The sequence below is a fragment of the Phoenix dactylifera genome, chromosome 4, assembly GCF_051530095.1.
Source record: "Phoenix dactylifera cultivar Ajwa chromosome 4, Ajwa_hap1_PhDact_Kaust_v1.1, whole genome shotgun sequence".
Classification (NCBI taxonomy): Eukaryota; Viridiplantae; Streptophyta; class Magnoliopsida; order Arecales; family Arecaceae; genus Phoenix; species Phoenix dactylifera.
Window position 1 is genome coordinate 42632665 of NC_143193.1, and position 72089 is coordinate 42704753.

The following is a 72089-nucleotide window of genomic DNA, read 5'->3' on the forward strand; positions in this document are numbered from 1 at the left end:
GCTAAGAAACCTTTTCCTAAGAATGAAAGAACCACTAATATTCTGGAACTAATTCATTCTGATATTTGTGAATTGAATGGACTTATAACTAGAGGAGGGAATAGGTACTTTATCACATTCATAGATGATTATTCTAGGTATACTGTTGTATATTTAATGAAATCAAAAGATCAAGCTTTTGACATGTTTAAGAGTTATAAGGCTATGGTGGAAAATCAAAAAGAGAAGAAGATTAAAACTCTACGTAGTGATAGAGGTGGGGAATATTTCTCTAATGATTTTTCTGGTTTTTGTGAAGAACATGGTATAGTTCATCAAACTAGTGCACCATACACCCCACAACAAAATGGATTGGCTGAAAGAAAAAATCGAACACTTGTAGAAATGGTAAATACCATGCTCTTACATGCCAAGTTGCAAACTAACTTATGGGGAGAGGCTTTATTAACGGCTTGTCATGTACACAATCGCATTCCCTCAAGAAAAATGAAAGAGTCTCCGTATGAAAGATGGAGAGGAAGGAAGCCTAATTTAGGCTATTTGAGGGTATGGGGTTGCATAGCTTATTACAGAATTCCAGATCCTAAAAGGACAAAGTTAGGTCCTAGAGCTCTCAAAAGTATATTTGTGGGATATGCAGAAAACTCTAAGGCTTATAGGTTGTTAGATATTGATTCAAATGTAATTGTTGAGTCTAGAGATGTTGAATTTATTGAAACAAGTTATCTTAACGATTCAAATGTCAATCCAACACCCATGGTTATACAGAATAGTAATGAGCTTTCAGTACCACAAGATACAAGTTTAGACCCTAGCTCATCGGTTTACAATAAAAGGAAAGCACTTGACTCTCCTAGTGAACCTAGGAGAAGTCAAAGAGCTAGAAAGAATAAGAACTTAGGTGATGATTTTATATCTTCACAAGCTATAGTGTTTTTAGTTGAAGGGAATAGAGATATCGTGCTTAATAAAATACCAATAATCATGCAAGTTGAGGAAGATCCTAAAACGTATACAGAAGCTATGGTGTCTAGAGACTCTGCTTTCTGGAAAGAGGCAATCAATGATGAAATGGATTCTTTGTTATCCAACAATACATGGATGTTAGTGGATTTACCTCCTGGTTTTAAACCCATTGGTTGTAAATGGGTATTTAGACGAAAATACAATACCGATGGATCCTTGCAGACCTTTAAGGCAAGGTTAGTAGCCAAGGGCTTTAAGCAAAGGGAAGGTGTTGATTATTTCGACACATATGCTCCGGTGGCAAGAATAACTTCCATAAGAATATTATTTGCTTTAGCATCAATTTATAATTTATATATCCATCAAATGGATGTTAAAACAGCATTTTTAAATGGTAATTTAGATGAGGAGGTTTACATAGAGCAGCCTGAAGGTTTTGTGTTACCTGGAAATGAGAGAAAGGTTTGTAAATTGATTAAATCATTGTATGGTTTGAAACAAGCACCAAAACAGTGGCATGAAAAATTTGATTCAGTAATTCTGTCACATGGTTTTAATCACAATAGTGCAGATAAGTGTGTTTATTCAAAGTTTACTAAAGAATATAGTGTGATTATATGCCTTTATGTTGATGATATGCTAATCATTGGGACCAACATGAAAGGAGTAAATGAAACTAAGAAGTATTTAACTTCTCAATTCAAAATGAAGGAACTTGGAGAAGTTGATACTATCTTGGGAATCAAAGTTAAGAAACATAGTGGGGGTTATGCTTTATGTCAGTCTCATTACATTGAGAAGTTGCTAACTAAATTCAATCATTTAGGTATAAAAGAATTTAATACACCCCTAGATGTTTCAAACAAGTTGGTTGAGAATTCAGGTAGGTCTATTAGTCAAATTGACTATGCAAGTGCAATTGGCAGCTTAATGTATGCCATGCATTGCACTAGGCCGGATATTGCTTTTGCGGTTTGCAAACTCTCAAGGTTTACTCACAACCCTAGCACTGGACATTGGAAAGCTATAGGAAGAGTTCTTGGATATCTTAAAAGGACTAAATCCTATGGGCTGTTCTATAATCAGTTTCCAGGGGTGCTAGAGGGTTATACTGATGCTAGTTGGATTACTAGCATTAGTGATAACAAATCTACATCTGGTTGGATCTTCACTTTAGGTGGAGGAGCTGTCTCGTGGGCTTCGAAAAAACAAACTTGCATAACTCATTCCACTATGGAATCTGAGTTTATAGCTTTAGCGGCAGCAGGCAAAGAAGCGGAATGGCTAAGAAATTTGTTGTTAGATATAAAGTTGTGGCCACAACCGATGCCAGCGATTTCTTTGCATTGTGATAGTGAAGCAACGATGTCTAGAGCTTTTAACAAGATTTATAACGGCAAGTCTAGACACATTAGTTTAAGACACGAGTACATAAGGCAACTTATATCTGAGGGGATCATAACAGTTGTCTATATAAGATCCAGTAATAATTTGGCTGATCCATTAACCAAAGGACTCTCGAGAGATATGGTTAGGAACACTGCCATAGGTATGGGTCTAAAGTCATTTTAAACTTTTGTCACCAGTAATGGGAACCCAACCTTTTCTATTACTTGTTAATATTAAAGGTTTAAAGGGTAATAACAAATTTCTGATTAGTGACGGTATCAAGTATTAGAAGCTAATACTTATTATAGGAGGATAGGTATGGATATTGCCTTTAATGAAGTTTGTTTGTTCGGTTTGAACATGGGAGCCTTGTACTAAGGCTCAAAGAAACTTCACCTATATGAACATAGAAGTGGTGCCGCTTCTAACAATAAAAAAAATTGGATCTTAATTTTTTGTACATGTTCATGAATCCAGGATGTAGCACAAGGCCATATACGGTGCTAAATCTTACGGTATACTTCGGAATGAAAAGGGTAGAGTTTGTGTGTGTGGTACTTCCAGCTTTGATAATAAGGAATTATGGTTTAAAACTTAAGTTACTGTTGATTTCATCGAAGTTTTGAAGTACTTACACTAAGAGGAGGTTTAATTCGAAAGAAACTTTCTCGATGCATTCACTCAAATAATTAGCATTACAAACTAAGTGGGGGATTGTTGGAAGTCTCCTTCCTTTAATAGTTTGTAATGTTGAGAGGGGTTTTAGTCCCACATTGCTTGTGTAGAGTTTTTTAGATAGCTTAATAAGCATTCATATCCTACACATGCTAAAGTAACTTTTTGGTGGGAAGTTGTGAAGGAAAGCCAATATTATATTATCAAAGATTGGCACTTGGCACTTAGCACGTGCACGTGTAAAATGAAATTTATATTGGCAGTTTATATCCGTTTTTTGCACAAAATAACTGCACTAGCAGTTATGTTTTGAACAGGCACCATTCCAAAGGTTGTGTCACTTCAGAATTTATTTCAAAGTTATAAATTGCCAATATCCTTCACAGAAATATAACTTCTTCTACATAAACTTTTCATTTTCGTTGTTCTGGGGAATCCTAGTTTTGCTGGCTAGAATTCCATTTGGGTTTTGATGTATCCTGGAGCGAATTTGCTGGATCACCAACAGCAACATAGTGGGGCAAAATTCGCTTAAGGACAGTGTTAATTCACGCTTCAAGACCTGTTTCTTCTACTAGAGTTCCTTCTGTTTCAACAGAACTCGTAGACAAGGTAGTGGCAGTTTGGCCGTGACACATGAGCTAAGAGAGGCAGAATATTTGGGTGTCCCAGTTGACCAACTGTTTGGATTTCTGATCTGATTTGCTGCATCTGAAGGTTCAGGAATTTGGTTTCCCCTTCACAGAGCTCTCCTGCATCAATTGCTGGTTGCATTATCCTCTTGATTGCAATCTTCATTCTTCTCACTCCATTGCGTAACTCAGCTTTGTAGACCTCGCCGTACCCCCCACGACCAACGATCTCCAACTGGAGGCCACCTTGTTCCAGCTTTTCCAAGAAGGAGAGATCAATGGACCTGATCATTGGGGTGAATAATGTCGGCCGAGAGTCATCACCAACTTTGTTACAGCTTTTGTTCCTCCTCCAATATCTTACAGCCAACCAGCATAGAAACAAAAGGATAGGTGTTAGAAAACCAACTGCAACTCCTATAGGATTGATATGAAATTTCTGATCCGATGAAGGAACACTTGATTTCTCTGCAGGTGTGTAAAACATGGTGGTTTTGATGAAGCTTTTGTTTGGACTTCTAATGCTCCTGCTACCATTACAAGAGGTGATTAGAGAGAGGAAGATGACAGGCAGAGGAAGAAGGGTGGCCATGGCCAAGAAGGGAGGTGATGTACTAGGAATTTCTTAGAGGATGAAAATGGCGATAAGAAGACGATTTAACAACTTAGAAATCTAATTCAGAGAAGTCATTCAGACGTTACGCATCACAAAGACTTCCAGCCACATACTCCAAATATCACATGGGTGACGACTTGGTCTAAGCGAGATTTTTATGCCTTCCTACTGCTCTTGAAAGTCTATCTGCTTTTTTTTGAAACTTAGACTCTCAATTATAATTTTGCCCCAATCTACTTTGAAACATATCAAAAAAGTGGGAGAAAAATTTTGTCCCTACAACAAAATCTAAATAATAGATTTTATTCCTTTCAACTTATCTTCTTTTTTTTTTAATAAATTTTTACTTCATAGCCAAATCAAATGTTACCTAAAATAATAATACTGGAACCTATGACTTTCTTAGGTTCTCCCTCTAAGTTCTTGTATTGTATATCCTTTTTCAGGCCTGATACCTGGCCTTTTTCTTCTTATTTCAAAGAAGAGGCCAGTTGACTCCTGATTGTTGGAAAAAAACTCTAGTCTCCTTTGCTAAGTCTCACTTGTAGAAAATGTGTGATCTAAAAAAAATTTGCAAACCCCTTAGCCATATTGTCCCTGGTCAGCAGTCAAGGCGCGTGGGGAACTTTTCCTCCTCCTTCTTCACGTTCTGGACGGCAACATGCTACCTACAAAGACTCCAACACCACACACCAGCTTTGTCCAATAAAACACCACCAAGTAATGCAAACCAAATAATACGACACCCTGAAACATCCGGTCAACATCGAAGGGTCCCAAACGACACGCCCTCGTTGACCTCAAAGTCTTCCAACAAATGCTAGCCGCCCATTTCTTCCACGGCCGTTCCATCACCGTCCATTTCCCCCTCCCGGCGCTCGAACTTTTCCACAACCCATTCCCCTTTAATTGCACCGCCAAATTCACACCTCCATGCCAGTCGCAAATTAACCATGGCTATACGTCTCCTCCTCGTCCTCCTCCTCCTCTCGGCCGCCACCCTCGCCGTCGCCGACGCCGGCATCGACTCCGACTCCCTCCGCCGATTTCTTTCCGATCTCGGCCACACCGTATCCGAGGACCCCTGCCTCATCCGGGGCGTGACCTGCGACGCCGGCGGCGCCGCCACCCGCATCGCCCTCTCCGACGCCGGCCTCGCCGGTTTTCTCTCCCCCGCCGTCGGCCGCCTCCCCGCCCTTCGCGAGCTCTCACTCCCCGGCAACAGCCTCACCGGCGGCCTACCTCGCGAGCTCGCCCGCTGCCGCGCCCTCCGCGTGCTCGACCTCCGCGCCAACCGCCTCTCCGGCGAGGTGCCCCGCGAGCTCGCCTCCCTCTCCAACCTCCGCTTCCTCGACCTGTCCTCCAACCGCCTCTACGGCGACCTCTCCTTCCTCCGCCGCTTCCCCTACCTCGAGAACCTCTCCCTCGCCGGCAACCTCTTCTCCGGCCCCGTCCCCCGTTCTCTCAAATTCTTCCCCAAGCTCCGCCATCTCGACCTGTCCAACAACCCCAACCTCATCGCCCAACCAGCCTCTGACAACTCCCCCGGGCGCCGGAGCCTCCTCCCGAGCCACAATTCAACCAACAATTCTTCATCAACACACAGCAATTCTTCAAGAAACAGCAATTCCTCAGCCACCGCCACGGCGCCGGCGCCAGCGCCATCATCGTCGCATCGGCATCATCACAGGCACAAGCACCGTGTGCGTAACTGGATCATCGGCTTCCTTGTCGGCTCGGTGGCCGGCATATTCTCCGGTCTCGCTATCTCCATCCTCTTCCGGCTGCTGATTAACTGCATCCGGGGCCGGTACAAGAATCCAGGAGGGCCATCCATCTTCAGCCCGATCATCAAGCGCGCCGAACACCTCGCATTCTTGGAGAAGGAGGATGGACTCGCTTCTTTGGAGGTCATCGGCCGGGGCGGCTGCGGCGAGGTCTACAAGGCCCAGCTCCCAGGTACGCCGGAGAAACCCGGGAGGGAGATCGCTATCAAGAAGGTCAGGAGGAGGACACTTGACAATACCGAACCTACTGATGAGGAGAGCAGGCTGCTCGACAAGTGGATGCGTCAGATCCGGTCGGAGATTCGGACCGTCGGCTATATCCGTCACCGGAATTTGCTACCGCTGCTGGCTCATGTTTCCCTCCCGGATTGCCATTACTTGATCTATGAGTACATGAAGAATGGAAGCCTTCAGGATGTGCTCAAGGAGGTCTCGGAGGGCCGGCGAGATCTGGACTGGCTAGCAAGGCACAAGATATCCACCGGAATCGCCGCCGGCTTGGAGTATCTTCATATCCACCACAAGCCTCAGATAATTCACCGAGATCTCAAGCCAGGAAATATTTTGCTGGATGATGACATGGAGGCGAGGATAGCAGACTTTGGTTTAGCCAAGGAGATGCCTGACGCCAACACTCATATAACCACCTCGAACCTTGCCGGGACCGTGGGGTATATTGCACCGGAGTATCACCAGACGCTGAAGTTCACAGCGAAGTGTGATATCTTCAGTTTTGGAGTGATTTTGGCAGTGCTGGTGATTGGTAAGTTGCCATCGGATGACTTCTTCCAGGACACGCATGAAATGAGCTTGGTGAAGTGGGTGAGGAACATGATGAACTCGTTAAACCCGCGGGCAGCGATAGATACGAAGCTGGTGGGGAATGGGTTTGAAGAGCAGATGTTGCTGGTGCTTAGGATTGCTTGTTTTTGCACAGTGGATGACCCGAAGGCAAGGCCTAGCAGCAAGGAGATCAGGACCATGCTGTCGCAAATAAAGCACCAGTAATTAAGTTTGGCAGGAAGGTATTTTACAGCTAGTAGGCATGAAAAAAGTTGATCATGTTTGGCAAGAAGCATTACCAAGGAGAAAACAAATGTATTATGATATAAGTACTCCATAGACTTTTCGCTACGACTGTAACATCTATTATATAAATTATATGAAAGTGAATGCTCCTCACAGTATGCTTTTCAATAAAAGTCTCAGTCTGCTCTCAAATTCTCTTTCTTCTTTGTGGATATTTTATTATCATAAAATTCTCATAGGGAGCTGCAAATGATCAAGGGTGTTCATGAACAACTCGAGTTCACTCTAAGAGCAGAGCTTGGTCAACTCATGCACGCCAAGATTAAAAAAAAAAAGTAAGAGCTTGGGTAATAATAATTTGGGATTGCAAAAGTATGAAGCATGGGCTTGGATTAGTGGGGAGGGACATCTATTTGCTAATCATCCAAACCTGATGGGATTTTTGGGGCTGGTTAGACCTAGATTAATTGGAGCCTAATATCGTTATGTAAAGATGGTCAAGCATACGTATTTCGACAGTCAAAGTCAACAAGAATTTTTAAGCTTCCATGAACAGCTTGCTCATTTGACAAGCAAAGCTTTTATAGCTTAAAAAATAGGGTTATGAGATCTTTGCTTTTTCAACCGCCAACAATAAGACTTTTTATAGTTGATAAGCCTCCCAAAAGATCATGGCCAGCTACCCATCAATGACTATAGGCAACTCTTAATCGAAAACAGCTTCTTTTTTTTTTCCTCGAGGGGTCCCTGCTACATAAAAATTGGTATTACTTGAGAAATGAAGTTTAAAGGATCGCCTGGTCTCCTGTCAATGGTGGGTTCGGATATGCTTGCAGCTGCTACTTGGTAGAAACTATGGAAGGAGAGAATTTTGTAAAAAAAATAATTATGAAGCTAGAGCGAAATCTATTATAATAAAAGATAGCATCTATTTTGCTACAAAAGATATTTATTATTCTTAATAAATATAATAAACAAGTAGAGAGCTTTGGATATTAATATGTTCTCTGGATTTTTGTATCACATTCATCCTCCTGATGATATATGATAGGCTTTTCCCTATGTTAAAAACAAAAATTTTAAAAATAAAAATCTTATTCAGTCATGCCCCGAAACTGTCGCTCGGGTCGACCACTGGACACGGCTATATATCCCTAAAACGAAGCTCTAGAGATTATGTGAGGCCTAAGATGAATAATATCCACATAATACCAACATTTATATTCAAATCAATCTAATAATACCACTAATATTAAATAATTAACTAGTTCAATTACAAAGTTTTAGATATCCATCGGCATCACCAAAATAAAAAAGATAATTAGCTAACTAACTACTAGCTGCACAAACTCCAAGTCCCTCTCACTCGAAACTATGCCTCCTATGACCCTGAAAAAAAATGCAAAGAAGAATATGAACTTTTCCAGCCCATAAATAATCAACTAGTTCAATTATAAAGTTTCAGATATCCATCGGCATCAGCAAAATAAAAAAGATAATTAGCTAACTAACTACCAGCTGCACAAACTTAAAGTTCCTCCTACTCAAAACTACGCCTCCTATAACTATAAAAAAAATGCAAAAAAGAATATGAGCTTATTGCACCATAAGCAATAAAAAAATAATCAAATAAACAATAACAGATAAAATAAATACCATATCAATACTTAAGAAAGCTCATACAAATAACATGCACATAAGCCCTTATTATCATCTATCAAAGAAGCATATATATATCTCTAACCAAAAAAAAAGAAACATATATATATATGTGTGTGTGTGTGTGTGTGTGTGTGTGTGTGTGTACATAATTTAATAGTAATGAGCTATCCTATTAGAAACTCTACCACATTTCACCCTATATATATATATATATATATAATTCTAGCCTCTAAGTTAAGTCATGTAATACACATAATATACATGTATCAATGCATGCATGTATGAATATATGTATGTACGTAGATACTTTGTGTTTTAAATTTGATTAAAAAATTCTACACTTTTAAAATCAATGACTTATCAAAATTGAAATACCCATCATGTTGAAAATGATCTAGATTACCGCATACTATTAGAAACCAAAATTCAATAGTTACAGGCATCCCCCACCTTCCCTAATAAGGGCTAATAATTCTTAGACATAGTTTGTGCTTACCACCATGCATGTGAGACATGCGGATCCATCTTGAGAGTGCATAATGGCAATCAAGCTAGGATAAGTCATTTGCTAAATATCAAAAACTAATTTTAGCTCACCAACATTGAGGAGTTCCTTTGTCGGGCATGCTTTGGAGTCTCTAAGCACAAGAATATATGCAATAGTTTTGCCTTCCAATTTATTATTAGTTGAAGTAGTAATGAGAGTAGCTCTCTAATCAATATTTGTTCCCACTCTTAATGCTACTTTGACTAAGCCTATTGTAGTGGAAACATACAAGAGGAATTAGTTTCTTTGGAACTCTTCTGAGCTGCTCTTGTACCCCCAAATAAATTTATCATTATGTAATCAAGAATAATAATTATTATTATCATTTACTAATTTATTGTTCAAAGTACAAAATAAAGTTTAATTTTTCTAAATATTAAACATGAGGGTGTCCTACAATATTGAAATGGGTAGTACACAAAATTGGAGCATACCAATAATTGACTGAGGATGTATTGAAAATTAATTATCTCATATGCTCCACCAAGCAATTCTGGATTGTCTAAATGAAGATAATAAAAATAATAAAATCAAACATAACCACAAATAACCATTAAACCAAATAATGTGATGTAGATCATTGGGTGACTTGGCATAAATGAAAATATCTGACTAAGGAAATTCCAAACGTTTCCCCAGTCATCACAATCACTTTTTTTTTATTTTTTTCATCTAAGAAGGTTCATCAGAATCACAATTTTATTGTTAAACATTCAAATTTGTTGAATTAGCTACCTTCCTCAAAGATGCTATTACTATTAAATGGTCTTACTTAAAATATGTTAGTCATGTATACTTGGCTGGTTAGTAGTTTACAAGGAGTACCTATTCTGATCTCTTTCAAGGTTAAAAGGGCCTAATAATAGATGATAAAGCATTTGAACTTCTCTAAGCTTTAGACTAAAAGGCCAGCCAATGTTCTCTCAAGGAGAAAATTTATTAAAAAAAAAAAAATCAGTCAATGGATCAGTGACCCTACCAATAAATAGCTATTTAGATAATGATAGATGCTTTTCTTTTATGACATTAGCAATCTATTCTTGCAAATCCAATTAAAATTCTGAGAGGGGGATAGAGCTGACCAGTCCTATTAGAGTCAGTCTGCTCTATAGAAAAATTTCATTTCCGCCTCTACTTGTCTCCTTCCACTGTTCCACATGCCATATGGCCTACTAGACTTTTACTTTTAATTGTTATAAGTGCAAAGTTTATGCACTGATTGCGAAGGCAACGACCAACTAATTTTGTTAGTCACGCAAGTAGACAATCTGACTCCAATAAGAGAACAAGGGAAATTATGGCATAGGCTTATTTTCCTGGTACCCGGCCCATACGTATGTGTTGTTGTATTATTGTGACAAAGACTTGGTCCAGCAACGACTTTGACACCAAGTCTTCTTGGATCACTTTTCAACTGTTTTTTTTTTTTTTTTTGGTAAATTGGGTGTATTAAATTAAACTAAATGTGAATAGATACATTCATAAGAATCCAAAAATAAAATATTTAAAAACTAAATAAGAAGATCAATAGAAGAAACCCATAATATAGATCATGTATGGTTAGCCGAGCAAGATTCTATCTAATCGACAACACTATTAGCCTTTTCTGTAAATATGTGAGACATCAATAACGATCAATGAGCGCATCATTCTCCAATAATCCTGTAGTAATATATGCAAACTACTATCAACAAGAAAAAGATCAAAAAGCTATCTGACAATCGTCATGGAGTTGCACTCTAAACAAATTTGTGTAGCCCCCAATGTGTATATAGCATAATTCGGTCTTTCTTATGCAGCATGCAACTTTGCTATTGGAACTATGATATTAAAATTCTAACACTACATGCTGCAATGAATACACCACTAGCACTTCTTATAATAAAACTTGACCCACCATAATCATCTTGTTTCTATACACTATCATCAAGATTGATTGTGAGAAAACAAGGGGTTAGTGGCTTCCAAGAGAAATATATTAATTGTGAATTTGTAGAAAGTGCAAAAGGAGAGCCACAAATTGCCCCGATTGTCGAAGATCACTTTGTAGCACCCATCTGAAAGAACTCATGAGCTTGGGTAGAAGCTTTTAGAAAAATTAATCTAGCACTCCATGTCGTACATTAGAATATGAGATCATTTCTCGCCAATCAGATATATAGGCAATGTAACAAATCAAATAGCTTCCGCCTTTTTATCATTAGTGAAAAACTCTCTTTAACAGTTTGTAGAAATTCATCAAGTGTCTGAGATGAGCAAGTAGATAAACTCTGCAATAAAGCTTATCTCCATACCTCAGATGCTACTCTGCTTTGAAGTATGATATAAGATAAAAATTCCTCCACCTCCAAGTATATCTCACAATAACTCGAGATATGAAAACACACTGAGATAATATAGCCCTGCATGGTAGCCAATGCTACGCTAATTTCCACATAAATAAAGCAATTTTGGGATGGACCTCTAATCTCAAGATCCAAGCAATATTTGAAAATTGTTAGGGTTTTGAGAGAATAGCTCGATAAAGATCAAATATCTTAATTATGAGACTAGAAGATGGACCCAACCCAACCTATCTCCAATTTCACCATGGTGTATAGGAATAGACAAAACTCTATCAACTAATTCCTTCAAAAAGGCTTGTATAAGAACTAGTTGATTCTATTTTCGAGATAATAAGATCTTTAACCATAGTACCTTCAAGTGCTAAAATATAAACTAAAGTCAACTATCGTGCTAAAGGTAGAGATAACAACCATGGGTCCTCAAGCACATTTATAGATGCACCATTCCCTATGCACCATTTAATGTTGGAAAAAATATCTGGAGCATAGGAACAAATTTTCTTCCAAACCATACAAGCACTTCGTGTACACGTCATGCAAAACTCCAATAACCAAGGTCTATACATCTCCCTCATAAAAGAGCTCCAAAAACCATCTTACACCAAAAGATACCTCACAACATGTTTAGCTATAACATCATCACTTCTGGTAACCAAAGATAAGATATCCAGACCACCATCTCGAATATATTGACAAACATAATCCTAAGAAATTAGATGCACCCTTCTAGAATTATAATTTGAGCCCCAAAGAAAAATCCTAACAATACTTTCCAACTTCTAAAGTGCTCCCTTTAGAATAATAGTATGAGAAGTTAAATAAATAGGAAGTGCAAAAGGCACTGATTTAATAAAAGTCACTTTGCCCATCATACATAGAGCCCTCTACTTCCAACCTTCCAATTGATTCAAGAATTGTTGTATAATACCACTGCAGTCAGATGAAGACAGCCTATTACGAGAAATAGAAATTTCTAAGTATTGTCATGTACCATCGGATTCTTTAATGTGTAAGTGATTTGATGCATTGCCTAATAAGAGGATTAACTTTTGGGCTAAAATTTACCATAGATTTCTCAAAATTTACCTTCTCTCTACAAATTGCATAATAATTATCTAGAATAGTCGTTAAAATTCTTGCAATCATCCGCAAACAAAAGATGAGATATAGAATACTCTTGTTCAGCGAGGTTGATATATAGATAATGAATTATTCTCTACCATGATCTTCAACATTCTCTATAGCTCATTTGCACAAATAATAAATAAGTAGGGTAATAAAGGACCATCTGGTCCTTTATCCTATTCATCCTATACACGAACAACCAAGATTAAATAATTGCAAGGCAGTAAAGTATGCTGCATCGATATTACATAAACAGTTAGAAGTTAAAATTCATATATATATATATATATATATATATATATATATAACGTTTACTGAAAAAATAGATGTATATATAAAGCTGTGAAAGCCAAATAGGAATCTAATGTGCGACCCTTCTTTCTTTTTGGAGTGCCAATTGCAGGTTGCATAGCATTTTCTAGACTGAATTAAAAGTTAGGGCCTGTTTGGAAGATTGGATAAATTATTCTTTTTTTTTTTTGGTGAAAACGACATTTCATATAGTTCTAACGTGAGTACATTCAGCCATATCAAAAGAAAGTAAAAGTACAAGGTAGGAGGTATGTCTCCTACATATGTCCATATGATCTTTCCGGAGTGCCGGGCAACAAATGAGACAATCTAGTCTGCTGCGCTGTTTACCTCCCGAAATACATGTAATGCCTGAAAGTCGCTCAACTCCTGAGCCAATCTACGGGTATCACGGATAAGAGAATGACCATCACCATATCCGTCCACTCTCCGAACATAGTCGATTACCACAGAGAGGTCTTCCTCAAGAAATATACGCTCAGTACCAAATATCCGCCTCGCATAGAATATCCCCTTTCAAGCAGCCCGCAACTCCACCCCAACTGCAGTAAGTCCAGGCGTGCGGCGGCCACCAGCTATTATTATCCTACCGAGATGATCTCTGGTCACAAAACCAACACCTCCAGACATACTACCATCAAAGTTTACTTCGAAATGACCAAGGGGTGGAGGTACCCAAGAAACAAGTGCGAACCTGGGCGCTGTGACAGTGGAAAGAGTACCCCAGATGTCCTAAGCCATCCTAGAAGAGAACATAACGGCAGCTGTAGTGATCTCCCTCGCATGAAGCATAGCTCTGTCTACACCATCCTCGGGGATAACCTCCTGCCCTCAAACAGGCCAGCATTCCTGTTCAACCAAATATAATAAGTCAAATATGCCCAAAGGATCCCCGCCTCAACAGTACTAGGCCTCCGCAAGGAGACTCTCGGCCGATGAATTAAATCCTGTGCCGACTTGACCGAGTGGGGCAACAGCTCAGGCGATTTACTCCAAATCTTCCTGGCTTTGGGACACTGCAAAAGAACATGATCAATAGTCTCCTCGACATCTGTGCACACCTCGCAACACTGAGTAGTCCTCACCCCTCATCGTGCTAACAAGCTCTTGGTTGGTAAGCAACCCCATGCCACCTTCCAGATGAAGAGCGCCACATGCGGGTGAATCTGCATCCTCCAAATCCATCCTCCCCCTATCTGCCTGACTGGCTCTCGGCTCATCATCATATGAATATCCCTGGCTTACACCTGCAACCACCTTGTCGGCACCCAGACTAGTCTGTCTGGCCTCTCCCAGGCAAGAACTAGTAGGGCTAGGACCATCTCTGCCAACTGCTCTCCAAAAGCCTCCCGAATCAACCCCTCCCTCCAGCGGCCCCCCCAGGCTCCATCAGGTCTCTAACCCTGTGATCAGCTAACCTCGACGTATCTACCATAATTGGCAACCTACTAATCGGCTACTCAGTCACCCGGCTATCCTCCAACACATTAATGGACCGACCATATATCACCAATGGCCTATGTGATCACAGGAAGCAACAACATTGCTCTAGCACAGATCTCTATCCAGATCGGTGAATGGCGATGACCAGCTCGAACCCCGGGCACTAGAGCACCATACTTGTCCCTCATCAGGGAGGACCACATGCCATCAGGCTCTAGCACAAATCTAGCGGCGTGTCGTGTCGCTAAGATCTCTCGTCTTGCTACCAAAGACTGCACCCCCAAACCTCCATACCTGGTCGGCTGACATACAACCTCCCACGCCATCAGATCGATGGATGCCACCTCTACCTCTTCTTTGATGACAACAATATATGGTTAACTGTTACGAGGAGCTAGTTGTGGAAGAGAGAGTTTAATGATGAACCTAGCTATTTTAAAGAAAATAGAACGCTGTAAATCATCTCTAAGAAGGAATATAGTATCTCTATGTTTCGAGGGATTGGCATCATTATTTACGAGGATTATCCGGGGATATAGTTTATCAAACAAACTGGTCTTAGTGGACTTTTGAGGAGATGATGTGGAATAAAACAAAATATAATCTAGATTACTCCGCTTTATCAAAACCAAACATTTATTTTTATTCTACTGTAGTTTCACTTGGCTGGTTTCACCAAATCGAAATCTACCAACCAGTAACAGTGTTACTTGCATGGCCCACGCGGCAGATGGATGAAGTCATCGAAGACTTGTTACCTAAAAAAAATTTAAAAAAAAAAAAGAAGTCATCCAAGACTTGCAGTTAACGACGACCCTCGCGTCTTGGGAACACTTTGATTCCACTCCGCTGCAGACGCTAACAAAACCCTCTCTGGATTCACTGTCTTTGAGCTTCCACATTCCAACTTGCAGAGAAGTTTCCATCATCGCTCACTTTCCGCCTCTAACCAACACGACATGAAGACAAGACCCGTTCAGACCACAAATTAAACTACCACCTATCTTCTTAATTGCATGGCAACTTCTAAACCACGGAAGAATTCAGTCCCCCCTCACCTTGACCTAGGGGTGCAAATGGGTCGGATTAGATCGGGTCCTAAGTGACCCCGATCCAACTCGGTTTTTTATTCGGGTCCTAATTTTGGACCCAGACCCAATCCGGTTGAAGATTGGGTTGGGTCAGGTCGGGTCCGAGTCGGATCCGTGTCCAAGTCGGGTCAGGTTCGGGTCCGAATCGAATCCATTTTTTGTGCTTGTGGAAAAAGAGTTGGGCAAATCTAATTTGGTCATATCATAATTGTGAGGTGCTGGGTGACCCATGACTTGAAAGACTTGCTAAGTCATGGGTGACCTAGAGTCAGAACCGATGACCCTTGACTAAGTAAGTCGGTCTACAAGCCAAATGTCATACCACGCTATTTTTTATCCATATGACTGATTGGACGGAACTTGGTGTCTCCCAGCTCCCCTCTCACGAGGACAAAAAATATCCCAGACCTTCTTCCAAAATCCAATTCCATTGCAGAAAACTGGCACATGACCCATATTCAGGTCAGTGTTCCCTCGATCACTTTCTCCCTTCAAAAGTTAAAAGAAACAAAAACTCAAAAACAGAAGGAAAAAAAAAAAGAAGCCAGCTACCGAGACACCAGAGGTATCATAGGTCGGGTCGGGTCGGGTCGGATCACGGGTCGACCCGATCTATTTGCAGCCTTACCTTAACCTATCAACCCTCTCTCTCTCTCTCTCTCTCTCTCTCTCTCACACACACACACACACACACACACACACACACACATACTTGCATTATAGTCTTTTCCTTCAAAGCATTCATGGACACAGCCTTCATCCCTCTCCTTGAACCCTTCTCTTGGCCTATCAACTCTCTCTCTAATAGTTACATTGTAGTATATCTTCAAGGCATTCACAAAACAAATCCTTCGCATATGGACTTCCAATTCCTCTCCATCCTCCTCTCTCTACTCTTGTTCTCTCTAATCAACTCATCTACTTGCTCTTCTGATGAAACAACTAATAACCAACACCCGGCGCCAACAACACGTCCCTCCATGCCCGAGTTGCTCCCTTATCCTCTATGGGTCAGCGTTGTCATCTCCTTCTCCATCGGCTTTGCCTTAGGCCCCTTCCTCTTCATCCTCTGGAGACTCGCCATCAGCCGCTGCCGTCGCATCAAAACCAACGAAGAAGAGCTCGCCGACACTCCCACCGTCTTCAGCCCCATGCTCAGGTCCAACCTCTCCTTCATCGACAAGCTCCGACACAACGACTTCCCCGCCGGTCTCCAGGTCATAGGCCGTGGCGGCTGCGGCGAGGTCTACAAGGCTGAGCTCCTTGTCTCCGGCCGGAGAATCCCCATCGCTATCAAAAAAGTCCTCCAACCGTCCCTCGACGCTGCTAACCTCACCGAAGAAGAGAACAGGCTTCTCCGCTTTCAAATGCGGCAAATCCGGTCGGAAATCCTCACCGTCGGCCGGATGCGCCACCCAAATCTCCTCCGCCTATTGGCACACGTTCCGCAACCGGAGTGCCACTACCTCGTCTATGAATTCATGCACTACGGCTCTCTGCATGACGTGCTAAAGCGCGGAGCTCGCGAGCTGGACTGGCCAACTCGTTATCGAATCGCTCTCGGAATCGCCGCCGGCCTCGAGTATCTCCACATGGTGCACCGGCCAAGAATTATACACAGAGATTTGAAGCCAGCAAATATCTTGCTCGACGACGGACTAAACGCCCGGATTGCCGATTTCGGGCTGGCGAAGGTGGTGCCGGATTTTATCAGCGGACCGTTCAGTTCGCGTAACATCGCCGGAACGGTGGGCTACATCGCACCGGAGTACTTCCAGACATTATCATGCACGGATAAGTGTGACATATACAGCTTTGGAGTGATTCTGGCGGTCCTGGTTACTGGGAAATTTCCAAATGATGTGTTCTTTCAGATGACTGATGAAATGTTCATCATTGGATGGGTGAGGAGTGTGTTACGATCGGATAATCCAAAGGTGGCGATTGATCCGAATTTGGTGGGGTGTGGGCTAGAGGAGCAGATGTTGCTGGTGTTGAAGATTGCTTGTTTTTGTACGTATGATGATCCCAGTGAGAGGCCTAATAGTAAAGATGTTCGGTGTATGCTGTCTCAGATAAAGCATTAGATTAACAAGGATTCACTACTGTATGGAATAGAGATATTAGCCTTAAATTGTAAAATGATTGTATTGTCCTCAGCTATATAACATGATTTGAGAGACATCAATAATTTATGACTAACAATAGCATGTGGGATAACATCGATCATGCAACATAGTAGTTGATGGATTAATGGATGACATGATCATCTCTCTGTTGAAATTGGTGCTGGTGGTCCATTTACTCAAGATCCATGTTACCTATAATGACACATATTCCATACCAGGAAGTCGAAAATAAATCAGAGATCCCAGACCATATGGAGCCCATGGACAGAGGTTGTATCTTCCACCCGAAAGAAGAATTTCCCTTTCCTTCTTACAAATCCACCAATGGATCACAGAATTATCACTTTGAGATATGTGCAAGCGATGAATGAAATGTTCAAAGTCCTTTGAAAGTTGTGCATGATGCAATCCAATGGTCAACATCCTGAAAGAAGACCAACCTTTCTTTCGTGCAAAAAAATACAACCCGAACTCACAGCTCACTTGGTGCAATAGAATGACTGGGTTTTTTCTTAGTGAATAAATAGGAGGGGAGGGGAGGGGCAGAACCCCACCCGCGTAGCAGCCCTCACTGGACCTCCCTTCCACCAAAGAATGTTTGATGCAGGTCGCAAGTTCCCGCATGCCCTCCCTAATCCGTGGAAAATCCCACCGGGCCATCCATGTGCGAGTACGACACCTCAGCGCCACTTCAGTACTAATAGAAGAAAAGCATATCCACACAGAGTCATCCGGGCGTGGAACATGCGATTCCCTGATTCAATCGACGCCCGCGCATTTCGAACCCGAACAACTCGGGTGGAGTCCAAGCCTCCTTACCACCAAGCTACCACCTTGGTGGCAATAAAATGACTGTTCAAACCTTTACAAAACAAAGAAAAAATGTTCTAGATAGTTTTCTTCACCTCCTAATTTGAATGATTCAACACGGTGAAGATGGGTCAATCAAAACTGTTCAACAATTCTCATTTTCAGTAGACCGAGACTGTTGAAGCCACGACTAATCTAGTTTTTAAACTACCCGCAACACATTCATAATTCTCTCATAACCGGTGAAAATAACCATAGTTTTTAGCAGGGCAAGTATTTAATCAATGAAGTCATTCAGCTTCCTCCTTTAAACTAGAGAAAAACCGAGGAATATATAGGATCTAAGTCTTTTCTACTTTAACAAAGTCATCCTCCAATTATTTTCCTCCAGCCACCGGGACAACTGATCAACCAGCAGACTCGGTCAGATGGAGGACTTGCAGCTTAGTCCAAATCCACGTAGGTAGTCTGACAATGGAATTCCAGGCTGACTGAAAACAAAAGATGGGCTTTTCTTTCTAGTGTCCAGCCTCAAAGTGCCCTTCTGATTTCGCCATCAACAGCTGCAAATTTTGCTTCATTACAAATCATGAAATAACAGCAGCAAAGAGGGAAGAAGATTTGTGATACAACAAATAAATTTATAAAATCATGCAGTTTTCGGCATCAAAAATTTCTGGAAAATATGCAATTATTCTCCATTGATTTAATTTTTTTAGTCAAAACTTTTTCCAGGTTTTTCTAACCTTTATTTTCCCTAAAGCTGATCATCTCATATATTTCTAACCTCTATTTTCTGTGATCATCTCATATATATTTTGTTCTAATGATTCCTCTTCTAATGCCGTAATGTTTTTAATCATGGTGTCCTCTTGATTCCAACCTACATCATATTCCAAAACTTCACTTCTTTATTTTTCAGATTATGAACTTTTGCTTAAATAAAATATTCAAGAATTCCAGCTTTGCGGCTGCACACAATGAACAACCAACACACAAGAAAAGTGTAAAGAAAAAGGAGCATTAGCTGGTTTGATTAACTGATCATCCATAAGCCAAACATCTCCTATTCATTTTTCAAGCACAATAGAGATGGAATATTTCTATTTCCCAAAGTTCGCCATCAATATCGGACCTCATACCGATACCATTTTATTACAATACTGGTACGCGGTACGATACAAGATGGCAAGATGTACCGAGTATTAGAACGATACGAGACTACATACCAATTCAGTACCGATACAATACGGTATATCTGATACGGTACGGTATGTATGGTACGGTATAGTACCGACCGGTACGGCAAGCCTTGCAATTTTCTTAGAACCAAGAAAATATATTTGATAATTTTTTTTGGTCAATATTTAAATGTCTTATTGGCATTGTTCTTGAGATGTCAATTTTCGGCCCTGTCACTTTGTTTTTTATAATTTTTTATAATTATTCTTTCCTTGAGTGATACCAAAGAATTTTCTGTTAAAAAAATAGCAAAGATGAAAGATTTTGATTCTCATAAAACCAGACTAATAATTATCATAAGAATAGTATTTAGCATATGATATGCACGCGTCTTGAGAAGAGAGTACAATATGAGAGGGGAAAATAGGCCAGATGAGTAGCTGGGGGGAATCTAAGGGGGAGGGAGGAAAGCAGACAACTTAGAACTTAGGACACTTGCTCTAACATTTGAAGGTCATGATTAGAGATACATGGATTCTAAGGCAGTTTCTGGAATATGATTCTAGAGCATGGTATGTTGTATCGGCTCGAACCAAGCGATACAGGGCATACCATAGCATACCGGTTCAGTACCAATATCCGGTATAGATGGCGTACCGACACTCAGTATGCAAAAAAATATTTCGTACCGTATCGTAGCAACACTGTGCTAGTGTGGCACCAGTACGAAGTCCGATATCGAGACGGCAAATTTTGTTTTAGAGGTTTACTAGTTTATCGAGACCCTAATCATTTTATTCTTCTCTTTCTCAATAATTATTTTTTCTCTTTTCTAGTTGTATTGGAACTCTAGGAAGGGCAATCTAGTTGCAGAAAGAAAAGGTCTAGCAACAAAAAACTGTTGTAGTCAGTAAGGGTTGGATCGTTGAAGCTTCAATCATTGTAATAGTATAGATAACTATTTGAAAGGAAGTCCATCAACACATATAAACATCTAGTACTTCACATTCTTCTATGACACCATCCGTCCGCATTGCACATTGCACCTTGTATTTTATCAGACTTCTTCCTTTTGTGGAGTATTATTCGTGTAATCCTAAGGGAAAAATATTAGCATCATCTCAACTCCCTCCACTTGAAACATTCGATTTGTTGTTTAAACATTTTTCTGTGCCATCTATATTTTCCGAAGAGACACCAATATACAAGGAACCTGTTGTATGTAAGACTAAATGCTTAACCAACTTATATTGGTCAGCATTTGAAATGCACTAAAAAACAGCTTTCATCTCTTGGATATTCACTTTACTGATTTGACTTGGCTTGTAGATGTCACTAGTTTAATGTATTTACCTCAAGCAAGATTGGATCTTCTAACTTACTAGATTAACATTCAAACATTGTAAGAGTTTTACTAAATAAGTACAAAATAAAGGCATAATTACATCATATTATAGTTTGATCCAAAATTCATTGTCTTGGTACCGAACGTCGTACTAATGCCACACTAGTACTATGTCAATATGGTACAATACGGAATCTTTTAAACATACCGGGTATCGGTACACCTCCCATACCGGATATCAGTATGGTATAGTATGCCTTGTACCATCCGGTTCAGGCCTATACATCGAACCATGGTTTGATCATAACTCTATGTGTAATATGCTATATTGTGTATTGAAGTAGAGTAACAAATAAAAAAGAGGCAAGCTATCAATTTCTCTCCCTCCCGGCTCTCCCTCAATGACCACGCCTCTACCCCACCCCCCACCCCTCTCACCCAAAAGTGTGTATGTGCATATAATACAAAAAATCCACACCACTACTAGTTTAGAATCAATACTGAAATATCCAAATTCAAAAGTCCTCAGTATCAAAAATACCTAGACACTAAAAATTAGATGTTTTAGAGATTTCCCGCTTGAGTATCATGTCGTAACAAAGTGGACAATTTTAGTAGTGGACAACATTGATTTCCTTTGTAGTTACAGAAGCTTCAACATCAAATTAACTGAATTTTGTTCCATATGTGTTGTCAGATGTCTAGATTATGATTAGTGGTTCAGATTCTCAATCTGTAAAGCACAAGCACCAAATATTTAAGAGATCACAGGAAGTTTTCTGTTGGTGCAATTAGACAATTATAATTGTCATCGGTGCAAGGGAATACCTTAAAAATCCAGAAGCAATTGTGGAAGTACTCTCTCTAAATGAGTAGGTTCAATTTTATTAATACCCTCTGCTTCAGCTATCATACCAGAACGCTGCACAGCCTCTGTCAAGAAAAGAAACTTCTCAATTAATGGAAGTAGCATATCTGAGAATACTACCTTACAAATGAAACACAAATATATAAATTACTTTAATATTCACACCTGTGACAAAAATGCGAATGAGTTCACAACTAAGCTTTAGAGCATTTGAATTAGCTGCATGGAGAAAGGAATGGTTATATGCCAATAGTTTAGTTTAATGAAACCCCAATCAATAACTACAAATGAAGTAACAAAAGTTTGAAATATTGTGCAGCACTACTACTGAATTCGTCATAAAACATGAATTATTAACATGATACAACAATAACCTAGAAAAGTAAGCCTTACTGATATAGCATCCAGTGTTTGACCTCCTGGGCCAAGAAATAAAAATTTTCTTGTTAGATCACTAAAAATCTTCACTGGTTGCACATGTGCTCATTTCAGAGGGCCATCTCTGGCTAGAGCCTAAAGGCTCTAAAGTCATTGTAATATTCTGGCTAATGAAGGTGCTAAATAATAAGATAACAGTGTTTCTTTTACATAGATACCATAACATAATGTAAAAATAACAAAAACCTAAAAAAAGGATATAAGCATGAAATCCACATAGATAACTATTTCAAATCAGGTAATGATCTACTCAAGTTAACAGGAAATACTCATTTATGGCTAGCAAGAGACTGACCATAATTTTTTTTTCAAAACATATTACGATAAAAAAAAACGTCATTAAACAGGAAGCAATTTTCTATATTTAAAAAAGACATAAAAAATACCAGTAGTTTGTCGATTCTTTTTTGTTCTGTCACCTACCTGCAAATTCACAAGAAATTCACATTGAAATTATTCATATATTACCCTCATTTATATATATAAATGTGTTTGTATGTGTGTGTATTTGTGTGCGTTTGTGTTTGCATGCGTGCTTTTGTGGATGTGTGTCTGTGTGTGTGTGCGAGAGAGAGAGAGAGAGAGACTTAATAACATCTGGACAAGATTAAAGCTATGGATGCAAAATAAATCATGGGCATTTAAATTAAAAACCATTGGTCATCAACTATGATAATTATCTAAAACAAAAAAAAAGTGTTCTAGATACCCCTTACAATCATCATGTGGACATAAAATGGACAGTTTCATTAGAGATACCATGCTGATATATAAGCAATAGAAATTAAGAACCCAAGCTAGTGACCTTGTATTGCTCCTCTTCTTTCAGCCAACATTGTGCTAGACCCTATGATTAAGATAACATTGCAATGGTGGCTGTATGCATGGCAAGTTCAACCATTTCTCCCTTGCTTAACAATAACAAGAACACTGAATAAAAACAGTTTCTGGTGGCAACACCAACAGAAAACAGCAGTTAAAATAGTGGAAGCATGCTATGGTCAAGGAGATGAAAGTGACTATGTTAATTGTTTATATCATCTGTTGCTGGTGGTCCAAACCGAGAACGATTGGCACAGCGGTGTGAACGGGGTTCCGTTTGGGTTGCCTTGGTTGGTGTTGATTGCGCTCCACTTTCCACCGGAAAACCTGCAAGCAAGCCTCGCACCACCACTGGGGTAGTGGGGGCCCTCCGACGATCAAGTCAGAGGAGATTGGAGGAGAAGGAAAGATAATAGTAGCAAGTAGGAGAATGCTCTGGAAGTTCTTGCTTACCCTCCCCCTTCTCCCCCCAGCCGCCTATATACCAGGCTGGGGGGTCCTTTTGGGGGGTTGGTCATCGTGTAGCACGATGGAGCTGCCACTGACATGGCCGTTACAGGGCGTCGTGGGGCAGCGCTGGGTACGGCCATAACAGGGCGTAGTGGAGCTCCGCTTTGTACGGCTGTTACAGGGGATCGTGGAGCAGCGCCGGATACGACCGTTGCTGGGTGTAGTGGAGCAGAGGGCCGCGGCGTGCCTCTGGGAAATAGCCTGTCGTTGTCGAAAGATGTCCGACTCGGGGTCGGGCTGCGGAGACGAAGATGTCCGACTCGGGGTCGGATTGCTGGATCAAGGGGCTGCCGACTCGGGGTCGGGCTGCGGAGCCGAAGATGTCCGACTCGGGGTCGGATTGCTGGATCAAGGGGCAGCCGACTCGGGGTCGGGCTGCGGAACCGAAGATGTCCGACTCGGGGTCGGATTGCTGGATCAAGGGGCAGCCGACTCGGGGTCGGGCTGCGGAGCCGAAGATGTCCGACTCGGGGTCGGATTGCTGGATCAAGGGGCTGCCGTAGTCTTCCTGGGCGCGCGTGCCGGTCACGTGGGGCATGGTGGCTAAGTTCCCCCGTAACAGTAGCCCCCCACTTCCGAGCCTGGAACCAGAAGGGGAACGGGTGAAGGGAGTGATGCTTCGTGATTGCCGCCATCCCTCGGAGAGGCGCGCGCGCTTCGAGCTCCCCGCCTTCTTTATGGCGTATGGCGGTTGTTGCTGACCTGGCAGTCTGAGGATTTCGGCGGACATCCCTCCTTAATGGCGTCGATTCGCCTTTGGGGCGCGAGCGACCCTTCGGCAGCCAGGCGTCCTCACCGTGGCGTCACCCACCTTTCCGCCTATTTAACTGGGGGCCCTCCTCCGTCCGCCTCTCTCTTTACAGACATCTCCGAGTTTCTCCTTTGCGCTGCCGCCATTGCCGTCGGACTGTTCGCTTGCTCCTCCTTTAACGTTCTCGGAGCCGTTCTTCCTTTTCTTCCGGTGAGTTGCCCCATTCTTCAATTTAAGGCTCTCCATACTTTCTCCTTTTGTATTAGGGTACTCCAGTCGTTCCGGTCCTTTCCCCCTTCTTGACCCCGTCCTGACCGTAGATTCACTGGCCATTAGGGATGGGCGAAGTGAGAGCAGACCGCATTAAGTCGGAGCTGGTCGCTGAAGACCTAGATAGGTTCGTGGCTCGATACCACCTTCCCGAGGCCTGCAATGTTACGCTCCCGGGGCCTGAGGAGAGGATGTCCCATCCTCCTCCAGGGAAGGTTGCCATCAACGAGGGCATTCTTCAGGCTGGGTTTCGCTTTCCCCCCTCGGACTTAGTTGTGCAGGTGCTTCGGGGTTTAAGAGTGGCGCCGACGCAACTGGTGCCGAACTCATGGCGCGCCCTGACGGCCTTCCAGGTTCTCTGCCGCATGCACGAGGTTCCCGCCACCCTGAATGTCTTTTGGGAATGCTACGGCCTGAGCGGCCACCCCCAGGACAAAGGGTGGTGGTGCTTTGCAGCGCGGCGAGGGTGCGGCCTCATCAAGGAGGCTCCTTCCTCCATTCACGGCTGGAAGGAGCGTTTTTTTTTCGTTGACGCAGATCCCTCTTGGGGAATCAGGGCTACCTGGGAGACGCCGATGAAGTCCCCGATTGGCCTATCGAGGTTGTCGAGGGAGGAATCCGATGGCGTCGCCGTCTTGAAGGGGTTGGTTGCCGAGGGCCGGCTCCCCTCGGTGGCTTGCCTTATTTCCGAGGATACCTTGGTGAACGTTGGTCTGAGCTCGGTCCCCACTGACCGTGAGCCCGCCACCATTTCTTTTTTTTAGCTCTTTTCTCCTCTTTCGTCTCGTTCTTTCCTTCAGTTTCTCAACCTCCGACCACCTCGTCCTTTTTGCAGAGATCGACGACGTCATGCGGTCGGACAAGGCAACGGCTGTTGGTAGGACGTCCCTACTGGAAGCAGTCCGGAGAAAGAAACGAGCTCCTCCGAGCGGGGCCCCACCGGCGAAGAAGTCCCGCCGGCAGGCGACTCCGACGCCGACAGACGGGTCCGGACCCACCGATCAGGGGGACGCCGCGGGCGCGGACCGGGAGTTGACGCTGTATCAGCCCTCCGATGCCGAGACTACCGTTTCTCCGGAGGCATCACCCGGGCGCGGCCGAGATGGACGGGTCGGACGTGATCGGTCCCCAGCCCAGCCTTTGACTCGGTCGGCTCCGGATGATATGAGGAGGGACGCGCCGAGGCCCCGGCCGAGCGGGACCCTGTCAATTCCAGGGGCGGTCCCCGCCCCGAGCATGGTCAGCATGACTCTTCCCCAAGCGATGGGTAAGGGTAAGGCTGCAGAACCACCGTCCGACTCCGGGGAGAAGTCGGGGTCGGCCTTCACTTTCGCCGGCGCCCGAAGCCTCATCGAGACGGTACTGCTGGAGAAGGACCGCAGGCAGGTTCGGGAGATGAGGGTCCCTAACGTTGGGGCTGCCAGCTGCGTCTGTCTCATGTCGGTGAGTGTTCTTTCGGTCGCTTTCATCATTTATAGGCTCTGTTGATCCCCGCCTGACGCCCTCGTTTTTCCTATCTCTTAGCTCGCCCAGTACATGATCCGCCTGGAGGAGTGCTACGAGGAACAGGCGAGGCTTCTGGCGAGGGCCGAGAGCCAACTGAAGGCAGTAGAGGAGGGAGGTCAGGCTGCGGCGGGGAGGACGACCAGGGACCTCGAGATGAGGCTCCGGGTGGCCGAAGAGCGGGCACTCGGCTTCGTCACCCTCGAGAAGCAACTGTTGGAGGCTCAGGAGCAACTCAAGGTTGCCTCGGGTCTCGAGGGCGAGATCAAGAAGGCGGAGGAGCGGGCCGAGAAACAGTCCCGAAAGGCTGCCGACTACCGGGAGAGGTGGGAGAAGGCCCAGCGGTCAGCCGACAATGCTCGCAACCGAACCCGGTCTCTTGAAGCCAAGGTGGGCGAATTGGAGTCGGCCTTGGAGAAGTCCCGCGCAAGCGACCAGGAGCTTCATTCGCGCCTGGAGGAGGCTGAGGCTGCTCGCATTGCTGCCGAGGCGAAGCACAAGGAGGCTCAGGCTGATCTGCTGAGGGTCTCCTCCGAGGCAGACGACCGGATTGTGGCGAAGGTCTTGGAGGCGAAGGCTCAGATTATGGAGCGGGCAGAGGCGGCGCTGGCCGAGAAGAGTGCGGAGATCGGGCGTCAGGCGGTACAGGCTTATCGTCAGTCCGCCGAGTTCACCCGTGATATGTCGGAGGCGGTACAGGCCTATCGTCAGTCTGACGAGTTCGTCCGTGACATGTCGGACGCGGGGTCCGACTCCTTTGTCTTAGGCTTCGAGGAAGGCCTGGCAAGGGTGTCGGCTAAGTACCCCGAAATTGACCTGAGTGGGATCTCCCTTCTCGACTCCCCTCCGGCACCATTGCCTGCTGCTTCTCCAACCGTCTCCCTACCCCCTGCGGACGTGGCCGGCGTTCCCGACCCGGGGGTTCCTCCAAGCTGACCTTCTGTATTTTCGTTCTTTTCTTTGTGTGTTGGCGTTTTGCCAAGTTGTATGGGTCTCGGCCCTGAAACAATGAAAGTTAATGCAAATAAAGTTTCTTCATTTCACTTTCGTCCTTCTTTTTTTTAACTCTTGGTAGCGTCTCGCTGACTCCCGACTCTTGAAATTCTTCTGGCGCTAAGCCAGGCTCCGGGGGTTAGGCCTCAGGAACTTCCGCTCGTTGGTCGGCCAAGGCTGGCGCAAGCCGAGGCGACCGGTCGGGGCTTCAGGCTAGTCTGCTCCCGGGACGATCATCGGGTTAGCCTGGCATCCGAGGGCCGTGCCTCGGGAGATTCCGCTCGTTGGTCGGCCAAGGCTGGCGCAAGCCGAGGCGACCGGTCGGGGCTTCAGGCTAGTCTGCTCCCGGGATGACCATCGGGTTAGCCTGGCATCCGAGGGCCGAGCCTCGGGAAATTTCGCTCGTTGGTCGGCCAAGGCTGGCGCAAGCCGAGGCGACTGGTCGGGGCTTCAGGCTAGTCTGCTCCCGGGACGATCATCGGGTTAGCCTGGCATCCGAGGGCCGTGCCTCAGGAGATTCCGCTCGTTGGTCGGCCAAGGCTGGCACAAGCCGAGGCGACCGGTCGGGGCTTCAGGCTAGTCTGCTCCCGGGATGACCATCGGGTTAGCCTGGCATCCGAGGGCCGAGCCTCGGGAAATTTCGCTCGTTGGTCGGCCAAGGCTGGCGCAAGCCGAGGCGACCGGTCGGGGCTTCAGGCTAGTCTGCTCCCGGGATGACCATCGGGTTAGCCTGGCATCCGAGGGCCGAGCCTCGGGAAATTCCGCTCGTTGGTCGGCCAAGGCTGGCGCAAGCCGAGGCGACCGGTCGGGGCTTCAGGCTAGTCTGCTCCCGGAATGATCATCGGGTTAGCCTGGCATCCGAGGGCCGAGCCTCGGGAAATTCCGCTCGTTGGTCGGCCAAGGCTGGCGCAAGCCGAGGCGACCGGTCGGGGCTTCAGGCTAGTCTGCTCCTGGGATGATCATCGGGTTAGCCTGGCATCCGAGGGCCGAGCCTCGGGAAATTCCGCTCGTTGGTCGGCCAAGGCTGGCGCAAGCCGAGGCGACCGGTCGGGGCTTCAGGCTAGTCTGCTCCCGGGATGATCATCGGGTTAGCCTGGCATCCGAGGGCCGAGCCTCGGAAAATTCCGCTCGTTGGTCGGCCAAGGCTGGCGCAAGCCGAGGCGACCGGTCGGGGCTTCAGGCTAGTCTGCTCCCGAGATGATCATCGGGTTAGCCTGGCATCCGAGGGCCGAGCCTCGGGAAATTCCGCTCGTTGGTCGGCCAAGGCTGGCGCAAGCCGAGGCGACCGGTCGGGGCTTCAGGCTAGTCTGCTCCCGGGATGATCATCGGGTTAGCCTGGCATCCGAGGGCCGAGCCTCGGAAAATTCCGTTCGCTGGTCGTGCGCCTGGCGCTTGCCGCCCGACGGGATTTCTCCGTGGCCAGCTGCGATCGTGTTTCTCCTCCTCTCCAAGCGTCGCCTGGGGAACACCAGATGGGCATTAAATGCTAATTGAGGGGTTACCTGGGAAATCGGATCGCCAGTTGCTGCTTGCGAGGAGTGTCAGTTAAGCGGCCGCGATACGCGCGTTCTTCGAGGCGGATGCGGCCTGGGCGCGAGCGGAGATATGTGGACCTAGGGGTACAGGCCACCCGGAGTGTCCTGCACAAAGAATGCGATTAAGGAGAATAACGCTTAGGAAATCGCGGGAAGATACGCCTCGAGAGCCGGATCGGCTCCGGATTCAATGCGCCCGCATTTATTGGAGCCACCCGCAGCGGAACGACCGGGGGGCCGCAGTTTGGCTATAAATATAGGTGCAGGTGCGATGGAGCCTGCCAAGCCGGAGCTGTTCAGGTTGCCATGGATCGTGGGCCTCCTCTCCGGCGCATGGTTGAGAGACCCCTATCGAAGGAACGGGAGGCGCGCCCTTCGCGACTTCCGCCAACTAGCCGTTTCATCTGGGATCAACAAGGAGGTTCTCCCCGGCGGAACTCCGCTCTAGGCGTTTCATCCGGGATCACGTCTCCCCTCCTTGAAGTTCGGCCTCCCGATTGAGCTCCGCACCAGGCGCTTGATCCGGGACCGCGCCTCCATATGCTCTTCTCCCTTGTATTCCTTCTCTCTCCTAACACTGGGGAGGACCGGAATATCCCTTGGAGGTGGCGTTCCCCTGGAGGCAGCGGGAGCTTCGTCTGCGGCGGCTCCTCGTCTTTTTCGTGAGGCGTGGATGGCGCCTCTGGGTAGGAGCAGTGTGGACTTCTCCTTCGTCCACTTCTTCTTCATCCGCGCCGGCTCTTCGTCTTCTTCGTGAGACGCCGATGGTGCCTCCGGTTGGAAGCACCCACTTCCGGCGGGATTGCAGCCGCTTCGGATGGAGGTTTCGAGATCCCAGATCTTCAGCTCGTCGGAGTCTCCACCTCTTCTTTACTTTCTTTACACCCTAATTCCCCTCTGAGAATTCCTTGTAATCACACGAGCACGCCATTGTAACCAGAAATTATTGAAATGAAAAGTGTTATACATTTTTGAACTGTCTTTCTGGCATTGTCGTTCTACTGGTAATACATCCGCAGGTTAGCGGAATTCCAGCTCCTTGGAATTTCTCGACCATCTAGGGCCTCCAACTGGTAGGAGCCAGGTCGGTTTACCCAGCGAACCCTATACGGGCCTTCCCAATTTGGCGCTAGCTTCCCACCTTCCGCAGGTTGAGATGCTTTAGCTCGCCTTAGCACCAGATCTCCGATTCTGAAAAGCTTCGGTCGGACCTTGGAGTTGTAATATCGGGCCACCCTCCGCTGATACATCGCCATCCGAACCTGCGCCATTTCCCTTGCTTCTTCCAAGAGATCCAGGTTTCCTCGGAGTTGCTCCGAATTGGCCTCGGGTCGGTGCGCGGCCACCCGAGGTGAGGGGAGTCCGAGCTCCACGGGGACAACGGCTTCCGTGCCATAGGTTAGGTTGAAAGGCGTCTCCCCGGTAGGGGTCCGATGCGTGGTCCGATACGCCCAAAGGACGTTCTCGAGTTCTTCGACCCAAGCTTGCCCCGTCCGACCGATTCGCGCTTTGATTCCTTGGAGGATTGTCCGATTTGTGACCTCGGCCTCGCCGTTGGTTTGGGGATGCGACACAGATGTGAACCGATGCTCGATCCCAAACTCCTCGCAGAAGTCACGGAAATGCTTGTTGTCGAACTGTCGACCATTATCCGAGATGAGGACCCGAGGTACCCCAAATCGGACAATGATGTTCTTCTTCACGAACTTCCGGACTTGCGCCTCCGTGATAGTGGCCAGCGGCTCTGCCTCCACCCACTTGGTGAAGTAGTCGATTGCAACAATCAAAAATTTCCGCTGAGCTGAAGCGACGGGGAATGGTCCGAGGATATCCATTCCCCACTGGGCGAAAGGCCAGGGTGCAGTGATTGGCGCCAAGGGGACAGAAGGGACTCTCTGGACGTTGGCGTGGCGCTGGCAGGCGTCGCATTTCCGTACATGATCCTTTGAGTCCTCCAACAAGGTAGGCCAATAATAGCCTTGCCTCATGATCTTGTGCGCCAAGGACCTAGCCCCCAAGTGTGATCCGCAAACGCCTTCGTGGACTTCGCCGAGGACGTAGGTCACTTCCGAGGGGCGGAGGCACTTTAAGAGGGGGGCGGTGAACGAGGTCCGATACAGCCTCCCTTCATAGAGTACGTAGTGGGCGGACTTCATAACAAGTCGCCGAGCTTGATCTTCGTCTTCAGGGAGGATCCCTTCGGCGAGGTAGGCGACAAGCGGGTCCATCCAAGACGGCTCCGGATCAATCGCCATCACCGCTCCAGCCTCGCCGATGCTCGGGGCATCCAGGGTCTCCAGGTAGATCGCCCTCGACAAGTTGTGCGCGTCTGCGCTCACTAAGCGGGACAACCTGTCGGCCCTAGCATTTTCACTTCTTGGGACCTGCTGGATGTCGACACTGCCGAGGTCGGGAATGAGTGCTTGCACCTTCCGGACGTAATTCTGCATGGTCGGGTTCCGGGCTTCGAACTCCCCACGGACCTGCCCGACCACCAGCTGGGAGTCGGTGAAGACCTTCAGGCGCCGGATGCCGAGCTCCTTGGTGAGTTTGAGTCCCGTGACTAGGGCCTCGTACTCCGCCTCGTTGTTGGTCGCTGGAAATTCGAACCTCAAGGCATACTCGGCTATCACTCCATCTGGACTGGTAAGGACCAGCCCGGCCCCTCCACCTTCGGGGTTCGACGACCCATCGATGTAAAGCGTCCAAATCGGGAGGTCGAGGCTGGGTGTTTCCGGCGACCTAGGTTCCGCCTCCTGCACCGTGCACTCAGCGAGGAAATCCGCGAGCGCCTGGGCCTTGATGGCGGGTCGGGGCTGGTAGCGGATGTCGAACTCACCAAGTTCTATTGCCCACTTCACCAGCCGTCCCGCATTCTCTGGATTGCTGAGGATCTGCCGCAGCGGTTGATCGGTCAAGAGGGTGACAGAATGGGCCTGGAAATAGGGACGAAGCCTCCTGGTCGCGGTCAGCAGCGCGAAGGCGATCTTTTCAGCCTTCGTATACCGCGTCTCGGCATCCCGTAGGACCCGGCTGATGTAGTACACAGGCTTCTGGAGCTTTGCCTCTTCCCGAACCAGTACCGCACTGACTGCAGTTGGGGAGACCGCCAGATAGAGGTAGAGCATCTCCTCTTCTTGCGGCTTGGACAGCAGGGGAGGAGACGCCAAGTATTCCTTGAGCTGGTCGAATGCTGCTTGACATTCGGCCGTCCAGAGGAAGTCTTTCGGGCGTTTCAACACCTTGAAGAAAGGTTGGCAGCGTTCGGCCGATTTTGCCACAAATCGTCCGAGCGCGGCGACCCTCCCAGCGAGCTCCTGAACCTCCTTCACTTTGGTCGGAGGGGACATATCTTGGATGGCCTTGATTTTGTCCGGGTTGGCTTCGATCCCCCGCTGGTTGACAATGAAACCGAGGAACCTCCCGGCCGAAGCGCCAAAGGCGCACTTCGCTGGGTTCAGCTTCATGTGAAACTTCCGCAAGGTGGCGAAAGTCTCCTCCAGATCCGCGATGTGCTGGTCTGCATGGCGGCTCTTCACCAGCATATCGTCCACGTACACCTCCATGTTCCGGCCGATTTGCTCTTTGAAGATTTTGTTGACGAGGCGCTGGTAAGTGGCGCCAGCATTCTTCAGACCGAAGGGCATTACCTTGTAACAGTACAGCCCCCGGTCTGTTATAAAGGCAGTTTTCTCCTCGTCCTGTGGAGCCATCATTATCTGGTTGTAGCCGGAGAAGGCGTCCATGAAAGACAGCAGCTGATATCCGGAAGTCGCGTCGACCAGTTGGTCTATCCGCGGAAGCGGAAAGCTATCCTTGGGGCATGCCTTGTTCAGGTCGGTGTAGTCGACGCACATCCTCCACTTTCCGCTCGCCTTCCGGACAAGTACGACATTTGCCAGCCATTCGGAATAGCTGACCTCCCTTATGAATCCTGCCTCCAAGAGTTTGTCTACCTCCTGGTCGACCACTCGGATCCGATCCGGGGCACAATGTCTCTTCTTCTGTTTTACCGGTCGGTGGGTCGGGTCGATGTTGAGGGCGTGAGAAATGACCTCCGGGTCGATCCCAGGTACATCGGCCGCCGACCAGGCAAACACATCGACATTGGCTCGGAGGAATTCCACCAACCGGGCCCGAGCTCCCAGGTCGAGATTGGCGCCGACCCGGATCGTCCTGTCCGGGCGACCTTCCTCGAGGGGAACTTCGATCACACCCTCGGCCGGCTCCCCGTGCCGCAAGGCCACCTCGTCTCTGGCGTCGAGGGACTCGACGCTTAAGGCTTCTACGGGCTTCTTCCCTTTGAGAGTTGCTAGGAAACATTGCCTTGCGGTCGGTTGGTCACCTCGGACCTCTCCAATCCCGGCCGCCGTGGGGAACCGCATGAGCAAGTGGTACGTAGAGACCACCGCGCGAAGGGCGTTCAGTTCGGGTCGTCCGAGGATAGCGTTGTAGGCCGAGGGAACACGGACGACCAAGAACCCGAGCCGCACCGTGGCTTCTGCGGGTGCAACGCCCGCAGTCACAGGCAGCTCAACGACACCTTCGGCCGAGATAGCGTCACCAGTGAATCCTATGAAGGGGGTGGATGTTTTGTGCAACAATTGTCTGGACAAGCTCATCTTTTGGAAGGCCTCGTAAAACAAAATATCAGCTGAGCTTCCACTATCCACAAGAACACGCCTTACATCATAGTTTGCCATAGTGAGGGAGATCACCATGGCGTCATCGTGGGGGGTCTAAACCCCCTTTACATCTTCATCACAAAAAGTGATTACATTACCGACCCTCTGCCTCTTCGCGACGGCTGTCCCTGACGCTTCAGTCGAGCCCCCTACGTTCCTCTCGGGCCGGGGGCAGCCCCCAGTGATAGTGTGGATCACGCCCGCAACGGGTCGATTCTGCTCCCGAGGCTCCTGAGGGGCCGGGTCGGCCGGACGCGGGTCTGCGGGGGGACGTCGGTCGTTCACATATCGACCGAGACGCCCTCGACGGATGAGAGCCTCGATCTCGTCCCGAAGCTGGAAGCAGTCTTCGGTGTCGTGGCCGTGGTCCCGGTGGTACTCACAGTACGCCCGAGAGGGCCTCCTCCCAGGAATCTTCTTCATCTGTCTCGGGACCGGGAGGTCCTCCCGCCCCTTGATTTCCATGAGGATCTGGGCCCGGGGAGTCAGGAGAGGAGTGTACCGGTTGAAACGTCGGGGCGGAGAACGAGGGCGTAGGGCGCCGTGGTTCCTCGCCGGCGACAGGCTCCTGCGCCGACGTTGAGGCGTCGGGCTCCTCCTCTGGCGTGCCTCTTTTCGCCTTTTCTTCCCGAGCTTTGGAGGGATCTCGGCGGCCTCCTTGCTCCGGTGGGCGGCCGCCTCCTCGGCGTCCGCATACTGGTTCGCCCGGGACAACAGCTCCGGGAAGCTCCGCGGCAGGCGTTTGTCCAGGGAGAAGGTGAGTCTGCCCTTTCGGAAGCCACGCTTCAGGGCTGAAAGAGCCACTTCCTGGCTCAGGTTCCGGACTTCCAGCGTAGCCTTGTTGAAGCGGGTAAGATAATCCCGCAAGCTTTCTCCCTCGTTTTGCCGGACATCAAAGAGGGAGTCGGAGACCAGTCGCCGCCGGCTACTGACGGCGAAATGGGTGATGAAGAGGCGAGTAAACTGGTCGAAGGACTGGATTGAGTTAGCCTCCAAGCCGGCGAACCACACCCTTGCCGGGCCACGGAGGGTCGCCGGGAAGGCCTTGCAGAGGAGAGGATCTGATGCTCCGTGGAGGAGCATAAGGGTCCTGAAACTCTCGATGTGATCCCGCGGGTCCGCCCCCCCGTCATAGGGCTCGATCGCCGGCATTTTAAACCCCGGCGGATTCGGGGTCCGCAGGATCCTCGAGGCAAGCGCCGGCTGGGAGGAGATCTCCAAGTCGGCGAAGGGATCTTTGGAGTGGCCCTTCAGGACCTGGAGTTGTCGGTGGAGATCGTCCACCCGCCGGTCCAGGGAGCACGACCGATGGGTGGGAGACAAGGAGCACCGAGAGGGGGACCGACTGGAGCGCGGGTTCCTTGAGGACTGGGGGGTCTGGGAACGCGCCCGGGCCGGCCTCTCGTACCCCGCGCAGCTCCGATGGGAAGGTCCCGGCAGAATGGACCGTGCTCGAGAATCTTCCTCGCGCCGGCGCTCCTCCCCATGGGAGAGGAAGGAGCGCGGGTTGAGGAGGACAGGCGAGCGCTCAGGGAGCAGCGGCTTCTGGGCCCGCTGCGGCGCTCGAGACATCACACCCTGCAGGTTCTGCACTGCCTCCGCGAGGGTACGAACCTGCTGGGCTAACTGGTCGAACTGAGCGGCTTCGACCATCTGAATGGGGGGTGGAACGGTGGAGTGTTGCTGAGAATGTGTTGGAGACGCAGCGGCCTCCCGGCCGGAGGCGCGAGAGGCCCCGCGACCGGAGGCATTGGAAGCTCCACGACCACCTCGCCGTGCCATTACGATCGCTCTGAGATTCGTCCCTTCCTCTAGCGCCAACTGTTGCTGGTGGTCCAAACCGAGAACGATTGGCACAGCGGTGTGAACGGGGTTCCGTTTGGGTTGCCTTGGTTGGTGTTGATTGCGCTCCACTTTCCACCGGAAAACCTGCAAGCAAGCCTCGCACCACCACTGGGGTAGTGGGGGCCCTCCGACGATCAAGTCAGAGGAGATTGGAGGAGAAGGAAAGATAATAGTAGCAAGTAGGAGAATGCTCTGGAAGTTCTTGCTTACCCTCCCCCTTCTCCCCCCAGCCGCCTATATACCAGGCTGGGGGGTCCTTTTGGGGGGTTGGTCATCGTGTAGCACGATGGAGCTGCCACTGACATGGCCGTTACAGGGCGTCGTGGGGCAGCGCTGGGTACGGCCATAACAGGGCGTAGTGGAGCTCCGCTTTGTACGGCTGTTACAGGGGATCGTGGAGCAGCGCCGGATACGACCGTTGCTAGGTGTAGTGGAGCAGAGGGCCGCGGCGTGCCTCTGGGAAATAGCCTGTCGTTGTCGAAAGATGTCCGACTCGGGGTCGGGCTGCGGAGACGAAGATGTCCGACTCGGGGTCGGATTGCTGGATCAAGGGGCTGCCGACTCGGGGTCGGGCTGCGGAGCCGAAGATGTCCGACTCGGGGTCGGATTGCTGGATCAAGGGGCAGCCGACTCGGGGTCGGGCTGCGGAACCGAAGATGTCCGACTCGGGGTCGGATTGCTGGATCAAGGGGCAGCCGACTCGGGGTCGGGCTGCGGAGCCGAAGATGTCCGACTCGGGGTCGGATTGCTGGATCAAGGGGCTGCCGTAGTCTTCCTGGGCGCGCGTGCCGGTCACGTGGGGCATGGTGGCTAAGTTCCCCCGTAACATCATCTATACCAGAAGAAAAGGAATATCTGAGGGAACCAGCATCATACGCAGCAATGACAGTCAATTGAACTAGCAAATGATGAAAGTTCACATCTTCCTATAATAAGATAAAAAATATAACGCTAAGGTTGTCAACAAATATAAGAAAAGAATATAGACTAGACTTATCGACAAAAATATCTCCAAAAGTCTCTAGAACTATTATATAATGATTATGGAGTAAGATTGGAAATTTTGACCATAAAAAGTGAATCATTCTAAGTGGAATTGTTAGAAACCATAGAGGCATATGGATCTTCGTAGCGACAATACAAGTCTTTAATAAATTTTGATAATAAAAAAAAAAGTTAAAAGAGCAAGCAAGTTCTTTAAGTTTTAAATGGATGCAAGTTAATTTTGCAGGTAGTGTTACCAGAAGAGAATAGTTGCTGATTTCGGTCAAAGTCAGTTGTCCAACAGCAGGCCTAGTCTGCTACATAAGATTGCTACATGTACATTTGGAGCACGCATCCATTAAATATAGAAATAATTTTCTCTTGATAGATTTCTTGACACCTTGCTCTATCAATGCAACCAAAGACTTCAACTCAATAGGGTGTCAAAATATCATACCTTTTCAAGCATATATTCAAAATACTTCCAAAGCATTACTACATTACTGGTAAAAATGGTGAAGCCTTTCAATATGTAATATTACATCTTGCCTAACAGTTAGCAGCCTAAACCTTCAACAGAAGAGACAACACCACATATTACATGCCTATGGTGTCTAACCACTATCATATCAAGTTTCTTCTGCTTCTACCTTGGTTCTATCATGGTCAACTTTCATCATAATGTTTATTTTTTGGTATTATGTAATCAGCATCGTTCAGTACCTAGTTCCACCAAAATGTCTCTTATAACTGGGTTTGCTTTATAAAAGCTACGCCAATTAATCCTAACTTAACTTATATCCCCTTCCATAGCAAGCTTACTAACACTACTTTTTCACCCAGATCTTATTTAATGCCTATATTCTCTTTTTAGACCCTTCAGACATATTTGAATATTCCTTTTCAACCAACCTCCATCCCAAGTAAGACCGCGTTGGTCCATGATCAGTTAGCAGTCAATTACTGTCAATTTTGAATTCATTAATGTCTTCATATTTAATTTTGTATTTCTAGAGTTTGCAAAACATCCACCTCCTCATCATCCTCTCTGTGCCCAAAATGCACATGTAAGTTCTCAAACTGTTGTCATATAAACCTTCTTAAGCATCAAGTTAGATTAATACTAATTTTTTATATGATAGCTCTTTTCATTATCGTTCCAAAAATTGAACAGTATAAACATGATCATACCACTTCTTGAATAGAAAAAATAGATGCTCTATCTTGCAAATCTTTGATCCATCAGTATCTAGTTACCAACAATTTAGTCACATTAAATCATCAATATCATAATATAAAGTGGTGACTCAAAAGCTTTAATGCCAAAAAGACGAAGGCCACAAAAGAGACTTTTCAGTCAGAAATTCTTGCAAATAGAAGATTTATTTAAGCATGTGGGCAGTTTTTCGACAAAAATAACCATGGAACAGAATGAAATTGCAAAGTTCATATCTATCTTACTAACAACTGAACGATAAGCAATAGGAAAACTAGATAGTCACAGTTCTCTGTTTGAACAAGAACAAGGTGTTGCATCAGGCCCCTAGATTCGCTGAGGGGGATAGGAATGTGCTTTACAGGGGTGTCATGACAAGAAAGCATTAAAAAAAGGGGAAAAAATAAAAAATAAAAGACGAAACTTCTTTTAGATCCTGCTTTAACCAACTTCTTGAACTCTAACTTTGGCTTTTTAAGGTATTACAATATGGTTAACCGAATAATTCAAAATATAGAAAATGTGAGAAACAAACCTATCTCAATAGAGAACAAGCTATTTTCACAAACGTAGTTGTGGGAATCAGGGTCAGTTCGGCCATAAATCTTTTTTTATACTTGCATGGTCTCATACCTGATATTGGTGAATGGTACGCATATTTTTTATACTTAAGATTAGGTTTAAGCAATTATCTTTCCATTGGGAACCAAATATGAATGATTTCAAAGGTTGAGATCTTAGTGTCAAAACCAAATCAGGGTAGGCCTCCTGTGCTCATGCAACCACAAAAGAAGGAAGAAATTTTACTTGCACCACATTTAGCTCCTACATCATCATTCTCCCTTTGAGCTTTGTTACACAGAACATACCAACATGTATAACAATCAGATTCAACGGTTGAACCACAAAGTGCCCAAAATGGTGTCTCAGAGGAGGCTTCTTCTCTGTATGACCCCTAATGTAGCATACTGGGTAGTGATGCCTTACCACAAACACAAATGGCTCAGTCATTCAAAATGAATAGGTTCATAATTGTTTGTGTCTGAGCTATATTATGACCCAGATCTCCATAGCCAAGTAGGACGGCTAACAAAAGGAGCAGCCAATTTCCATCAGCTGTACCAAATCATGATGCATCTAAAATACTCTAGATTACATGACAAAGGCAGCAAATCTCACATAAGATTCCTTATTGAACATTCTCCCTACCCAAAACTTTACCCATTCAAACTCCATATCAGGTAATGGTGTTTAAACCCTCCCAAGAAGATTGCATTTAGACCAAATATTACATGTTCAGCAATTAACCAATTCAATATTTCGTTCCTTTAGGTAACAATATCAGTACGAACACGAAAGCAATACAATTCTGAATCACTAAAACAGAAGAAATAAAATCGAAAATGTGAAAACTATTTTGATTCTATTTAATTCTACATGCTCATGGAAATAGCAATAACAAAAGTATGCGAACAGAGGTCAAGATCTAAAATAGGTTCCAATAAACTCTTATTATCTTCAGTACAGCAACATCAGGATGTGAAAGATGCAATTTCCGACAAAATGGCAGCAAGCACACATCCATCAGTACTACCACAAAATTATATCCTCTGCCTCTTAGCAACTAATATAAAACAAAAAAATTATTGTGGGAAATTCTTAATATTGTTTTAAAGACCCAAGAGAATAAACTTCCATGATAACATTGGATGATTGCATCCTAACAAAAGATGTTAGCAATCAAAGGAAGTAGCACATGTCCTCAGCAAAATATAAGCGGTCAAATAAAGCCAAAGAGGTAATCAGTTTGGCGAGTTTCTGAAAGATTCAGGTCAAGAATGTGGGATAATTTGATGTGATGTTCATGATAATTGGTCTGAAAGCAATTTCATGGTTGAAGATCCAACTATATGTATAAGACAACTGCATATTTTGGTTTTTCATGCTCATCATTACTGTCAGATACAAAACAAGCATTTTCACTCAACATCTTGGCTTAGACTTCAATGCTAAAACCTTTAACTCAACAAAAAAGATACAGATGTCATCCTTGGTCAACATTCTAGCCATAATGCTTCCAAACCTTTTACTCTATCAAGTATCACCTATTGTTACAAAATTCCCATCATGAATCATTTTTCTAACGTGATTTCCAAAATGTTGTTTTGTAATTTTGAATTTGCATTTATTCATATTCACTATATAATCAAACCAACAAGAGATGTCTCATCTATTTGGATGAAAGAGAAGATTAATTCTATATACATCTAGATCTCCTTTTAGAACAAGCTTCCTCACAAAATGTTGCATTCCTTCAATCCAAGTAAACTTTGGCATCTGTTTCTTGTTTCACACTTCATATGAGACCTTAACACCATAGCTTGACAAATTAATTTAAGCCTTCATTGCAGATAATAAGATATCTAGAGGGAGCCAACTCGTGCAACTGGTAAGAAGAAGAGAAGAAGAAGTAGAAGTAGATAAAGAAGAAGATGAAGATTATGATGATGATGTGAGAATCGGCCTAATTGGGCCCATCCTAAATTGAAGTCGGTAATGCCCACCAACTTCAATCGAAAAAATTCAAAAAATTTTGGGATTGAAACATAGGAGGATGTGTTCCTCCTCTGCTCGATTCCTAGGCCGTTGGGATAACACCGCCCCTAGCCGTGGCTAGTGGGGATTCGTCGGGCCGCTGCAACCAACGAACAACCGGTCGGATCTGCCGATAAGCCGAGCGTATCTTCTTCCCTAAAATCCTCTATAAAAACCCCAATTCTCCTCCACTCGATCCACTATGAAGCTCTCTCCTTCCTCCTTTGGTGGCCGGCATGCCACCCTGGCCAAGCACCACCGCCTAAAGTCTCCTCTCTCTATTTTTTTTGTTGCCCTGTTTCTCTGTTTCGAGACTTATATCACTGGAATCCGCCCAAATCCACCACCGCAGTCGATAGCCGCCGCCACTACAGCTCGCCGGAGAGCTTCTTCACCCCTCTTGCTTCTTTCTTGGCCGAGAAGCTGCCATCGAGGTAACTAGGGGCGTTGTCCCTCCTCTTTCTCTATTTTGGCTAAGCACGACGGTTCCCACCGACCGTCACCACCATCTCCGGCCGCAGCCGGGGTCCTTGGACGTCATCGCCAAGGCTACGCCGCCGCTGCTGGCTCCTCTTTGCTCGGCCACCAGATCCCTGGCACCCACCCTTCTTCGGTCTCCTCTCCTCTCTTCCTTCTCTTCCTACTCTTCCTCCTCTAGTTCTTTCTTTCTTTCTATTTTATTTATTTATTTATAGATTAAGCTCTCAAATCCTCTTTAATCTCTCAAATCCTCTTTTATCTCTCTTGACTAGGTCAACCCAAACTGACAACCAAACCCAAACCTTTGATCGAACGCAAACTGAAACTCTCCCTCCTCTTCCTCTTTCTCTCTCTAAGCCAGGCCCAAAGATCGTAGTTCAAAGCCCTGACTCTCTTTACTCAGATCTAAGTTGACCCTTAGGTGAAGGCCCTGAACTACTCTAGTACCCGGGCGGCATACCGACTCTGTTCCTCAACCTTGTCAGGTTACCCCAAAAATTTGGTTATTCTTAACTTTTATTGAGCCACTTAAATCATAGCTCATCTTGATCAGTTTAGTTCACCTTGTTCAAACCAACCCATGCACTGCCCTTGTTTGACCTCCCTTTCCTTCACCCTAATTTGGACATGAGGTCGTATTGTCCAATAGTATTTTAATTTGTAGCTTTGCTTGACGGCTAAGATAACGATAAATTAATGATATTTTAATAATATTAAAATAGAAAATCTGACCCGCCTAACTCAAATATGATTTTGAAGCAAGAAGAGGTAAGGAACCTATTGCTTTAAAGTATATTTTTCAAATTTTGGTAAAAAGATAATTAGTTTATTGAATATAATTGTTATATTTGTTTTATACTTGGCCAAACGAGTCAGGCATATTTTTGTTACAATAGTAAAGTTTTTTTTAATGTTATGTGTTAAAATATATAAAATTTGAAAAATATGACTGGATAAATTATGAAATTTGTTTCATATATATGTATTCTCAGCACAGCTACGATCTGGCCCGCCAATGGAGATTATTCGTCGGCCCTGTCTTGGACACTGAAACCACCAACGGTTAAGAATAGTGATATTTGGTACTTTATGCATTCTGACCCATGCTACTGGGTTACATGGTCATAGCCTAAAGTTGGATTTTTAGTATCAATTTATGAAAATAATAGTAAACTTTAATAGAGACATATACATTATTCGAGAATTGATTTATTCTCAGTCAATATCTTGCTCTTTAACTAATTATTTGGCATACTTAAACCCTACTTTGGAGTGTTATGTTGCTTACTGGGCTAGTATAGCTCATTATTTCTTCTTTTTTTATTTTTCAGATCCAGATTCATGATTGCTTGGATCTTGGAAGAGTGCATTAGATCTTCTGAAGATATTTTGAGTTCTAGTTAGATTATTTAGACTGGTTAGAACATTTTATTTGATTTGAATAAATAGTTAAGCATATGTTGACTTATATCACTTTGGAACAATTGATTGTAAGAATTATTTGTATAAGATCTTGATTTAATTAATTTTCAAAAATTATTGCTTTGATATGATCTATAGCCTTGCATGCTTGTATGGTCCGCCATGCAGGTATGCGGCGTCTGTTATGCTCTGAGTTCGGGGCATGACAGATGATGATTTTTCATTCTTTCTATCCAAGTAAACTTTAGCATCCATTTCTTGTTTCACACTTCAAGTGAGACCTTCACAACATGTCTCCACAAATTAATTTAAGCTTTTGATACAAATAATAAGACAATATATCAAGGTTCGTCGTACCGGTACTGGTAGGCGTACTGATTGCCTACCGGACCGGCATGATTTCGGTTCGGACCGGTTTAAACCGGTACTGAACCAGAACACTCTTCCCCGCCGGAGCCGGGGAAGACGAAGAGAACGAGAGAGCGAGCGGGGGGGGGGGGGGAGGGAGGAGAGGAGAGGCCGCCCGCGGAGGGCCGCGGAGGGGCGGGGGAGCCCGAGGACGCGGCCTCGGTTTTTTAATTTGAGGATTTTTAAGTGAAGTCGACTACCGTTTTGCCGACTTCACTTACAAATTCCTAATTTTTTTTCTGTTGCCACATCCCTATTTCTTTTAAAACAGGAGACACGACCGCAGCCTCGGCCTCGGCCTCCGCCGCGCCCCTGCGAGCTCCGCCACCACCCCGGCCTCCGCCGGCCCCCCGCAGCCCTCCGCGGGCGGCAGAGGCCTCTCCTCCCTCCCTCTCTTCCTCTCTCTTTCTCTCCTTCTCTTCGTCTTCTCCGGCTCCAACTGGATTCGGCCCGTACCGGTTTTCACCACTCTGGCGTACCGATTACAGGCCAAACCGATCCGAATCGGCCGGTACAGGCCGGTTCGTCAGACCATGCAATATATATTGAAGGTGACAACTAGTGCAATTGGTAAGAAAAAGAAGACGAAGAAAAAGATGGTGGCGATGGTGGTGGTGGTGGTCAAGGAGGAGGGAGGAAATAGACAATAATGATTCTGATCATCTAATCTTCAACTATGGTCACTCATAGACTGCACTTGCATCTTATTCATTGGTGATTTTGCTGTGCATTTACCTCTCTATCTTCATCTTCATGCCTGTCTTTTAAATCATACCCAAGTGACTTCCTATGTCCTATCAGCATTGTTATCTAAATATAAAACTCCCATTGCAACCATTACAAGGGTTCTGAAAATGCATAGCTGCTACATACAACCTGCCTGATACCGCAGCATTTAAGCACATTAGTCCATTCCATATGCTCCTATCAGCAAAGAAAGTACTTAGTATGCCACGGAAAAAAAGGGTGTGAAATACACCTTTTCATCTTTCTTAGCGAAATGGTTGATGGATCACTCCATCTTTACAAATGAAAAACAAATGGACTGGTACCTTTTGCGCAGCATCGTCCAAAACTAATGAATATTTTTTTTCCTTTTGGAATAGTTATTCTACAAATTCTTTCTGTTTCTTGTTTGGAGGGTTTTTTTTTTTTTTTTTTGAACAACTCTAAGCTGAGGGTTTTCTGAAAAATGGAGGCAGAAATAAAAGGTCGTCTTATCTAAGAACTAATTTATTCCATCTTCTCCTCGGAATAATTATTCCAGGAACAATAAAGTGACCAAAAAAACTACTCCTCCCTTATTACTATACTATACACCTGTTTGGCAGGATCAGATTATTCCAGGCCTTAATCCTACTTTTTTCCCGAACCAAACACAGCCTTGGGGATTTCGTTCAAGATAGCAAATACATAGCAAGCGTCTATAAGATTCTTGCCAGTCTATTCAAAATCATACCTCGACGTCCACCACTTCAATGCTTTCATTCCTCTCGGTTGCTCTTCTGCTCCAAACCAGCTTGAAAATGGAACAAATTAGTTCCTGCGACGTAGATGATCAGTAGCTGAGAAAATATTCCAGAAATTATGGTTGCTCGGAGGCGAATCAAACAGAAGGAGATAGAGAAGGGTTTTTAAAGACTCACAGGATCGAAGGTTTCCTCCTCCATCCGGATGGTTTGAAGCCGGCGTTCAGAGTGGCCTCTAGGTAAATAATTGATACGATGACGGAAGGTGCTCCGTCCCGATCCCGGCGGCGGGCCGCAGGCGCGGAGGGAGAACGGCGGGGGTGGTGGAAGCCGCCCTCCGGCGTCCGCCTTCTGCGGGCGGCGGCGTCTGTGCCTCGGCGGATACCGTGGAGGAAAAGGAAGAAGAGCGTGGAATTACGGAAGGAGAGTGGGATTTAGCGATGAGTGATCGCTCATTCCGAATCCCTGTTCCCCGTTTTATGAGCAACGCCGGACCGTTCATCACACCGGAAAAAGAACCGAGCGGCCACCCGAATTAACTAGAATTGAATATATATATATATATATATATATAATTATTGATTATTTATTGTATAATTAGATTACAGCTAAATCAAAATTCTTCATGGAATAAAAATTTATGCCAAATACCAAGTATGAATATAATAGAATATGTAGAGCAACCAAACTCACTGAAAATCCAGAAATATTGTTCATATGTTTATTTTTTTGTAACTTCGGTTCTAAATATAATCACACTAGAATATATATGCGCGCGTGCGCGCGCGCGCGCACACACACATATATATATATATATATATATATATATATATATATATATATATATATATATAATGTGTATGTACCTACATGTATAATATGTATATCTATATTTTTTGTGGATGTAAACTTTTAAACTATTAACAACAATGACAACAACATATGCCTACCTACACTATTATTGTTGGTCTGTGGTAATCTATATTTTATCCTACTTCTTAATAAAATGCAATGCATAAAGCAATAAACTATAGCTTCATTAAATACAAAATAATAATAATAATAAATAATAATAAGATGTGTTCCTTTTCTTTTTTAGAAAGAAGAAAAAAAGAAGAAAAAAAAAGAATGATTCTTATGTTACCACTAAAATGAACCTTGCAATTTGGCAATTTTTTACTCGTAGCATTTCTTAATTTATGTATTTTAAAAAAGTTGTTGCTTTCAAGTATAAATATCACTACCCTCCAATAAGTGGTTTTTTTTTAGTTATTGGAATCTTGGAATGCCCCATTCAAATGACGGCAATCAAGCTAGTTTTCGATCAAAAAATTTGTAGGGTTTCGATAACCGAGGCTCTCCAAAACTGAGGGCTTGTCCTTGGTAGATAATTTAGAAAAGAGAAATTGGGGTTTGGCTGACTCTTATTCTAACTCTAGTAATATGGAAGTCATTTAGATCAATTCATGATTAATGAAAATGCTTTGCCTATACAAGTTTGTCATATATTGACAAATTGCTAGGAAAAGGAGTTTGTGGAGTGATTGATTGAAACCCTATTTGATTTGATGAGCTCAAAGCATTTGAGTATATCTTATATTTTACTAATGAATTCAATTGAGTGTTTCGGTAAAAATCTTGTCTAAATGTCTCTAGACTTGGCTCAAGATATTTTGGATAAGGTATGAAGTCAGATTGAACCAAGTCTGAGACTCGAGTCGACTCCAGGATATTACGAGTCGACTCCAAGCGTATCAGAATCACTGGCACGGGCTCGAGTCGACTCCAGACCAGTACGAGTCGACTCCGACTGAGAACAGACAGACGAACAGAAAGCATCAACTCAAAACCTGTCAGCGAGTCGACTCCTGAAGTGCGCGAGTCGACTCCGATGCTTACCGAGTCGACTCCGGAGTAATATGAGTCGACTCCAAGAAGCTACAGTCAGAAAAGTCAGAGAGCGTTATTTCGACCCTGAGATTCGAGTCGACTCTGGTGGAATGCGAGTTGACTCCGATGGTTGGCAGGTCGACTCCAAAGAAAGTGAGAGTCGACTCTCAGTGGAACACTAGGCAAAAGTCAGAGAACCGTTTTCGGACTCTGAGATTCGAGTCGACTCCCGCAATACACGAGTCGACTCCGAGACAGCGCGACACCAAAAAGGCAGAAGGCCATATTTCGGAAACTGAGAGGCGAGTCGACTCCCAGACAGCTCGAGTCGACTCCAAGGCAGCGCTCCACCAAAAAGACAGAAGGCCAAGTTTCGGAAACTGAGAGCCGAGTCGACTCCAGAGAAGTTTGAGTCGACTCCAAGACTGGACGAGCCAAAAGACAGAAGATCGGGAGTTCGGGCTCTGAGCGCCGAGTCGACTCCCAGGATTATCGAGTCGACTCCAGTGGGCCAAGTTGAAAATTGGCTCCGTGGATTTCATGAGATGAGCCGACTCCGAAAATGCCAAGTCAGCTCCAGAAGTTGGCGAGTCGACTCCGGGTCAAGACGAGTCGACTCCCAGTCGAAGAGGCCACTTTAATTCAAATCCGGAACAGTTGCCGAGTCGACTCCAGAAAAGCATGAGTCGACTCCCGCTACAGCCGAGTCGACTCCTGATCGCGCGAGTCGACTCCAACCCCCCAACGGACATATTGTCAGGTTGTGCAGAGTGTGCAGAACGGGCAGAAAAAGGTTTCTAATGGCTAGTTTCCGTGGGGGATGGTTTAAATAGCCACAGAGGACTGTAGCAAGAAAAAGAACGACCATTCCATTCAAAGAGATCAAGCTTTCATTCTCTGCAAGTTGGTTTTCAACGAAAAGAGGGAAGAGCGGCATTAACTTCATCCAACTTCCTCTTCCCAGCATTTAAAGAAGCCTCCTCCTGCATTCAAGTCGACCAGACATTCAAGAGGAGACCCGAAGCTCAAGAAGCCCTACTCAACTCCAACTCAAACGTGTTTGAGGGCTTCTAACCTCTTTTCAGTTTATATTGTTATTTATCTGCTTTTGAGAAGCTTTGTTTTCCGTTTGTCCCTTTTATTTACATCTTGTCTTTGCTTGGTTCAATCGGGGGATTGAATCAAGGGTGTAGAGGTTGGTTGGTGAGCCGAGTGTAAAACCAACGTGTGTAAGGGTTCGATTGTGATCCCGGAAAAACAATCGGGGTGGTTCTAGTCGGTGAGCCAGGAAAAACCGACCGAGTTCGTTGTGAGCTCGTAAAACAATAAGTTTGGTTGTGAGCTTGTAAAACAACCGGCTGTAATCCAAGGGGTTATAGTGAATTCCCAAGTGAGACTTGGGGAGTGGACGTAGGAGCAAGGGTTAGCTTCGAACCACTATAAAACATTGTGTTTGTGATTGATTGTCTCTCTCTATTTCTCTTATTTCATTCACAGCACATATAAACGAATCAATCATCACGCTAAAGCATTAATTAGTCATCCACAAACGTTTTAAATAGCTAAGTTATTTTAAAACCCAATTCACCCCCCCCCCCCCTCTTGGGTTGTCTATCTGGGCAACAAGTGGTATCAGAGCCTAAACTCTTCTACCTTAGAGTCAAAGATCAAAATGACAACCCCATTTGGATCTTTCCACATTGAGGGTCAGTCCACCCAAAGATCTCCTTTCTTTAATGGATCGACTACTCATATTGGAAGGCTAGGATGAGAATATTTATCCAAGCCCAAGATTATGAGATGTGGACCATTATAGTGAATGGATCATACATCCCATCCATCTATGTAGAGGGTGTCAATGTACCCAAACTAGAAAAGGATTGGGATGACCATGACTTTAGGAAGGCACAACTCAATGCGAAAGCAATGAATGTGCTCTATTGTTCACTAGATAGGAATGAATTCAATAGAGTCTCTACTTGCAATTCTGCAAAAGAGATTTGGGATAGACTTGAAGTGACCCATGAGGGCACGAATCAAGTCAAAAAATCCAAAATAAATATATTGGTTCATAAGTTTGAACTATTTAAAATGGATTCTAATGAATCAATCACATGCATGTTCACTAGGTTTACTGACATTGTCAATGGCCTAAAAAGCCTTGGCAAAAATTATACTAACAGTGATCTTGTCAGGAAAATTCTTCGCTGTCTACCAAGGTCATGGGAAGCCAAGGTGACGGCAATCCAAGAAGCTAAGGACTTGAACAAGCTTCCACTTGAAGAGCTCCTTGGATCCCTAATGACTCACGAGCTAACAATGAAGCAGCACAGCGAAGAAGAGTCCTCCCATAAGAAAAAGGTAATAGCTCTTAAATCTACATCATCTAACAAAGATCTGTCTTGTAGTAGCAGCAGTGAAGAAGAAGATCATGAGGGAGATGATGATGAGGCTCTCCTCGTGCGCAAGTTCAGAAAATTCATAAACAACAAGAAGTCCTATCATCAAAGGAGAGGCCCCTCAAATTTCTATCGGAAGGATAAAGGTAAGAAAAGGAAAAATGAGGGGATTGGGTGTTATGAGTGCAAGAAACCGGGGCACATCCGAGCTGAGTGTCCCTTACTAAAGAAGGGGAGCAAATACAAGAAGAAGAAAGCTCTCGTCACCACCCTATCGGACTCCGACTCATCATCATCATCATCGGATGATGAACAAGAAGAAAAGGCCAATTTCTGCTTCATGGCCAATGAAAATGAGGTAACGTCCGAATCGCATCTAGATTTTACATTTGATGAATTGTATGATGCATTTAATGAACTAATGATTGAATATAAGGCCATAAATCTTAAGAATAAAGAGCTAAAGATAGCTAATCAATCATACCTACATAAATATGATAAATTAGTTAAGGATAAGGACTCTATCACCAAAGAAAATTTAGAACTTAAGACAAGCAATCAACTCTTAACTCAAAAGACTAATACCTTGAGTAAAGATAATGAAAAATTAACTAAAGAAATTTCAGAACTTAAAAACAATAAACAAATCTTAAACGAGAATCTCATAAAAGATTTAAACATTCTAAAAACCGAAAAACAAACTCTAACTAAAGAACTTGAAAAGTACAAACCTTTGGTTGAAAAGTTTACATATAGTTCTGAAAAATTGAATATGATACTTAATAGTCAACGAGCAGTATTTAATAGAGCGGGTTTAGGGTATAAACCAAAAAACAAGCAAAAACTTCTTAGTAACTTCTTTGTTAAAGCTGGGAAAAGTAAAACTAAGAAAATAACCTGTTTTTGTTGTGGAACCTTAGGACATAAAGCAAATGTGTGCGATTATAGAAAAGGTAAAACTAAAAGAAAAATTAAAAGGGTATGGGTTCCAAAAGGAATCAACATGACTAACCATGAAGGACCCAAGAAAACTTGGGTACCTAAGATTATATGATCTACTTGTGTAGGAGTGTCTTGCAGCCAAGGTCAACAAAAATTGCTGGTACTTGGATAGTGGCTGCTCAAGACACATGATGGGTGACAAGGATCAATTCTTCACCCTTGAAGCTAAGAAGGGAGGTGCTGTGACTTTTGGAGACAACAACCAAGGTCACATCATTGGTATAGGTAAAGTATAAATTACCCTTCTACTTTTATTGATAATGTTAGGTATGTTGACGGTCTTAAGCATAATTTATTAAGCATTAGTCAATTATGTGATAAAGGTTATGATGTTATGTTTAAACCATCACTATGCATTGTAACAAACCCAAATGACAATAGTTTAGTTTTTAAAGAAATAAGACGTGGGAATGTGTATGTTGTAGATCTTGAGGATCTTGCCAAACACAACCCATGCTTAGTTGTTAATGAAACTAAGGACAATGATGCTAGTTGGCTATGGCACCGTAAGTTAGGTCATGCAAGCATGGACACAATATCTAAATTAGTTAAAAGAGATTCCGTGATAGGTTTGCCAAAACTAAGATTTGAAAAGAATAAAATATGTGAAGCTTGTCAATATGGCAAACAATCTAGGAACTCCTTTAAATCCATAAAATGTGTCTCTACTTCTAGACCTCTAGAATTATTACACATGGACCTGTTCGGACCAACTAGAACAACAAGCCTAGGCGGAAATAAATATGGTCTAGTTATTGTAGATGATTATTCTAGATACACATGGGTCATGTTCTTAGCTCATAAGGATCAAGCATTTTCTGTTTTTAAGAAATTCCATAAAGAAGTAACCAATGCTAGAGATACCTCAGTAATAGCTATTAGAAGTGACCATGGTACCGAATTTGAAAATCATTTATTTGATGAGTTTTGTAGTAAAAAGGGAATAACACACAATTTTTCTGCACCTAGGACACCACAACAAAATGGAGTTGTGGAGAGGAAAAATAGAACTCTAGAAGAAATGGCTAGAACTATCTTATGTGAAGGTAACCTCCCTAAGTACTTTTGGGGAGAAGCCATTAAAACTTCTTGTCATATATTAAATAGAGTTTTATTGAGACCCATTATAAAGAAAACACCTTATGAACTTTGGAAAAACAGAAAACCAAAGGTAAATTACTTTCATATTTTTGGATGTAGGTGTTTTGTTCATAATAATGGGAAAGATAATCTAGGTAAATTTGATTCTAAATCTGATGAGGGCATATTCTTAGGATATTCTACAACTAGCAAAGCCTATAGGGTCTTTAATAAAAGAACCTTAGTTATAGAAGAATCTATACATGTTGTATTTGATGATTCTAGTGACATTTCTTCTAGCAAGAGAGTTAATTTTGATGATGATGCTGAAATTCTTGAAGAAAAGATAGATGAGATGACATTACAAGATAACAATCAAAAATTAATCGAAGATGCATCATCAGGCCAAGAGACTATAGTAGATCATGGGCTAACTAAGGCTTGGAGGTATGCTCACGGGCATCCTAAGGAATTAATTCTAGATGATCCATCACAACCTGTTAGGACTAGAGCATCCCTTAGGAACTTAAATAATCATCTAGCCTTTGTTTCACATTTTGAGCCCAAACACATAGAAGAAGCCGAAAATGATGTAAATTGGATAAATGCAATGCAAGAAGAATTAAACCAATTTACTAGAAACAAAGTATGGAATCTAGTTGAAAGACCTTCTGAATATCCAATTATAGGTACCAAATGGATTTATAAACATAAACTTGATGAAAATGGAATTGTAATAAGGAATAAGGCTAGACTAGTAGCAAAGGGCTATAATCAAGAAGAAGGTATAGATTTTGATGAAACCTTTGCTCCTGTAGCTAGAATTGAGGCTATTAGATTATTATTAGCATATGCATGCTCTAAGGACTTCAAATTATTTCAAATGGATGTAAAAAGTGCATTCTTAAATGGGTATATTAATGAGGAGGTATATGTAGAACAACCTCCTGGTTTTGAAAATCATCAATACCCCAATCATGTTTATAAATTGAACAAAGCACTTTATGGGTTGAAACAAGCACCTAGAGCATGGTATGAAAGGCTTAGCAAATTCCTATTAGAACATGAGTTCTCTAGGGGTAATGTAGATACAACACTATTTCTGAAAAAGCAAAACAAAGATATGTTGTTAGTGCAGATTTATGTTGATGATATCATTTTCGGTGCTACTAACAATCGCCTCTGCGAAGAATTTGCTGATTTGATGCAGAGTAAATTTGAGATGAGCATGATGGGAGAGCTGAACTACTTCCTCGGGCTTCAAATCAAACAGTCCGAAGGAGGCATCTTCATCAATCAAGCCAAATATATCAAGGAGATGCTCAAGAAGTTTGATATGGAGGGAAACAAGTCAATCAGCACCCCCATGAGCTCATCATGTAAATTAGACCAAGATGAATCAGGTAAATCTGTAGATCAGAAACTATATAGAGGTATGATAGGATCTTTATTGTATCTTACTGCAAGTAGGCCTGATATCATGTTTAGTGTTTGCATGTGTGCAAGATATCAGTCTAATCCTAAGGAATCACATCTAATTGCAGTTAAGAGAATCTTTAAATACCTAATAGGAACTAAGAACATAGGTTTATGGTATTCTAAAGAATCTAGTCTGAACTTAATAGGATATACAGATTCAGACTTTGCTGGATGTAAACTTGATAGAAAAAGCACCAGCGGGTCATGTCAATTCCTAGGAGAAAACCTAATCTCATGGTTTAGCAAGAAACAAAACTCGGTTGCATTATCTACTGCTGAAGCTGAATATGTTGCAGCCGGGAGTTGTTGTGCTCAAATCTTATGGATCAAACAACAATTAGAAGATTATGGCATTAAATAAGATAAAATACCCATTAATTGTGATAATACAAGTGCCATTAATCTAACTAAAAATCCAATTCAGCATTCAAGAACTAAACATATTGAGATAAGACATCACTTCATAAGAGATCATGTACTGAATGGTGATGTGACACTTCAATTTGTTTGTACTGATGATCAATTAGCTGACATTTTTACAAAACCCTTAAGTGAAGAGAGATTTAGTGTGCTTAGGAGGGGATTAGGAGTGATTGATCCATCCTAGTGGTAGTTTCTACTAGATTCATTGATTTTGATGATTAGATTGTGGTTAAAATAGAGTTTCTTTTCAATGATCATCAAATCAGATCATAATTTAGTGATTTTCTCTCATTCAGCACGAATATAGCATGATTTTAAGGTGCGTGCCAGGGTTCAAGACGACTCGAGCATGTTTCAGAGTCGGCTCGTAAGGGGGAGTCGACTCGCACATTTACGGGAGTCGACTCGAGATCAATGGCCGCAGAGGGTGAGTCGACTCGCATACAGTCGGGAGTCGACTCGAGGTCAATAGGCGCATAAGAAGAGTCGACTCGCGCATATTTTGGAGTCGACTCGAGGTCGAGTCGACTCGCGACTCAATGGAGTCGACTCGCAGTCGAGATCCGACTTTTTAACCCTAACTTCATCGCTTAGAAAACATTTCTTTTCACCGCCGCCACTGTTCAAAACCCTAGAGTCGACTCGTAGATCGTCTCCGGCTGCCCCTAGGTCCTTTTCCCGTCGATTTTTCATCGCCCATTAGGTTTTCATCCCATTCTAGGTCAACCATGCCTCGCAAATCCGTTGTCTCAAGCCGGAAGAGGCCCCATTCCGCGACCGGTGCCGAGCGGCGTTCCAAGGCTCGGAACGACCCCATGAGGCCACAACCTCCGGCTCGTTCCCCGCCGAGGGCGGTTTCCGCGAGGCCGTGCGCCGGAAAGGCGGTCACCACCGGGAGATACGTCGATTTCGACTATCTCTCTCGGGAGGGCTTCACCATAGGTGAGAGATTGCGTGTCCAGGGCTTAGAATATTTCCTTACGTTAGATCTCCCCACATACCCTGGATTAGTTAGAGAGTTTTACGGTACCGTCCATCGGGGAGATGGGGGTATAGAGGGCACGGTAGCCGGTGTCCCTTTGTTCATTTCGGAGGATATCATTGCCCACATCCTCCACCTTCCACAAGTAGGGGTGGCTCCCACACACCCCGAGGATAGGACTGAGGCCCTTACGGCCATTCTAGGATACCCACCTCAGTCCCCCTTAGATGAGGTGTCCGCTAGCTCACTTCCTGTTGAGGTGCGGATCCTCCTGAGCATCTTGTCTAGGTCCATCTTCCCGAAGACTGGGCGCTTCGATTTTGTTTCTGAGAGGGACCTCGCTCTTATGTTTTATATTCTTCAGGACATCCCAATCAACTTCCCCAAACTCATTTATAGGTATCTATGTGAGCCACTAGATAGACCTAGGCTCACCCTTCCCTACGGTATGTTGTTCACTCTTTTGTTTAGGGAGTACAAGATTCCTATTCCAGAGGGGGAACCCTCTCGCGCATTGCGATGGACAGATCGCATGCGTCCGGGGACCCTACACAGGATGGGGTTTCGGAAGGTCGAGGGGACATGGGTTAGGAAGTCTTCTACCTCCACACGTACCACCAGACACTCTCCTAGTCCTGACCCAGACTCTGATTATCCCACTCAGCCTTCCACTCCAGTACCCTCCACCTCAGCCGGACCCTCCTCCTCAGCTCCACCACCCATGGAGGTCCGGATTGCTCCTGAGCAGCTCCTGGAGTTGCTGCAGGAGATTGTCCGAGACCTGCGGGATGATCTACTTCGGGAGCTCCGAGGTTCAGTGCCTGCTCCCACTCCTGCATCCACATCTTCTGAGTTGGTCCCTTCCTTGACTGCCGTGACTGACATGACGGCTCATGTACGGGAAGAGATCTACAATGTCCGGAGCTTGATCCAGGCTCAGTTCTCCAGCATGAGTGAGGTCACGGGTATCACTCGGAAGATGCGCGATGACATCCGGAAGGACATGAGCACCACTACTCAGGGGGCCGAGCGCTTGTCGAATGTGCTCATCGACAAGCTGGATGCACTTCAGAAGTCGGTGACCGAGCTCGACACGATGCATAGCAGGGCCACCTCGGCCATCATCCGACAGCTAGAGCACGTCACCAATGCGGTCCAAGCACTCGCTGAGCGCATGCCTCGAGGAGCCACATCCTCGAGAGGAGGAGACACATCCTCGAGAGGAGGAGATACATCCTCGAGAGGAGGAGCTACATCCTCGAGAGGAGGAGTTACATCCTCGAGGAGACCTTAGCTGTTTTTGTGTTGACATGTATTGTTTTGCTTTACTTATTGTATTCTCACATGTATTTACATATAAATCAATACAATGAGTAGCCATATTGTCTGCAATTCTGTGCCATTTGATCTATGATTGATTGTGTGTTCTGATTACCTCCTTTTTGATACGATGACAAAAAGGGGGAGAAATATTTAATAGATATGTAAATGGAATCAACATAAAAGGAATCAAAATGAAAATTAAAACATAATTTGTTCTTAGTGGATTTGGTACCTCGAGGCTCATTATCTCTCTGTTGGGGCTCCTAATGGAGTAATCTCCAGAATCTATTCAAGAGATATTCGGAGATTAGCTGAATCCAACTCAAGAACAAATTGACAGATTTTTCCTCTAAAAACCAAAAATTTAAAATCAAAAAATTTAATACATTAAAAGAAAATTCAGAGAATCAAATCATAAGTAGAATGCATATGTTGAGGGGGAGAATCTGAATGTTTTTAAGAAAGCTAAATCATTAAATATATATAAGCCAAACAATTGATTGCATGATATGAAGGCTTATATAATTCCAAATGAAAGGGGGAGCTTTAATTCCAAAATTTATTGCTTCACACCTTTCAAGCTTGGATATATTAAATTACCAGATATTTGAATTCATTTATGGATTTTATTTTCTTGTTTATTGAGCAATTCACTTTACATATACTCAAAGTTTTGTCATCATCAAAAAGGGGGAGATTGTGGAGTGATTGATTGAAACCCTATTTGATTTTGATGAGCTCAAAGCATTTGAGTATATCTTATATTTTACTAATGAATTCAATTGAGTGTTTCAGTGAAAATCTTGTCTAAATGTCTTTAGACTTGGCTCAAGATATTTTGGATAAGGTATGAAGTCAGATTGAACCAAAGTCTGAGACTCGAGTCGACTCCAGGATATTACGAGTCGACTCCAAGCGTATCAGAATCACTGGCACGGGCTCGAGTCGACTCCAGACCAGTACGAGTCGACTCCGACTGAGAACAGACAGACGAACAGAAAGCATCAACTCAAAACCTGTCAGCGAGTCGACTCCTGAAGTGCGCGAGTCGACTCCGATGCTTACCGAGTCGACTCCGGAGTAATATGAGTCGACTCCAAGAAGCTACAGTCAGAAAAGTCAGAGAGCGTTATTTCGACCCTGAGATTCGAGTCGACTCCGGTGGAACGCGAGTCGACTCCGATGGTTGGTAGGTCGACTCCAAAGAAAGTGAGAGTCGACTCTCAGTGGAACACTAGGCAAAAGTCAGAGAACCGTTTTTGGACTCTGAGATTCGAGTCGACTCCCGCAATACACGAGTCGACTCCGAGACAGCGCGACACCAAAAAGGCAGAAGGCCATATTTCGGAAACTGAGAGACGAGTCGACTCCCAGACAGCTCGAGTCGACTCCAAGGCAGCGCTCCACCAAAAAGACAGAAGGCCAAGTTTTGGAAACTGAGAGCCGAGTCGACTCCAGAGAAGTTCGAGTCGACTCCAAGACTGGACGAGCCAAAAGACAGAAGATCGGGAGTTCGGGCTCTGAGCGCCGAGTCGACTCCCAGGATTATCGAGTCGACTCCAGTGGGCCAAGTTAAAAATTGGCTCCGTGGATTTCATGAGATGAGCCGACTCCGAAAATGCCAAGTCAGCTCCAGAAGTTGGCGAGTCGACTCCCAGTCGAAGAGGCCACTTTAATTCAAATCCGGAACAGTTGCCGAGTCGACTCCAGAAAAGCATGAGTCGACTCCCGTTACAGCCGAGTCGACTCCTGATCGCGCGAGTCGACTCCGACCCCCCAACGGACATATTGTCAGGTTGTGCAGAGTGTACAGAACGGGAAGAAAAAGGTCTCTAACGGCTAGTTTCCGTGGGGGATGGTTTAAATAGCCACAGAGGACTGTAGCAAGAAAAAGAACGACCATTCCATTCAAAGATATCAAGCTTTCATTCTCTGCAAGTTGGTTTTCAATGAAAAGAGGGAAGAGCGGCATTAACTTCATCCAACTTCCTCTTCCCAGCATTTAAAGAAGCCTCCTCCTGCATTCAAGTCGACCAGACATTCAAGAGAAGACCCGAAGCTCAAGAAGCCCTACTCAACTCCAACTCAAACGTGTTTGAGGGCTTCTAACCTCTCTTCAGTTTATATTGTTATTTATCTGCTTTTGAGAAGCTTTGTTTTCCGTTTGTCCCTTTTATTTACATCTTGTCTTTGCTTGGTTCAATCGGGGGATTGAATCAAGGGTGTAGAGGTTGGTTGGTGAGCCGAGTGTAAAACCAACGTGTGTAAGGATTCGATTGTGATCCCGGGAAAACAATCGGGGTGGTTCTAGTCGGTGAGCCAGGAAAAACCGACCGAGTTCGTTGTGAGCTCGTAAAACAACAAGTTTGGTTGTGAGCTTGTAAAACAACCGGCTGTAATCCAAGGGGTTATAGTGAATTCCCAAGTGAGACTTGGGGAGTGGACGTAGGAGCAAGGGTTAGCTCCGAACCACTATAAAACATTGTGTTTGTGATTGATTGTCTCTCTCTATTTCTCTCATTTCATTCACAGCACATATAAACGAATCAATCATCACGCTAAAGCATTAATTAGTCATCCACAAACGTTTTAAATAGCTAAGTTATTTTAAAACCCAATTCACCCCCCCCCCCCCCCCTCTTGGGTTGTCTATCTAGGCAACAGAGTTCAAGAAAAAATAAGCTTAAACTATGGCATCATATTTAACTTGCAGCAATGATAAAAAGGAGAGTAGAGATGGTACCCTTTGAGAGTGGTGTTGGCTATGGCCAGATGATAAGGTAGAGATGACAATGAGAGCATAAGAGTGTGAAAGTATGGAGGTCATGCGGCTCCAGTTGCCACCATGGTCCAGCATTTGCTGCTGAGAGCGAGAGAGAGAGAGAGAGGGGGGGGGAGGGAGAGAGGAAGAAGAAAGAGAGATTATGGGAGAGAAAGAGGAGGAAAGAGAAATAAGAAGATTGTGGTACCTAGGTTGTCTATCATCATCCATCAATCATCCACCGCCATCAACTATAGATGAACTTTCGAGAGAATAGTTCATGGTGGTTGCTACGACTTTAATCTTGCTCTTTTAAAATAGAAATTAAATGTAGAATACCCCAAATATAAGGTGTAGCAAAGTAATATTCTCGGTGAGTCCGAGATCGAATCCACAGGGATTTGATAGTGAACAAAAACTAAAGACTAAAAAATATTTGGATTGATAAAAATATAACTAAGGCATTACGATTCAGCCTAGCACTTCATCATGCTTTTTTTTTAATCACCTATTATCTCAGTTAGATCTGAATGAAGACCTAACAGGAAAGTGGAGCGGTGAAAATACCAATTAATCATTAATAAAATAGATCTAGTTTTATGGGCAGCATTGTAGTAATTCTATTTTAAACTACAGGGATTTCTAAGCATCTGTTATACCCGAGGGAAATAACAAATCAAAAAAAATATATAAGTTTGAAATAATTTCTATAAATCTACTGCACCATAAATCAAATAAAAAAAACATTAAAATCCCATTGATGATTAAAGAAAATACATAAAGAAAATACTAGGCTTTTCCCTAGCCTTAGCTAAAAGAGATTTAACTACTCATATGAGATGGAAGCATTTTTGTAAAAGGGATTAGCAAAGAAAAACTAAAATAAAGCATAAATCCCTTTTTTTTTCTTTCTTCTATTCGGAAAACAGAGTACTCTGTTTTCTCTTCTTTTTTTTTCTCTTCTGATGGTTCCCTGTCTTCCTCTCTCTTCCTGAATGGCCCCTTCCTTCGTGGCTTCTCCCAGGGGGATGTAGTCGGTTGCAAAAGGAATGAAAGGCTTCCCTGGATTAAAAGCTTGGAGTCGAATGGAACCCCCTGCCCCTCCTGGCCTCTCCCTGGTCCCTCTTATAGCATGTTGAAGGCACGGCTGGGAAGATCCGAAAGCAATGCTGCGACGATCATGGTTGCAACTTATTGCGGACGCTTAGGAACCTGCTGGGAGCGGATGAGACGTGATGTGTCGAAGGGACTTTGGGAGATCGCAGAAGCTGGAATGCTGCTGGGAGCGGATGAGACGCATGGAGGTTTGGAAGATAGGAATGCGGCTGAAACGCATGGATTTGAATGCAGAACCCACGGATGAGACGCGTGGAGGTTTGGAGATGATCCGGTTGCTTGAGGTGCGGGATGAATGAAGTCGAATCGCTTGGGACTCTTCGGCTGCTGGGACGCTTCCGCTGTTGCTTCACGAATGAAAGAAAGAGCCGGTTTGGAAGACAAGAAGCCATGCGGAAGGCTTGCTGGGATGAACCGAACGTATGGGGAGTTGCTGAGGCGGGTTGCAGACGTTGCTGATATGCTTGGGAAGTTGGGAAACAATCGAATTGCATGAGACTCTCGAGACGGCTCGGAGATGCTTAAAAACGTTGGAAAATCACTTGCTTCAGCCCGTTGACATGGATGCATGGGAATTTTAGGTTAGGAACCGTTGGATCGCCTCATCATGGATGCTGTGAATTTGTTGAGCTTGGGCTGGCGGTCATTGGGCTCAAATCCAATGTTATTGGGTCTCTTGGATTACTTGCATTCAAACACAAATAAAATATTAATTAATCAATTTTATCAATAATGATTAGCTATAATACTAATTAAGATGGTATGAAGATTGTACTTTTGTGCTCTCATCACACCCCCCAACTAACTTATTACTAGTCTCTAGCAATTTAGTGTGAAAATGATAAAATGAGGGTGCAAAAGTATTGTTTATTTTTATTAATATATATCAATATGCATAAATTAAAATAAATACTCACTTTCGTAGAGCATTACGATTGCACTTAGCACGTGCAACAAGCCGTTAAACTCCTAGGTTACCCTAGTGGACGAGTGTTGTCTCGTAAGGGTTTGCAGTGATGTTACCCACAAACATCGTTTTTAAGTTAAAAGATACTTTAAAACTTAGCAACCCTTAAGGCAAATGTAAATGTGACATCTCAGAATACCTACACCTCCACCACAATTGGGTACTGCTTGAGTTTTAGGTGCACTACCCAAATTCACAAGTGTTAACTACCATTTGTTAGAACCCGACCCACTAAATTTTCCGAATATCACATGTTATTTGTCCAGAATGGTTCGCACATAAGAATGAAGCTATAAATCCCAACTAGACATCCCAGCTACATAGAGTGCTAAAACAATGGAGTCAAACTAGTCATCCACATGTCACTTTGTTTTAGTTAAACTAACCCACTCATATTTATTTTAATTATATTATTATTATTATTATTTTTTCACAGTGACTATAACAGTCCAACTCCATTAGGCTCTAGTAAAGTGACTATAACAGTCCAACTCCATTAGGCTCTATTAGTCATTGAATACTTGTGTGGGATCTAATAATAGGTCTCTAATAAGTCATAATGTGCTCCTTGCCTTAATAGCTGCACATGTTTATTTGCTTAAAAAAATTAAAGTGATAATTAAATGCAACAAAATATATGTTTGTTATTATTATTATTACTATTATTATTATTATTATTATATATATATTATTTTTTTATTTTATTTTATTTATTTTATTTATTTTTTATTTTTTTCAAAGATATGACAATTGGTATGATATATAGAAAAAATACAGTAATCTCTCCCCCCAACTTAAATTCAACATTGTCCCCAATGTTGCAACATGAATGCATGAAATATGGCATTAATTATTGTATGAAGGATAATAAGGCTGAAAGTTAGAATTTACCTGATAGAATGACTGCACACTGTTGTTGCTCACCAATTATCATATCAACAGAAAAAGAAAGAGAGACAAATTATGATACAAACAGAGGATCTCTAGCAGATATAGAGATCAATCCTGATAAACAGGATCTCCTAGATTGGTCAATTCAACCTCTAGGGTAAAGTTGTCCAAAAATAACTTCAAACGTTGGCCATTTACTTTAAAAATATTACTGATGTTTGGATTCTCTATCTCAACGGTTCCATACGGATAAACAGTTTTAACTATAAACGGGCCGGTCCACCTAGATCTCAATTTTCTTGGAAATAAATAAAGTCTTGAATCATACAATAGAACTTTTTGGGAAGGCTCAAATATATTTCTTATAATATTTCTATCATGAAAGACTTTCATTTTGTTCTTATAAATTCGAGCATTCTCATATGCTTCATTTCTGATTTCCTCTAGTTCATTAAGTTGAAGTTTGCGTAGTGAACTAGCCTTATCCATATCAAAATTAAATCTCTTAATAGCCCAGTAGGCCCTATGCTCCAATTCTACAGGCAAGTGACACGGTTTGCCAAAAATAAGACGGTACAAAGACATACCAATCGGGCTTTTAAAAGCAGTACGATAAGCCCAAAGTGCATCAGTTAAACGCAAAGACCAGTCTTTGCGATTTGGGTTAACCGTTTTTTTCAGAATATTCTTAATTGATCGATTGGATACTTCAACTTGTCCACTTGTTTGTGGATGATAAGGGGTGGCGACTTTATGGGTGATCCCATATTTTTGCATTAAAGCCTCAAAAGGCTTATTACAGAAGTGTGAACCCCCATCACTGATGATGGCTCAAGACGTTCCAAATTTGGAAAGAATGTTTTCTTTTAAAAATTTTAAAATAGTTTTATGGTCGTTATTCTTGCAAGGAATTGCCTCTATCCATTTGGAGACATAATCTACAGCTACTAAGATGTACAAATTTCCGAATGAAGGAGAAAATGGACCCATAAAATCTATTCCTCAACAATCAAATATTTCGATAATTAAAATTGGGTTGAGGGACATCATATTCCTACGAGTTATCCCACCTAACTTTTGACAACCCTCGCAAGCTTTGCAAAAGTTATGAAAATCTTTGAACAAGGTGGGCCAATAGAAACCGCACTGTAAAATTTTTGCAGCCGTTTTCTTAATAGAGAAATGACCACCACAAGCTTCAGAATGACAAAAGAAAATGACACTAATAAATTCGTCATTAGGTACACATCTCCTAATAATTTGGTATGGGCAGTATTTGAAAAGATAAGGATCATCCCAGGAAAAAAATTTTATTTCGGTCAGAAATTTTCTTTTGTCCTGTTTATTCTAATGAATCGGAAGTTCACCCGTGACAAGAAAATTTGCAATGTCTGCAAACCAGGGTGACGACGTGATCTCAAAGAGTTGCTCATCAGGAAAAGTGTCTCTTACGGGTGAATTGTCTATGGAATCTGGAAGAGTGAGACGGGACAAGTGATCAACTACTACATTCTCTACCCCCTTTTTATCTCTTATTTCTAGCAAAAATTCTTGAAGTAAAAGGATCCACCTAAGCAACCGCGCCTTAGCATCCTTTTTTGAAAGAAGGTACTTAAGGGCAGCATGGTCAGTGTAGATAATGATTTTGGATCCAATCAAGTAAGACCTAAATTTGTCTAGTGCAAATACTACGGCAAGTAGTTCCTTTTTCGTAGTGGTGTAATTCATTTGTGCACTATTTAAAGTCTTACTTGCATAATAGATAACATAAGGCTTTCTTTCTTTTCTTTGCCCTAAAACTACCCCAACTGCATATTCACTAGCATCACACATGATTTCAAAAGGAAGCGACCAGTCGGGTGGTTGCATGATGGGAGCAGAGGTCGGCAAGCTTTTAAGTTTATCAAAAGCTTTTTGACATTCTTCAGACCATGCAAATTGGGTTTCCTTTTGAAGGAGATTACATAAGGGTTTAGATATTGAGCTAAAATCTTTAATGAATCTCCTATAAAATCCTGCATGACCCAAAAATGAGCGTATATCTTTGATAGTTTTTGGGTTGGGTAAGTTAGCAATTAAGTCAATTTTAGCCTTGTCTACTTCAATCCCTTCAGATGAAATGACATGCCCGAGAACAATTCCCCTAGTTACCATGAAATGGCACTTCTCCCAGTTTAAGCTTAGATTCTTCTCCTCACACCGAATTAAGACTAGCCTTAAATGGTCCACACAATTTTCAAAAGAGGATCCGAAAATTGAAAAATCATCCATGAATACTTTCAAAAAGTGCTCAACCATGTCCGAGAAAATACTGAGCATGCATATTTGGAAGGTTGCAGGAGCATTATGTTGGGATTTGTATCCTAAATGTCAATCGTCAGCATATTGATGATTGAATTTTGTAAATGAATTGACAAATTAAAAAAGTGTTATTTGGCATTATTCATCATTTCATCTTCAAATGAACTCTTATATGATGAAGTCCTTAGGACTTATGTTATGATAAAGGAGGATTTATCTTTGAGTCCTTAAACTTGTTCGCGACCAAATGATATGTTGTTACTAGGACGACAGCATTATCGAGATTAGGTCGTTGTGTGACATATACATTGGTTGTCCTCTTAACCAAGGAGTGTGGAGACACTGGTATGCCACACAGGTGAAGTGTAGGAGTACATTTCACTGAACGTGACCAATTCCGGAACGCTCTACTGTCGAGAGATGTTCCGAGTGGATATGGATATAAGTTTGGCCCTCTGACCTGAGACCGCAACCTGTGACTAGCAAGCAACTCACTGTACTTTGGTACCGGACTACCTGAATTTCTAATTCAGTGACGGAAGGTCACTGGGTGCAGTCAAGTACTTGCGTAGTCAGTTGTGAGTCAAGATGAAATTGACCCCTCCTGAAAACAGGAGATAATGTCTTGTGATTAATTTAGCAAAACCTTGGCCAGGGTAATCCCAGTAAGGAGTCACGGGATATCTAAAGTTAATCACATAATGGATGTACTAATTATAGGGTTGACAGTGAGCTCTAAGTCATCCTGACATTAGGAGTCAAAGGGATTGAATTATACAGTAACCATAGTTCAGGATTCCAGAATATTTGCTTCGCATATATTCGGCCTATCCAGATGTTGGATACTATTGCTAGCTAGTCACATCAATTAGTGTAGGAAATTATTCCTATACTACCGGCTTAGGTTCGAACCTATGAGGTCACACGCATAGAAGATTCATGATTGATCAAGAAAGCTAATGAATGATTAAGAATCATTCAGGGATAATTTGGTCAATTTGATTGGCAAATTATCTTATAAAATAATTAAAGTAATTATTGAAGGATTAATTAGTAATTAAATTACTAATAAACTCAATTTGATTGAGTAATTGTGCTAAGGATGAGCCAAATTGAATTGGATTCAAGTTTGGGCTCAATCAGGATTTTGACCTGATTGGATTAGGTTAGAACCAAAAAGGACTTAAGCTGACCAAATTAATTTTAAATTAATTTGTTCTTAATTGGGGATTGACCTAATTGTATTAGGTCCAACACAAAGTAATTAATTCAATTTGATTGAGTTTGCATGAGCCAAAATTGAATTGGATTCAATTTGAGCTCAATCAGGGTCTGACCTGATTAGATTGGGTTCAACCAAATTGCTTTGTTTTAATTCGGGTTTGACCAAATTTGATTAGGTGCAACCCAAGGGGATTAGGCTCAGATGATGTGGCAATTATTAGTGACATGGAATTGGATTTCATGAATTTTAAATAAACCAAAATTATTGCATGGCACATGGACCCGTTGTTTGACACATGGCGACATTGTTTGTCATTTGAATTTAAATTCAAACATTAAGCAATGTGTTAAATAATTTTAATCACTCAAACCATCAGCCAAGGTGGCCTATGAGTTTTTGAATGGATTAAATTCGAATTTCAAGAGGTGATTTCGAAATTATGAAGTGTTTTACCTTGCTGCATGGATTTCAAATTCCTTCCCTCTTGCACATGTGTTTAAAATTTAAATTTTAATCAGATTTGGTTAAGATCTGATTTGGGTTGTTCCTATTCCTTTGCATGTGCCAACTAAAAGAGGTTTTCTGAAAATAAATTTTGAATTTTGAATGAAAATTCGGAGGCCATTAAAAGGGGTCAAACATGGGCACCAAAAACACATCCATTGCAGCCTTCTTCCTCACCCGCCTCCTCTTCCTCTTCTTCTCCATTTTAGATAGGGTTTTCAGGGTAAATATCTGGAAGATTCAAAATCAGATCTGAGTCCTCTACTTTCTTTACAAACCTCATCTCCATCTGCTTCAAGACGATTGATCAAGAGTTGATTGAATCCCGACGGGCAGATTTTAGCTTTCAAGTATTCTGCAACTGCTAGCACTGTTGTGGAAGAAGAACCTTCAGGACTTCGCGTGTACTTCTCGTAGAGGCCATTCGTGTGCGTGGCTGCGAAGTCAAAAATCAGATTCACAACTTTCATCCATCATAAAAAGTATTAATCTAGCATTAATCATTTATTATGGTGTCAAGGTCTAGGTCCAATTCCCCGAGGTTTTACCCTCTTTTGGGGCTCCTCACGGAGATATCTCAAGAATCCATTCGATGGATATTCGGAGATTAATTGGAATAGAGTTCTTAAGTTTCAGATCTGATAGTTAATCATGCATAAAAGTTTTAGCATAATTGTTTAAACGATTTCGGCATAATCCTATGTGTTCTTAATGTGCTGATTTCTAGATTTGATCTTGTAAGCATGCATGAATTAAATTATTTGATTTATTTTTCCGCTGTATTTTTGAAATTTTAAAAGAACTACGTGTGGCTTGATTCCCCTTGTGAAGGGGTACGTGGGCAACCCGATCAGGTTCAGCCATGGTTTCAAAAAAAAAAAAAAATCAGCATGCTAAACACCGAAGAACCTAGGAATAACTTTCATTGGTATCAGAGCCAGGTTTATGATTAAACTTTTATGTTTTAATTCTTGCAATTAAATTTGAAATCATTAACATGTTTAGATTAGATCTAAAGTGCTTTTTATGATTGATTTAATTGCTGATTATGCATGATTAAGTAGATCTGAAATTTTGGATGCATATGATGCATGTTTGTGTTAGGATTAGTAACATGAATAAATCTGAAATCATAATATTATTTAGTTTAGATCTAAATAAAGTTTATGATTCATATGATCTCTGATTTTAATGAACAAATTAGATCTGAAAATAAAAGTGAAAAAACAAATACATAAGATGTATGTTGTTTGTATTAATTCATGTTGTTATGTATATGTGATGCATGAACATAAAACATAATGACTTAAATATGAATTAAATCTGAATACATGTGATTAATTACAAAAACTCAGATCTGAAAATATGTTTTAAGAACTGAATGTTGTAATTAATATGTAATTAAAAAGAAATATGCAATGATCAAAACTTTCATAAGTCTAAACTTAATTGAGAATTAAGTGTTATGAAATAGAATTGTAACTCAATTAATTGACATTGCATAATTCTTTGGGCATATGGGTTAGCTTGAATCAAGTTCTTAGGATTGGGTTAGACCTAAGGTTAGAATCAAACATGGTCTAATTAGAGTTAATTGATCAAATCTAATTAAGTAGTAACTAGATTAGGTCAAGAAAACTCTAGGTTAAATACAATAGTTGTAGATTGATCACTTCTATGTCTTTGATTAGACCAAGATGGAACTTGATTTAGGCTCAGAGGTGTAGCCCGAGTCATTTGAGTAATCAAATCGAAATTGATTAACCAGTCGGTGTCTAAGGTAAGTTTGGCAGTTTTGACCGATGGTTTTTAATTGGGAGCTACTCGCACTGATTCGTCTTTGTCGAGTTAATGGCATATCCCTTCCACCGATCTCACTTACCTGGCCGACATGGTCAATCACATTTTGATTGGATCACTTAATGATTCGAGTTAGCCCATGCCTTAAGGAAAATCAGTTGACTGATTTAGGTGTCTCCTTAACCGGTTTGAGTCTAATCTGATTTGGTGAAGTCAGTGGGAGAAATTAGACTAACTGGATCTTCTCATCTATCCTAATTATGAAATCCTCTAAAATTATTAGGTCCGTAAAATGAAATGGTTATGGGGATAACTAGGTCATAGCCTTCCATTAAGTTGGGTGATAATGGTCCAATGTTTTGATAATTATTGGAGGCGCCACACGCCCAGTACTTATCAAGCATTGAAATTGTCATTCAATATATGATGAGTTAAGTGTACCTTCAATAGGCGGTCAGGTGAGCCGAGCCACACTCGGGCTTGGTCGTCTATTAGTTGATTAGACTTAACCCTATCATTTAATGGTTGGACCTAACTAGGATATTCGGTGGAAGCGCCACACGCCTGCCAGAAAACCTAGGGCAAAATCATCACTAGAAGTTGCTTGGTGAAGCAATTGGTTAAGAACCTACCAATAGGTGCATATGGGTTGGCCGAGCCACACTCGGGCCTATATGTGATCTATTGGGTTCTAGTGCCCACTAAAGAATTAGGAGTAATTTTTCGAATTAGAGGTAGAGGCTACAAATTTGTATAAAATAGTCGGAATACCTTTAGACTAAAGTCCAAGTCTATTGAGTTTAGTCAATTCATATACTAATAGCCAAATTTTCTTTTTATGCAGAAATGACCACTAATTTGTCACTCCGCTCATTGTTGGACAATGACAAGTTGACTAGTCCAAATTTCAATAATTGGCATAGAAAACTGAAAATAGTGCTAGAGCATGAGAGGATCCTTTATGTGATAACGGATCAAGCACCTGAGCAGCCCGCTGCTAATGCATCAAGATCAGCCAAAGACACTTATCAGAAGTGGCTCAGTGACCGGATCACTATTCGATGCATCATGTTGGCAGCAATGAGTGATGAGTTTAGTAGGCGTTTTGAGAATACGCAGCCGGAAGATATCATTCAAGTGTTGAATGAATCATTCGGCGTTTCCGACGACGTTGAGAGGCACAAAACTAGTTGTGCCATCTTCAGCGCCCGAATGAAAGATGGGACCTTGGTAACTGATCATGTACTGTACATGATTGAGTTGATCGAGCATCTAAGCTCTCTTGGCTTTTCCCTTCATGATCAATTGGGGAAGGATGCCATACTAAACTCATTGCCTGGATCATACCGTCCTTTTCTCACTCATTTTCGTATGACGAAACCTGTAGTGAATTATCACCAATTGTTGGGGTTACTACAGACGTTTGAGAATGATCACCAACTTCTTAAGAAGACAGTGAACTTAGTGGGAGGTTCATCCAAGGGTCGCTCCTTTAAGAAAGGGAAAAAGCAAAATAAAATCCAAAAGAAACAGGTGCACCATGCTCAGCCTAGTTAGAAAAATAATAAAAAGGCTGATCAGAGAAAGGCGGAGTGCTTCTTCTGCAAGAAGCAAGGACATTGAAAGAGGAACTGTCCTCTTTACATTGCATCCCTCGATCCGAACCGGCCTAAGAAAAGTGGGCAATCAGTTGCCAATCAAGGTACTTATATGATAACACCTTGCAATTTTTCTATTTGTGATAATTCGACCTGGGTATTGGATACCGGTAGTCCTTTTAATATTTGCAATTTGTTGCAGGGGCTACAAGTCAGTAAGAGATTTGAAGAAGGAGAATGGTTCTTGAATGTTGGAGATAGAAGACCAGTTCCAGTTCTAGCTTTAGGAATTCTTAAACTTAAATTCAGCTCTCATGTAAATGTCCTTAGTGATTATCACTATTGTCCAAGTTTTCTATTGAATATCATTTCTGTAGGCCTTTTGGCTAAAAATGGTTATGAAATATCAATAAAAAAGGATTATTGCAATGTCATTTGGAATGGTGTTGTTGTAATGAATGGAATTCTGAGTAATGGCATTTACATTTTGTCACAGCCTGTTCATGCAATGTATAAATCCAATAAGCGCCCTAGAATAGATAATGTCACGGATGTCTACCTTTGGCATCATAGGCTTGGTCATATTAACAAGAACAGGATGAACAGGTTAAGTAAAGAAGGAATCCTTGATGTTAATAATTGTGAATCATTGACAACCTGTGGATCATGTCTTCTTGGTAAAATGACCAAATCACCTTTTACCGGAAAAGGTGAACGAGCCAGTGATTTATTGACCCTTGTACATTCTGATGTATGTGGGCCAATGAGCACAGATGCTAGAGGTGGGTATTCATATTTCATTACGTTTACAGACGACCTTTCAAGGTATGGTTATGTCTATTTAATGAGACATAAATCTGAATCATTTGAAATATTCAAATTATATCGTAATGAAGTAGAAAAACAAACTGGAAAGAGTATTAAAACTCTTCGATCAGATCGAGGAGGTGAATACCTCTCCAGTGAATTTTTGACATATCTAGGAGAAAATGGGATTCTCTCTCAATGAACTCCTCTTGGTACACCACAATATAATGGTGTGTCAGAAAGGAGAAATCGAACTCTGTTAGACATGGTTCGATCCATGATAGGGTTTGCTAATCTGCCCATATCCTTTTGGGGATATGCTCTTGAGTCAGCCTGCTATATTCTAAATAAGGTTCCAAGTAAGTCTGTAAATAAAACACCACATGAGATGTGGACTGGATGCAAGCCGATGCTCTCTCACCTTAGGATTTGGGGGTGTCCGGCATACGTCAAACGTTTGAAGACAGACAAACTTGAACCCAAGTCTGACAAATGTTTCTTTGTTGGTTACCCTAAAGAAACTAAAGGATATTACTTCTACTTTGCTGAGGAACAAAAATTGTTCGTAAGCAATAGAGCAATTTTCTTAGAAAAGGAATTCCTTGGTGAAGGAACAAATAGCTCTAATGTTGAGCTTAGAGAAGTTCAACATGTAGAAGATCCGACACCATCTACTGAACCAGTTGAGTTGGATTTGATTAGATCAGATCCAGAACCCATATTAGATGCATCATTAAGGCGATCGGGTAGAGTACCACGTCAGCCGGACAGATACTACGGTTTCTTGGTCCGAGATGGGGATCCTATCGAACTTGATGAAAACGATGAGGATCCGATCACATATATGGATGCAATGCAGAGGTATGACTCTGCTAAATGGCTTGGAGCCATGCAATCCGAAATGGAATCCATGAAGGTCAATGATGTTTGGACATTAGTTGACCCACCCGAAGGAATTAAACCCATAGGGTGTAAGTGGATATTCAAAAGGAAACGAGGTGCAGACGGAAAGGTAGAGACCTATAAAGCCTGTCTGGTTGCCAAAGGTTATCGTCAACGTTATGGTATTGACTATGACGAGACGTTTTCTCCTGTGGCAATGCTCAAGTCCATTCGGATTGTGCTTGCAATAGCAGCACATTTAGACTATGAAATCTGGCAAATGGATATAAAGACCGCATTTCTAAATGGAGATTTAGAAGAAGAAGTATATATGATACAACCTGAAGGTTTTACATCTGCAGATGAGTCTAAAGTGTGCAAGCTTCAAAAATTCATTTATGGATTAAAGCAAGCTTCACGGAGTTGGAATATATGTTTTGATAAGGTAATCAAAACATATGGCTTCATTAAGAATGAAGAGGAACCTTGTATTTATAAATGGGCAAATGGTTCAGTTATTATATTCCTTATTTTGTATGTGGATGACATTCTTTTAATCGAAAATGACATTCCTGCATTACAAGGAATAAAGGTTTGGCTATCATCTCAATTTGCTATGAAGGATTTGGGAGAAGCATCTTACATCCTAGGAATGAAGATCTATAGAGATAGATCTAGAAGATTGCTTGGATTATCCCAATCCACATACATTGATACTATACTGAAGAGGTTCAGTATGATTAATTCCAAGAAAGGTTATCTTCCGATGGGCCATGGAATTAACCTATCTAAAAGGGATTGTCCGACAACCCCTCAAGAAAGAGAGAGTATGGATAGAATTCCATATGCTTCGGCAGTGAAATCTATAATGTATGCCATGACATGTACTAGACCAGACGTGGCATACTCACTAGGAGAAGTGAGCAGATACCAGTCTGATCCAGGTAGCAACCACTGGAAGGTTGTAAAAACCATCCTTAAGTATTTGAGAAATACTAAAAATCAGTGGCTTGTCTATGGTGATTCTGACTTAAAACTTGAGAGATATACTGATTCAAGTTTTCAGTCAGATCAAGATGATAGCAAGAGCGTGTCAGGATATATCTTCACTCTTAAGGATGGGGCCATCTGCTGGAAGAGTTCCAAGCAGCATACAGTGGCAGATTCTACATGTGAAGCAGAATATATCGCAGCATCTGATGCCGCCAAGAAAGCTGTATGGTTGCGGAAGTTCATCACTAAGCTTGGAGTGACACCCTCCATTGATGGTCCAGTGCCTGTATTTTGTGACAATACTGGGGTCATAGCTCAAGCAAGGAAACCTAAAGCACATCAGCGGACCAAGCATATTCTACGTCGCTACCACCTAGTTTGAGAGATCATCGATCGAGGTGATATTGATCTTTAGAAGATTGACACAAAAGAAAATCTGGCTGACCCATTTATCAAAGTCCTTGGCATCAAAGAGTCAACGAACACAAGTCGAAGATGGGTATTAGATACTGTGCCGATTGGCATTAGGCTAAGTGGGAGTTGTTGAAATTTGTATCCTAAATGTCAATCGTCAGCATATTGATGATTGAATTTTGTAAATGAATTGACAAATTAATAAAGTGTTATTTGGCTTTATTCATCATTTCATCTTCAAATGAACTCTTATATGATGAAGTCCTTAGGACTTATGTTATGATAAAGGAGGATTTATCTTTGAGTCCTTAAACTTGTTCGCGACCAAATGATATGTTGTTACTAGGACGACAGCATTATCGAGATTAGGTCGTTGTGTGACATATACATTGGTTGTCCTCTTAACTAAGGAGTGTGGAGACACTGGTATGCCATACAGGTGAAGTGTAGAAGTACATTTCACTGAACGTGACCAATTCTGGAATGCTCTACTGTCGAGAGATGTTTCGAGTGGATATGGGTATAAGTTTGGCCCTCTGACCTGAGACCGCAACCTGTGACTAGCAAGCAACTCACTGTACTTTGGTACCGGACTACCTGAATTTCTAATTCAGTGACGGAAGGTCACTGGGTGCAGTCAAGTACTTGCGTAGTCAGTTGTGAGTCAAGATGGAATTGACCCCTCCTGAAAACAGGAGATAATATCTTGTGATTAATTTAGCAAAACCTTGGCCAGGGTAATCCCAGTGAGGAGTCACGGGATATCTAAAGTTAATCACATAATGGATGTACTAATTATAGGGTTGACAGTGAGCTCTAAGTCATCCTGGCATTAGGAGTCAAAGGGATTGAATTATACAGTAACCATAGTTCAGGGTTCCAGAATATTTGCTTCGCATATATTCGGCCTATCCAGACGTTGGGTACCATTGCTAGATGGTCACATCAATTAGTGTAGGAAATTGTTCCTATACTACCGGCTTAGGTTCGAACCTATGAGGTCACACGCATAGAAGATTCCTGATTGATCAAGAAAGCTGATGAATGATTAAGAATCATTCAGGGATAATTTGGTCAATTTGATTGGCAAATTATCTTATAAAATAATTAAAGTAATTATTGAAGGATTAATTAGTAATTAAATTACTAATAAACTCAATTTGATTGAGTAATTGTGCTAAGGATGAGCCAAATTGAATTGGATTCAAGTTTGGGCTCAATCAGGATTTTGACCTGATTGGATTAGGTTAGAACCAAAAAGGATTTAAGCTGATCAAATTAATTTTAAATTAATTTGTTCTTAATTGGGGATTGACCTAATTGGATTAGGTCCAACACAAAGTAATTAATTCAATTTGATTGAGTTTGCATGA

At 43.2% G+C, this 72089-nt stretch overlaps 2 protein-coding genes and 1 pseudogene across 4 annotated transcripts; 2 read left to right on the forward strand and 1 right to left on the reverse strand.

The window, feature by feature from the left end:
- The first annotated feature begins 5179 nt into the window (after positions 1-5179).
- On the forward strand, positions 5180-7267 carry LOC103709938 (leucine-rich repeat receptor-like serine/threonine/tyrosine-protein kinase SOBIR1). Its single transcript, XM_008795474.6, has one exon. The coding sequence runs from the start codon at positions 5232-5234 to the stop codon at positions 7071-7073; it is 1842 nt and encodes a 613-aa protein (XP_008793696.3). The 5' UTR covers positions 5180-5231; the 3' UTR covers positions 7074-7267.
- A 9332-nt stretch (positions 7268-16599) lies between these two features.
- On the forward strand, positions 16600-17792 carry LOC120107623 (leucine-rich repeat receptor-like serine/threonine/tyrosine-protein kinase SOBIR1 pseudogene; annotated as a pseudogene).
- Positions 17793-18766: 974 nt separating this feature from the next.
- LOC120107624 (centromere protein X) lies at positions 18767-44391 on the reverse strand. Of its 3 annotated transcripts, none has more exons than XR_005509335.3 (6): positions 44057-44391; positions 43870-43953; positions 22778-22814; positions 22119-22172; positions 21914-22034; positions 18767-19121 (listed from the first exon to the last, which is right to left on the reverse strand). XR_005509335.3 is itself a non-coding variant. In XM_039120977.3 (6 exons), exons 1-5 carry the CDS (start codon positions 44078-44080, stop codon positions 21915-21917), a joined length of 303 nt encoding a protein of 100 aa, XP_038976905.1. In that variant the 5' UTR covers positions 44081-44376; the 3' UTR covers positions 18767-19121; position 21914. The 3 variants fall into 3 exon arrangements, 2 of the variants coding, with proteins under 2 accessions (XP_038976905.1, XP_038976906.1); XM_039120977.3 differs by having other exon boundaries at positions 21914-22018; positions 44057-44376; XM_039120978.3 differs by lacking the exon at positions 22119-22172 and having other exon boundaries at positions 21914-22018.
- Between the last annotated feature and the right edge of the window lie 27698 nt (positions 44392-72089).

What these genes read in the sequence shown, in the direction of transcription:
- LOC120107624 (XM_039120977.3), bottom strand. Translation starts at nt 44,080, where the DNA reads ATGGAGGAGGAAACCTTCGATCCT. An exon ending in AAAGAATCGACAAACTACTG is followed by an intron (nt 22,173 to 22,777) that starts GTATTTTTTATG and finishes TTCTCCATGCAG; the next exon opens with CTAATTCAAATGCTCTAAAG. An exon ending in CATTCGCATTTTTGTCACAG is followed by an intron (nt 22,019 to 22,118) that starts GTGTGAATATTA and finishes TTTTCTTGACAG; the next exon opens with AGGCTGTGCAGCGTTCTGGT.
- LOC103709938 (XM_008795474.6), top strand. Translation starts at nt 5,232, where the DNA reads ATGGCTATACGTCTCCTCCTCGTCCTCCTCCTCCTCTCGGCCGCCACC.